General features: G+C 39.6%; 2 protein-coding genes across 6 annotated transcripts; both read right to left on the bottom strand.

Annotated features, from left to right (window-relative positions):
- Positions 1 to 23,468: 23,468 nt before the first annotated feature.
- CB2H6orf163 (chromosome B2 C6orf163 homolog) lies at positions 23,469 to 42,842 on the bottom strand. Its single transcript, XM_043591895.1, has 5 exons — positions 42,314 to 42,842; positions 38,359 to 38,453; positions 36,836 to 36,943; positions 31,326 to 31,528; positions 23,469 to 23,975 (listed from the first exon to the last, which is right to left on the bottom strand). The coding sequence occupies exons 1-5, from the start codon at positions 42,459 to 42,461 to the stop codon at positions 23,540 to 23,542; spliced, it is 990 nt and encodes a 329-aa protein (XP_043447830.1). The 5' UTR covers positions 42,462 to 42,842; the 3' UTR covers positions 23,469 to 23,539.
- A 3,390-nt stretch (positions 42,843 to 46,232) lies between these two features.
- On the bottom strand, positions 46,233 to 62,054 carry SMIM8 (small integral membrane protein 8). 5 transcript variants are annotated; one of them, XM_043591891.1, is made up of 3 exons: positions 61,956 to 62,054; positions 48,811 to 48,968; positions 46,233 to 46,696 (listed from the first exon to the last, which is right to left on the bottom strand). In XM_043591891.1, exons 2-3 carry the CDS (start codon positions 48,943 to 48,945, stop codon positions 46,538 to 46,540), a joined length of 294 nt encoding a protein of 97 aa, XP_043447826.1. In that variant the 5' UTR covers positions 48,946 to 48,968; positions 61,956 to 62,054; the 3' UTR covers positions 46,233 to 46,537. The 5 variants fall into 5 exon arrangements, with proteins under 5 accessions (XP_043447826.1, XP_043447825.1, XP_043447827.1 ...); XM_043591890.1 differs by lacking the exon at positions 61,956 to 62,054 and adding an exon at positions 61,819 to 61,949; XM_043591892.1 differs by lacking the exon at positions 61,956 to 62,054 and adding an exon at positions 61,420 to 61,574.
- Positions 62,055 to 68,277: the final 6,223 nt, after the last annotated feature.

The following is a 68,277-nucleotide window of genomic DNA, read 5'->3' as shown; positions in this document are numbered from 1 at the left end:
TCTGTGAGTTCGAGCCCCATGTCAGGCTCTGTGCTGACAGCTCAGAGCCTGGAGCCTGCGTTGGATTCTGCTTCTCCCTCTCTCTCTCTGCTCTTCCCCCACTCATGCTGTCTCTCTCTCTCTGTCAAAAATAAATAAACATTAAAAAAATTAAAAACAAACAAAAAATTAGCAACAAGAAAAAAACTTCCAGGAACAGTTATGTAGCAGTTTTATAATGTGAGTTATAGTTATTATTTTCTTAATGTGATATATTCACATGGTTCAAAATTAAAGGTTTAAAGTGACATGCAATGAAAACTAAGACTCCATTCAACTCTTGATCCCCAGACACTCACTTCTCTCCTAAATAAGCAACCAAAATGACCAGCTTTTGTGCATATGTCTGGAAAAGAGATATTATATACATATACAAGCAAATGGATATATATCCTTTTTTTCTCTGTTTATACAAATAGTAACATATTCATGTCTCTAAATACCATCTACAGATGACATTGATTAGACAGACATTTGGATGTCTAATAAATATTTCCGAGTCAACATTTTCAAAATCTGAATTCCCGATCTTTCCTCCAAACAGGTTCCATCAGCGACTTCCCTTTCAGTCCATGGCACCCCCAGCCTTCAGGTTGCTCAGTCATCCTTGACCCTCCTGTTTACATGCCACGTCTAGTCTATCAGAAAAGCCTGTTGGCTACTATGAAAACATTTCCAGAATCTGATCACTGCTCACCACCCCTCTCTTGTCACCCAGGTGACGGACACCAGCCTGTCTTCTGAAAGTCCCTGCCTCCCCTGGCCTCCCAGGGCTCTCTCTGCTTCCATTGCTGTCTCCCACAGCCTATTCTCCACAAAGCACAGGATGAAGGCCTTTAAATTCGAGGTCATACAATGTCACTCAGTGCCTCAGATCCCTACAGGGCTCCTCATTCCTCAGAATAAAAGTCACCATCCTGACATGGCCCTGCCTTGATCTGTCTCCCACTGTCTTCCTCACTTTCTTCCTACTGCTCTTTCCAGATCCCTCAACTCAGCCTGGCCCACCTCTCTGCTGCTCCCACACCAGCAGACACATCCCCACCCTCGGGTCCTTTACTCTAGCCCCCATGCTGGGAACTCCTCTCTCAGAAACTTGATGGAAACAAATTCCATCAAGGCTTTGTTCAACTCTTGCCTTAGAAGGCCCAACCTGAGGGGTGCTTTGGTGGTTCAGTTGGTTAACCCTCCAACTCTTGATTTCAACTTAGGTCATTTTCAACTCAGGTCATGATTTCATGATGGTGAGATCAAACCTCGAGTTGAGCCTGGCTGAATGTGATGACTGCTTGGGATTCTCTCTCTCCCCCTCTCTCTGCCCCTCCCCCATTCTTGCTCTTTCTCTCAACATAAATTAATAAACATTAAAAAAAAAAAGAGGCTCAACCTGACCAAGGTATTTTTATTTTTATTTTTTTTCAATATATGAAGTTTATTGTCAAATTGGTTTCCATACAACACCCAGTGCTCATCGCAAAAGGTGCCCTCCTCAATACCCATCACCCACCCTCCCCTCCCTCCCACCCCCCATCAACCCTCAGTTTGTTCTCAGTTTTTAAGAGTCTCTTATGCTTTGGCTCTCTTCCACTATAACCTCTTTTTTTTTTCCTTCCCCTCCCCCATGGGTTTCTGTTAAGTTTCTCAGGATCCACATAAGAGTGAAAACATATGGTATCTGCCTTTCTCTGTATGGCTTATTTCACTTAGCATACACTCTCCAGTTCCATCCATGTTGCTACAAAAGGCCATATTTCATTCTTTCTCATTGCCACGTAGTACTCCATTGTGTATATAAACTACAATTTCTTTATCCATTCATCAGTTGATGGACATTTAGGCTCTTTCCACAATTTGGCTATTGTTGAGAGTGCTGCTATAAATATTGGGGTACAAGTACCCCTATGCATCAGCACTCCTGTATCCCTTGGGTAAATTCCTAGCAGTGCTATTGCTGGGTCATAGGGTAGGTCTATTTTTAATTTTTTGAGGAACCTCCACACTGTTTTCCAGAGTGGCTGCACCAGTTTGCATTCCCACCAACAGTGCAAGAGGATTCCTGTTTCTCCACATCCTCTCCAGCATCTATAGTCTCCCAATTTGTTCATTTTGGCCACTCTGACTGGTGTGAGGTGATATCTGAGTGTGGTTTTGATTTGTGTTTCCCTGATGAGGAGCGACGTTGAGCATCTTTTCATGTGCCTGTTGGCCATCCGGATGTCTTTTTTAGAGAAGTGTCTATTCATGTTCTCTGCCCATTTCTTCACTGGGTTATTTGTTTTTCGGGTGTGGAGTTTGGTGAGCTCTTTATAGATTTTGGATACTAGCCCTTTGTCCGATATGTCATTTGCGAATATCTTTTCCCATTCCGTTGGTTGCCTTTTAGTTTTGTTGGTTGTTTCATTTGCTGTGCAGAAGCTTTTTATCTTCATAAGGTCCCAGTAGTTCATTTTTGCTTTTAATTCCCTTGCCTTTGGGGATATGTCAAGTAAGAAATTGCTACAGCTGACTGACCAAGGTATTTTTAGTGGTACACATTATCTTCTTCTTCACCCCCAGCCCTCTGGATCTCCCATGACTTGCTTTACTCTTTCACCCATAAAACCTACCATTGTCTGATATACTATATAATGTTCATGTTTGTTATTTACTGATTGTCTCCTTTAACAGAATGCAAGCTCCACTACAGTTAAGATCTTCATCTATTTTATGGACATATCCCAAGTGTCTAGTGTGATGCCTGACACATAGCAGATGCTCAAGTGTATTCGATGAATACATGAATGTATAACTAGATTATACTATGCATATCATTGGCACCTTTTCATTAAATGATGTATTCATTTATCCAGCAAATATATTTTGGAGACCTTGGAATTTTTTTACCAGCACATACTTTTTTCTTACAGAAGCTTATTATTTCATTGGCATTACATTGTTGGAAAGATATATCATAATTTACATAATTCACCCAACCAGTTATTTTAGATTGATTCTAGTCTTTTATTTATACTGATAATACTGTAATGATAATCTGGTCCATGCTTATTTTACATATGTGTGAATATCTGTAGGATCAACCCCTAGAAGTGCAATTACTGGATCAAAGAGTATATGCTTTTTAATTTTAATAGTACTGCCAAATTGAATTATATAGAACTTGTACCAATTTACATTCCTTCCAGCAATGTATGAGAATGTTTGCTCACACTTTCATCAAGGCAGTTTATTTTATTTTATTTTATTTTTTTTAATTTTTTTTAACGTTTATTTATTTTTGAGACAGAGAGAGACAGAGCATGAACAGGGGAGGTGCAGAGAGAGAGGGAGACACAGAATCTGAAACAGGCTCCAGGCTCTGAGCTGTCAGCACAGAGCCTGACGCAGGGCTCGAACTCACGGACCGTGAGATCATGACCTGAGCTGAAGTCAGACGCTCAACTGACCAAGCCACCCAGGCGCCCCATGGCAGTTTATAATCTTGTTATCTTTGCCAGTCTGATAGGTAGACAATGTAGCTTTAATTTGCATGCTCCTATTTTGAGCGATTGGAACATTTTTCCATAGGTTTAACTGACATTTGATTCTTTTCTATTTACTATTTATATTTTTGATCTATTTTTCTATAGGGTTGTTGATCTATTTCTTACTGCTTCCTAGAAGTCCTTTATATATAGCAGAAATATTTGCCCTTTGTCTGTGATAGGAAGTGCAAATAATTTTCTTTGGTTTGTGGTTTGTCTTTTGGCCTTCTTCCGATTTTTGGCCTAGCAGATTAAAAAAATTTTTTTTAGAAGTTGGGTGCACTGTGTTTGTTTGTTTAATATTTTAGAGAGAGAGATTGTGAGCAGAGGGTGGGGGCAGGGGCAGAGGGAGAGAGAGAGATTCTTAAGCAGACTCCATGCTCAGCGTGGAGCCCCACCTGGGGCTTGATGCCGCAACTCTGGGATCATGACCTGAGCCAAAATCAAGAGTTGGACGCTCAACTGACTGAGCCACCCAGGTGCCCCAGTGTCATGTTTATTCATGCTTTTTTCTTCTGGGTTTTGCATCAAATGTTGATGGCCATCCTCAATCTGATTTATTTGAACATTCTCAAGTGGCTTCTTCTAATACATTTGCAGTTTCATTTTTACTTTTCAACATTTGATCCACCTGGAACATCTTTTGATGTGCTATAAGAGTTGATAACTTGGCAATGACTACCCACTTGTCTCCAAGCCATTAATTAATTGAATAAGTCATTTTTTTTCGCTACTTCAAAGTGCCATCTTTGACCTAAGCTAAATGAATAAATGACATTAAGAAGATTCAGTATCAAATATTCTGTCGTTTGAGACAGTATTCTTAAGTTTTCCCTATACTTTTACATTTTATTCTTTCATTTAATTTTTTTAGGTTTATTTATTATTTTGAGGGGGAGGAAGGGCAGAGAGAGAGGGGGAGAGAGAGAGAGAGAGAGAGAGAGAGAATCCCAAGCAGGCTCTGTGCCACCAAAGCAGAGCCCAACACGGGGCTTGAACCCACAAACTGTGAGATCATGACCTGAGCTGAAATCAAGAGTCCTACGCCTAACCGACTGAGCCACCCCAAGCACCCTCATTTTATTCTTAATTTCTATTCTGTGCCACTGATTCTTGCGTCTACTCACGCCCAGGACTCCTGTTTCAGGTTTTAATGGCATATAGTGAAAAGGCCCATCCTCATAGGTACTGTTGGAATTTCCCTAAATATTCTTGCTGCTTACTTTTTCACTTGAATTTAGAAGCAGCCTAATTACCTTCCAAAAACAATGCCAGGACCAAGCCCAAGATCAACAACAAAAGCAACAACAACAACCCTGAGGTATTTCTCTGGGTTTCTCTTACATTCATGGTCTCCAGCTCCAATCTTGGCTATTTCCTGTAGCATATTGAAATCACTAGAAAACAAACTCTTTCCTGTTCTGTCTCTGAGCTAATTCTTTCTGGGGGTTTGGTTGCAGGGGCAAGCATAGTTTCACCCCCACGACTGCCTTAGGCTGTTGTCCTGGGCTCTGAGCTTCAGCAAGGCTGTTACCTTTCTATTCATTTTTTCCTTATCAGTTCATGCGATAGCATAATTTAAAGTGGTTTGTTCAAAATCATAATTATAAGGGACTTACCACAATATGCTTTTTATTAACTTCTTTTAGACAGAAGTCTTAAAATCCTGAAACAATCTTGCAGTCATTCCAATTCAAACTGTATGTTACAATTCTGTCCTTTAAATTTCTACGTGTACTTTCCACTTGAGTTCTTAAAGGTTCAGAGACATGGCTGGTTTCTATGCAACCACTCAGGTGAAGTACATATTCTATCTTGCTGCTTTCCATTCCTTAGTGAAGTGCTTAACATCTGTAGTCAATAAACATACTCCACAGGGTGAAAGAGGGAAAAAAAAAAAAGAATCGAGTAAAAGAATTTTAACTTTTAGCAGGTTTTCATAAGATTAAAAATTTAAAAGCTACAATAAAAGAAGTTCTACCCATCATAAACTAAATATACTTTAAAATCCACAAGGAGTCAATAAGGTATAATTCACACATCACACACACACACACACACACACACACACACACTGAGGAAATAAGACATAATGAAGTTGGTACATCCTACAATTTAGAATAAATGCTTTAGGATCTGCATGGGAAATGCAGAACCATATGTGTCCTGTGGTCTCATTTTTATAGGGATGAAAAATAACTAACATTTGGAGTACTTCCTTTGTCTCAGGAACTATGCTAAGTATTCTACTGATTCCTCAATAAGACCTTAAGTGTCTGGGTACAATTTTTATCTATACTTTGTAGATAAAAAAATATTAGGATTAATAAGCAATTTGCCTAAAACCAGCAGCTACCAGCTGGTTGACCAGGATTTACCCCAGGAAGCTAGACTCCAGATCTCTATGCTGCTACTAGACTTAAATGAGATGCTAAAATGGGAGCATTTGCAGGGTTTCTTCCTAGATGGGGTAATTATAAATGATTTTTTAAAAATCAGCTTTATGGGGGCGCCTGGGTGGCTTGGTCGGTTAAGCGTCCGACTTCGGCTCAGGTCATGATCTCACGGTCCGTGAGTTCAAGCCCCACATCGGGCTCTGTGCTGACGGCTCGGAGTCTGGAGCCTGTTTCAGATTCTGTGTCTCCCTCTGTCTCTGCCCCTCCCCTGTTCATGCTCTGTTTCTCTCTGTCTCAAAAACAAATAAACGTTAAAAAAAATTTTTTAAAAAATCAGCTTTATGAAAGTTTAATATACATAACAAAATTCACTAATTGTGTATACTATTAGATACATGTTTTTAAACATGTATTCAGTGGTATTATCATCACCAAAATTGTAATATTGAACATTTTCATCATCCCAAGAAATTTCTCTGTGCATCTTCACCGTTGACCTCTTTGCCCCCATAGTTCCTGGCTCCTGGGAACCCCACTGATCTCCTTTCTTTCATGAGAGTTTTGCCTCTTCTAAAATTTCATATAAATTAAATCATATAGTAGTTGTCTTTTGAGGATGAATTTTTGAATTTACCATAATGCATTGGAAATTCATTATGTTGTTGCATGTATCAGTAAGTTATTACTTTTTAAAAATCTTTTTGAGTTTTTATTTATTTTGAGAGACAGAGCAGAGGAGGGGCAGAGAGAGAGGGAGAGAGAGAGAATCCCAGGCAGGCTCTGTGCTGTCAGCACAGAGACCGATGCGGGGTTCCAACTCACGAACCGTGAGATCACGACCCCCTGCCAAAACCAAGAGTCCAATGCTTAACTCTAACAGGGTGATTCATCCAGGTGCCCCGGTAAGCTATTTCTTTTTATTGTTGAGTGATATTCCATCATATGGGTACACCACAATTTGCTTATTTGCCAATCGATGGACATTTGGGTTATTTTCAGTTTGGGGCAACTACAAATAAAGCTGCTATGAACATTTGAATACAAATCCTTGTTTGACATATGTTTCAATTTCTTCTGAGTAAATACTACAAATAAGACTTCTGGGTCAAATGGTATCATGTAGTCATATGATAAAGCTGTATTTATCTTTATACAAAATTTCCAAATAATTTTTCGAAGAGTGTGAACCATTTTGTATTGCCCCCAGCAATGGGTAAATGTTGTAGTTACGCTATATCCTTGCCTACACTTGGTATTGTCCATATTTAAAGTTTAGGCATTAGTGTGTGGGTATGTGTATAGTGGTATTTCATTGTGGGGTTTTCTGTCTACAAATATTTATTGAAGGCCTATTATTTATCACGTACCATGCTATACATAGGGAGTAAAATGGTTAGTAATACAAAGTTGATCCCCACCCTCATAGAGCTTAAAGACCTGAGGGGAAGACAAATAAGCAATTACGACAGAGAATGCCTAAGCAGTGCTGTATTATGGTGCCTCCTAACACAAAATATCTGCAATTTTGTACCCACCAAGACTTCTTTTCCATAATCGAAACATTTACATGCAAAGTTGCTCAGAGAAATAAGAAGAAAAAAAAAAGACTTCCATAGAGGTGATTTTAAACTCCATATTAACAACATTCTTATACATACTAGCTGTTTTGTCAGTATTTACATCCTGAAAATCAGTTTGAAAATACACAATCTTTTAGAACTCTGGAGATAGGGAACCTGGTATTTTTTAGAGCAAAGAACCAAAAATATAAACACAGCATCAATCCTGATTTGTGCTTCTAGAATCCTATAGAATTAATTCTTTGTAAGCTGATGTTACTTGTGGAAAGTCTTTGAAAAGACAAGAGAAGTGTGGTCAATTTCCCAAACACTCATAAAGTTCTATGTAATTAGGTTCTGAAGATACACAGGGAGATGTACAACTTTTCAGTCTGGAAGCGGATGAAGACACGCTGTCAGATCACTCCATTACAACAGTTAGTAGAGTACTACCTGAGCAGAGGTGACTGCAAAGCACAGTGCAAACCAAAACAATGGCATGTCTCCTAGTAATGGAGAGAGCTGGGGAGGGTTTCAACAGAAGTGGCATCAAGATCCTGAGTGATGAATTATCAAGTCCAGGGGTAGGATGGAAGAAAGTATCCAGGTGGAAGTAATGAGGTATACTGCTACTTCACCTTTGTAAGTCATGACTTTCCCAGAATAGCAGACCAGTGCCTCTCAGATGTCACACAAAAGTATCTGAACCAATAAAATAACGACAAAAATCTGGTACCTAGAGATTCTTCCATTCAAGGAAAATTACAGGAGAGAAGCCCTCCCAGAAAATCTGGCCTGGGTGCAGCCCCACAGCTTCTCAGTTTACCAAGGCTGATATTAATCAGTTGTGACAACTGGGTAGGAAACTAGTACATTGTTTAGTAGGAAGGAACCAAAAGAAAGCAATCAGTGTGAACAACAGTGTAATTGAGAACAGTCAACTTGGCAAGGGTACTTATTTTGTACTGAATTTGAAATTTACAAAGCTTTCCTTCCAATTTGGAGGACTACAAAAGGAAAGAAGGTAAGTTTTTGTCTTGAACAAAGGACCCTGGTTTAGGAAAGAAAGGGAGTAGCCTAATTTGGTAAGGAAACATAAGCTTTAAGCCAATTCTCCTAAAATTTCAACAGGAGCCAACGCAATGCATATTCCATCCCATTAAACTAACATCCATGATGCTTAAGAACTGGGATTCACCAGAAAATCCACTGAAATGTCACTCCAAGTACCATTACTTCTTTGTGAAATGGCTTTTCTTTCACTCTTTAGCCCCAGGGAGGTCCTTAGGCTTGAAAGACTAGCTCTTGTCATTTTACAATTAGATGCTGTGTGATCTTAAGCATTTGTAAGAGACTAATTTTCTCTATCTGTAAAATTAAGCCAGTAATATCTACTTCATAGGATTTTTGTAAGGAAAGTATGTCGAGTTCTGAGCACAAAGCTGTACCTAATAAAAAAAACAAAGAAACAAAAATATACTAATCATCCCATCTTTCTGGCCAGGGTACTGCAGGCCTATGACCTGTAAAGATACCCTTTAGCAGTTTGACTTATGTCAGGAAGCCTGTTCCCCTGGATGTGTCCTCTACAGAACCATCCCCCCTCCACCAATAACATATCTGTGCATCTCAAGATATCCTGAAGCATTATTTTCTCCTTACAGTAGGGGTTGGGACTCCTCAAGGTAATTAGAGAAAGAAGGCACAAGGGAAGATAATTTAACTGGGAATAAAATTTGCACTATGAACAAAATAAAACACAAAATTCAAATCTTAATCAGTTTGGAAAAATCATTTCAACTGAATATCCCAAAGAGAAAAACTTGATGCATATTGTTCCTTTTATTCAAAGGCTGAATGGTAAGCCACCTAGGACTTCCAGGTTTTTCTTTCTTTTTCCTGTGTAGTCTCTGGTTGTTCCCATTTCAAAATGGCCGTTGCTGCTTTCCAAGGAAATGTTCAGGAGGGCAGCTGCCTTGGAGGTTGGTCACCAGGACTCTTCAGCATTAAAACGTGAATATAAAGGCCTGCTAGAGGCCTTGTCTAGCTCTTAGAGGTAGGCAGGTCCATGGCTGTGTGCTGCCCTCTCTCTTAGTCCCAAAGTCTATTTTTGCCTGTCTTTTAAAAAGAGACCTTCCAAAAATAAAAATAAAAATAAAAAATAAAAATAAAAATAAAAGTAAAAATAAAAATAAAAGAGCCCCTCAACAGATGCTCTATTCAATAACTATAAAAAGGCAAACCGGGGCACCTGATTGGCTCAGTTGGTTGAGCGTCCCTCTTGATTTCAGCTCAGGTCATGATCCCAGGGTCATGGGATTGAGCCCTATGTGGGGTTCCAGCTGAGCATGGAGCCTGCTTGGGATTCTCTCTCTCTCTCTCTCTCTCTCTCTCTCCCTCTCTCTCTCTCTCTCTCCCCCTCTATTCCACTCCCCCACTCATGTTCTCTCTCTCTCTAAACTAAAATTAAAAAAAAAAAGGCAAATCACTTGTAGTCATTTAACGCCATCTCAAAGCCTTGATTGTAAACGGTGAAATGGCCAGCATAGCCATGCTATGTCCAAACTCTCAAGTGCACCACTACTTTTTCCTTCTGGTGGTCCCATAACCAAGCAACTGACATCATGCAGGGAACCATCAGGGCCCACCTGGAAGACCCAGGTGTCCAGCAGTTCAGGGGCTAAGTGAAGTTGGCAAGTGTGTTGTGGTGTGCAGTGTGGACCCTGGAGAGAAGCAGCAAGAGGGTGGAGAGCAGCTAGTGGGATCAGGGACCCATGATGGCAGGGCCCCAGAAGAGAGAAGGAGAGAGCAGGAGCCAGAGAGCAGCAGGCCAAGAGTCTCACTGTGGTTTTTATTTGTGTTTCCCCAATATTAATTTTGAATAGCTTTTCATGTATTTAATTGCCATTTAAAAAATGTTTACTTATTTGTTTTTGAGAGAGAGAGAGAGAGAGAGCGAGAATCCCAAGCAGGTTCCATGTTATTACTGCAGAGCCTGATGTGGGGATCAAACTCACAAACCATGAGATCATGACTGGAGCCAAAATCAAGAGTCAGACACCTAACCAACTGAGCCACCCAGGCACCCCTAACTGCCATTTGTATATCTTCTTTGGCAAAGGGTTCAAACTTTAGTGGGAAGGACTGTTTGACTTCTTATTGAACTGTGAATGTTCTTTATATATTCTGCACTAATGCTCTTAATCAGATATATATTTTCCAAATATTTTCCGTTATTTTGTGGCTTGCTTTCTGAGTTCCAAATATTTTCTAAATTCACTTACACTTTGTTTTCTGATGTGTGGGTTCTTTAGAAGTTCTTTAATTTCCAAATATTTAGGGATTTTCACATATCTGTTATTTTTTTTTTAATGTTTCTTTATTTTTGAGAGAGACAGGGACAGAAGATCGAAAGCAGGCTCTGCACTGACAGCAGTGAGCCCAAAGCAGGGCTCAAACTCATGAACCATGAGATGCCTAAGTTAGCTGCCTAACTGACTGAGCCACCTAGGTGCCCCTTTTTCTGTATTTCTAATTTAATTCAGTTGTAATTAAAGAATATATTTCACATACTTTCAATCCTTTTAAGTTTGAGACTTGGTTTTGGCCCATTTTATGGTCCTTATTTATGAATACTCCATATTTATTTGAAATATTAATTAGGTCAATTTGCTTCATAGAGTTGTTCATGTCTTCTAAGTCCTTGTTGATTTTCTGTCTTCTTGTTTCACCAATAACCAAGAGAGGATTGTTGAAGTTTCCAACTATAATTGAGGATTCATTTATTTTTCCTTTCTATTCTATCAGTTTTTGCATCATATAATTTGCAGCTGTGATATTGAGCGAATACACATTTGTGGTTGCATGATCTCTTGATGAATCAATCTCTTTATCATTTTGAAATGTCCTCTTTTCCTCTGATAAGATTGCTTGTTCTTAAATCTACTTTGCCTATTATTAATATAGCCAATCGACTTTTCTTTTGACTAGTGTTTGTGTGGTATTGTCATTTTTCATCCTTTTACTTTTAACCTGTGTGTCTTTATACCTAACTTGGATTTCTTGTGGGTGGCAAATGGTTGAGTCTTGCTTTTTTATCCAATCAGACAATCTCTACATTGTAATTATAGTGTTTATACCACTTACCATTATATATACCATTATACCATTTACACTGAATCCATTTACACTGAATACCATTTACACTGTATCCATATAGCTGGGTAAACCTGCCATACTGATACTTATTTTCTACTAATCTCCTCTCTTCTTTGTTCTATTTTTCTCTCATTTTTTTGCCTTCTTTTGGATTAATTGAATATATTTTGTGGTTCCATTCATACATTATTGGCTTAGTTGCTATAACTATTTGCCTTTTGTTCTAGTGGTTGCTCTAGGGCTTACATTGTACATCTTTAACTTATCATGGTCAAATATTATACTACCATTTAACACGGGTGTGTAAGAGTCTTATTATACTATGGTTCCATCTTCTTCCTCCCATGTGGTGTAATTGTTGCCATACATGGGAGTGGGGTTTTTGGGGGCATTTTTTTAAGTTTATTTACTTTTATTTTTTTATGTATAATTTATTGTCAAATTGGTCTCCATACAAGACCCAGTGCTCATCCCAACAGGTGCCCTCCTCAATGCCAATCACCCACTTTCACCTGTCCCCCCCACCCCCCATCAACCCTCAGTTTGTTCTCAGTATTTAAGAGTCTCTTACGATTTGCCTCCTTCCCTCTCCGTAACTGTTTTTCCCCCCTTCCCCTCCCTGCTGGTCTTCTGTTAAGTTTCCCAGGATCCACATATGAGTGAAAAAATATGGTATACCTCTTTCTCTGCCTGACTTATTTCATTTAGCATAACACTCTCCAGTTCCATCCACATTGCTACAAAAGGCCATATTTCATTCTTTCTCATTGCCACATAGTATTCTGTTGTGTATATAAACCACAATTTCTTTATCCATTCATCAGTTGATGGATATTTTGGCTCTTTCCATAATTTGGCTATTGTTGAAAGTACTGCTATAAACATTGGGGTACAAGTGCCCCTATGCATCAGCACTCCTGTATCCCTTGGGTAAATTCCTAGCAGTGCTATTGCTGGGTCATAGGGTAGATCTATTTTTAATTTTTTGAGGAACCTCCACACTGTTTTCCAGAGTGGCTGCACAGTTTGCATTCCCAGCAACAGTGCAAGAGGGTTCCCGTTTCTCCACATCCTCTCCAGCATCTATAGTCTCCTGATTTGTTCATTTTAACCACTCTGACTGGCGTGAGGTGGTATCTCAGTGTGGTTTTGATTTGTTACATGTTACTTCTACATATGTTATAACCTCCACAACACATTATTTGTCTTCAAATAGTCAATTATAAAGAGGTGGAAATGAGGAAAAATATCTTTTACATTTACTCACATATTTATCAATCCTAGTGTTCCTTATTCCTTTATGTATATCCAACTTCTTATTTGATATCACTTTCTGCTGCCAAAAGAATTTCCTTTCATATTGATTATATTGCAGATGTGCTAACAATAGATTTTCTCAGATTTTGTTTGTCTGATATTTTGCCTTCATTTTTGCAGAATGTTTTACTGAGTAGACCTAGTTTTGTTTTTCTCTCTCAGCACTTTAAAGATGTCGCTCCATTGTTTTCTGCCTTGTTTAGTTACTGATGAGAAACTTGAAGTCAGCTGTGGTTCTTTGTTCCTCCATAGGTAAAGTATCTTTTTTCCTCTGGTTGCGTTGTAGCTTTTTTCTTGATCACTTACTTTTGACAGTTTGATTGATGTGCTTCAGTGTCGATTTCTTTTTACTTACTTTGTTTGGAGTTTATTAAGCTTCATAGATCTGTGGCTTTGTATTTTCCTCAAATTTAGAATATGTTCAGCTATCATTTCCTCAAATATTTTTTCTGCATCTCCCACTTTTTTTTCCACCTGCAACTCCAATTACATGTATGTTAGGCTTTTTTTTTTTTTTAATGTTGTTACACAGGTCTTTGAGACTTTTAATATTTTCAGTCTGTTTTCTTTTTTGTGCTTTTCAGTTTGGATTTCTATTGCAATTAACTCCAAGTTTATCTTTCCCTCTTAATCCCACACAGGGTATTTTTCATTTCAGATGTCATATTTTTCATCTCTACATGATTCATTTCACACACACACACACACACACACACACAGAGGCACCTGTACCACAAACTACTCTTTGAAAGTAGCTTTGGGTGGTACATGCACATGTCCTCTTAACTCAATGGACGTTGACCTGGACCACTGCAGTCTCAGGAGACCATACTGTAATGGTGGACATTTAATCCTTGTGTCCATTTCTCCAGGGTAAACAACTGCCTCCTCCCCATTTCAACAGACACTCTGGCTTCTGTTCCTTCTTAGTGCAACCTTGCCCTTTGCACTCACTCTGTACCCTTCTGCATCCTCTTCCTTAGCCTTCCTGGTACCTCCCTGCTCCCCAGTTCTCTGCTCTCACACTCCACTCTCAGGTCCTCTTTCTTCAACCCAACCTTAGGGTACTGACTCGGTTCCCATCCTGATGCTTCCACTAGCTTCTATTTCCTCAACTTCCATCAATACCTTCTTTTCACTCTTCTCCCAGCATTAAACACTCATTCCTCAGGTGTTCACAGCGTCAGTCAAACTTCAGTCTACTACCCCAGTTCTTCCAAATCAATCCCCAAACCTCCTAACCACCTACCCTCCAAATTCCATTCATACCTCTGGATCTAGTCTTTCTTTCTCAATTCATGGAATTGCGGGAATTCATGTTGCCAAGGTTCTGCCAATACCTGCCTCCTTCCCCATCCTTACCATATTCCTGCCCACTCTTGTTCTTAGCCCTTGGGGTCATTATTACCTGCTTAGTCCCTCTTCTCTCTGTCTGGTTTTAGCATTTCCACTCTGCCCTGCCAGTCTCCATGAGGCCATAATTCTTCCTACCTTCTCTCTTTCTTCCCAAAGCATGATGTTTACTTAAGTAAAGATTTAAATCAAATATCAAATAAATAATACAGAGAAGAGTTCTTAGATATGGGGAAATTATGAAGATGGTATGCGATGATTGCCTATTGTTATCTGATCCAAGGAGCCTACAAAACCATATTAATACAAAAGAGTATATTTCATTTTTAGTTAATTATTTCAATAATAACCTCTTTTATTGCTTATCTGGAAATAATGTTAAATTATTTTTTATTAATTATGCAGAAATTAAGGGATAAAATGCAAAACAAAATGAGTGATAGATGAGTCTAGGCATTTCCTTAACAATATATTGTGCATATTGTTATGTTGCAAAGTTAAGATGAGTGACAAAGTCAAGATCAGTCAAGATACACACTTCAAGTAAATTGAATTACCAAATACTACCTGTTGGCCAAGAAGTCTTCTCAGGGTATCAGTGTCTTTATGGAGGCAGATAAAAGCCTAGAGATGAGACACAGGGAGTGATTGGACATACCCCTTGGAGACTGGCTTGTCTAAATTTCTCAGCAATAAAATTGTGGAGTTTATTCTCACAACTCACCTGTTATGTTTGGGATGCTCCCTGGCCAGAGTCTACTGAGTGGATATGTAAGACCAGAGAGCATGAAGCCAGACTATGACCCTCTGCAGCTTCCTGGAACTGAGTTACCACAGTTGCAAGATTTTCTTTTGTATCTTCCTGAGGCCTTTCCCAAAGAGGCTGTGATTCTCCTTGACTTATAAAGAACCCAGAGATCATATTTAATCAGATAGAAGTCTGTTTGCCTCAACCAACAGACAAAATAACCATCTATTCTTGGCCATATGACAATTTTGAGAAGAACAAAATTCCGTGAGAACTAGGAAAAATTTCCCTTCAGATTGTAGAAGTCACTTTGCTGGGAACAAAATTTGCATCAAGCCACTCCTTCACTAATGTGGATAGGACTTAGCACTAAACAAAAATATCAGTTAGCCTAGAAGGTGACTCATGGTAAATTTTAACATCTGCCAGTACAGAATAAAAAACATGAATTAGGGAATGGGGTTGTGAGTACATTATGGTTGCTTCTCCAGCCCCTGACAATATTATAACACATGTATTCACTATCTTTCTATTCACTTGGCTGACTTCTCCAAGAGTAAAGACTACCACCTATTTCATGTACTAAGAACCCAAGCATCTAACCTAGTACCTGACATACAGTAGGTTGCTTCCTGATGCATGTTGAATAAACAAAAGTAATAGGTAATATCCCATGTGTCTCTATATATCCCATATGTTTCTAGAGATTGTATTCTCTGGATTGTAGATATCCTAAAAATATGAGATTTCTAATTGAAATCTATAACTCAATGGATAATTCTATTGTGTAATTAAACGATAGTCCTTCAAATGGGTAAATGATACAAATAGCCCTGCTTGGGAGGAGGTCAGCCTTTCACTCTTTGCAGATGATGTTATATTCTATATAGAAAACTCAAAAGATTCCACAAAAAAAACTGCTAGACTGATTCATGAATTCAGCAAAGTTGCAGGATATAAAATCAATGCACAGAAATCGGTTGCATTCCTATACACCAACAATGAAGTGACAGAAAGAGAAATCAAGGAATCAATCCCATTTACAGTTGCACAAAAAAACATAAAATACCTAGGAATAAATCTAACCAAAGAGGTGAAAAATCTATACCCTGAAAACTATAGAAAGCTGATGAAAGAAATTGAAGACGACACCAAAAAATGGAAAAAGATTCCATGCTCCTGGATAGGAAGAAAAAATATTGTTAAAATGTCGATACTACCCAAATCAATCTACATATTCAAGGCAATCCCTATCAAAATAACACCAGCATTCTTCACAGAGCTAGAACAAATAATCCTAAAATTTGTATGGAACCAGAAAAGACCCCAAATAGCCAAAAACGATCTTGAAAAAGAAAACCAAAGCAAGAGGCATCACAATCCCAGACTTCAAGCTATACTACAAAGCTGTAACCATCAAGACAGTATGGTACTGGCACAAGAACAGACACTCAGATCAGTGGAACAGAAGAGAGAACTCAGAAATGGACCCACAAACATATGGCTAACTAATCTTTGACAAAGCAGGAAAGAATATCCAATGGAATAAAGACAGTCTCTTCAGCAAGTGGTGATGGGAAAACTGGACAGCAACGTGCAGAAGAATGAACCTGGACCACTTTCTTACACCAGACACAAAAATAAACTCAAAATGGATGAAAGACCTCAATGTAAGACAGGAAGCCATCAAAATCCTCGAGGAGAAAACAGGCAAAAATCTCTTTGATCTTGCCTGCAGCAAATTCTTCCTCAACACATCTCCAGAGGCAAGAGAAACAAAAGCAAAAATGATCTACTGGGACCTCATCAAAATAAAAAGCTCCTGCATGGAGAAGGAAACAATCAGCAAAACTAAAAGGCAACCAATGGAATGGGAGAAGATATTTGCAAATGACATATCAGATAAAGGGTTAGTATCCAAAATCTATAAAGAAATTATCAAACTCCACACCCAAAAAACAAATAATCCAGTGAAGAAAAGGGCAAAAGACATGAATAGACACTTCTCCAAAGAAGACATCCAGATGGTCAACCGACACATGAAAAAATGCTCAACATCACTCATCATCAGGGAAATACAAATCAAAACCACAATGAGATACCACCTTATACCTGTCTGAATGGCCAACATTAACAACTCAGGCAACAACAGATGTTGGCGAGGATGCGGAGAAAGAGGGTCTCTTTTGCATTGTTGGTGGCAATGCAAGCTGGTGCAGCCACTCTGGAAAACAGTATGGAGGTTCCTCAAAAAACTAAAAATAGCAGTACCCTACGACCCAGCAATTGCACTACTAGGCATTTATCCAAGGGATACAGGTGTGCTGTTTCAAAGGGACACATGCACCCCCATGTTTATAGCAGCACTATCAACAATAGCCAAAGTATGGAAGAGCCCAAATGTCCATCGATGGATGAATGGGCAAAGAAGATGTGGTGTATATACATACAATGGAGTATTACTTGGCAATCAAAAAGAGTGAAATCTTGCTATCTGCAACTGAGTGGATAGAACTGGAGGGTATTACGCTAAGTGAAATTAGTCAGAGAAAGACAAAAATCACATGACTTCACTCATATGAGAACTTTAAGAGACAAAACAGGTGAACGTAAGAGAAGGGAAACAAAAATAATATAAAAACAGGGAGGGGGACAAAACAGAAGAGACTCACAAATATGGAGAACAAACTGAGGGTTACTGGAGGGGTTGTGGGAGGGGGGATGGGCTAAATGGGTAAGGGGCACTAAGGAATCTACTCCTGAAATCATTGTTGCACTATATGCTAACTAATTTGGATGTAAATTTTTTTTTTAAATTTTTTTTTTCAACGTTTATTTATTTTTGGGACAGAGAGAGACAGAGCATGAACGGGGGAGGGGCAGAGAGAGAGGGAGACGCAGGATCAGAAACAGGCTCCAGGCTCTGAGCCATCAGCCCAGAGCCTGACGCGGGGCTCGAACTCACGGACCGCGAGATCGTGACCTGGCTGAAGTCGGACGCTTAACCGACTGCGCCACCCAGGCGCCCCATTGGATGTAAATTTTAAAAAATTAAAAATAAAATTAAAAAAAAATAATAATAAATAAATAAATAAATAAATAAACAAAGAAACCCAAATAGCCCTGCTTGGGAACACTGAGTTGGGAGTGAGGGGATAGGAAATACTTGTGCAGTATAAAGTGATATATCAAGGATACTGACTGTCTCTGGAGTTTGTTATGGGTCCTCCGCAGAAAGGTCTCAAAGTTTAGTGGCAGGATATAGACACCCACATGGATAAGAGGGAAAGGGACTATGAGAAATAGGAAATATCACATATGGTCAAGATTTAAAAAAAAAAAAAAAAAAGCAGACTGACAGACTTTGATCCTCGAAAACGTTAAGACCTAACATGAAGTCGCTATGTATAAAAGAGTAATTTTAAATTCATTCAACTCAATATTAAAGTGTTTTTATTTGGAACTAACTAGAGTAAAGCCCACTTATTATCAATCCTGCAATTTGGAATCAGATAGCAATGGGTTGAATGCATCCGAACTTCTCAGGTAGTGTGACCTTATGCAAAATACCTAACCTCAAAGTGCCTGAAATTCTTTGTCTGGTTGCTGTGAGGAAGAGGTGGAATACTGCAGGTGAAACACTCACACACACTGCCTGGCTTATAATAACTGGACCACAAACAGCAATGCTTTCTTCTTGCCTTTTCTGAGTGATGTCAGCCAAGCAAGAGGAGTTTATCAGTGGCAGCTGAATGTTAAACTCCTCTGATCTGTAAGTGAACCTAAGTTTTGCCGAATAGTGACTATCTGGTATCAGTGTAAATAAGGCCCCCAAAACTAGAATATGCAAGATTTAAATAGGTCAAGCAGAATCCAAGTTAGATAAAACATCAAAGTGACTTCTTTGTAACATAAAGGTCCACTGATTACTAAATAGCCCAACTCCTGTGCTTTCTGACAGGATGGGTGGGGTCTTCTCCATCTCTCCTAGGGGTACCATGCATCTGTTTCCCAGCTTGTGGATCTATTTTCTCTAAAAACAAGATTTCTTGTTGTTGGTGGTGGAATGAGTTCTAGAAAATTAAACTGAAGTCATTTCTTAGAGTCCCCAGATTAAGTTCCCAGATGGCTTCCAGGAATTAATATAGCTTCCTATATATCAGAAACCATGGGAACTGCATGCACTTCTATTTTATAGGTAGCACCTAAGACAACTGAAAAAAATGTACTCTTTAAGGTATCCTTAAAAGAATTTTCCAAAATGTTTCCAATTTTAATAACTTACATTGGGCTTAGTCTCTAAGGTCTATAATGGTCTCTTTAGGTATTGTACTCAAAGTAAATGATATCAGGAGAGTTAAGTGTTCTCAACTCACATTATGCTAAAAAAATGGTTCACTCAAGGAATCTTTCTTTTTGAAAACAGTCTGATTTAGTCTCAATCAAGTTTCCCCAGATAACCTTGGAGTAAGTGTCCCACTGAGATTTCAAAAACATACCTCATTATCAATTTTCACTTGACCTGGAGATTCTCACCTTTGAACTACAGGCGATTGATCTCTGTTCAGGACCCCAGGGGGAATCTGCCTTTCTAGACTTTGGAGTGGTGGGAGGGAGCTATTGGGTATGCCCCTCCATAAATTCACCCCTGGGGCTTGGTATCTGGGAGAGCTCATCAAGCACATTGGAGAAAGTTGCCCAGTTCTTCACCCCTTCATTCTTGGCTCCCAGCCACGACCACTGGAACAGCCAAGATTCTGCACAATAATTCAGACTTGCCCTGATACAATTGGCAGCTACTCAGTGTTTACACAGGCACTAAATTAGGCTGTCATGCTGTAATTGTGGGAAACACATGGGCTTGAAGTCAAACAAGTTCTGTGATCTTCAGCAAGTGACTTTGCTTCTCTGAGTCTCAGGCTGTTCATTTTCAAAGTGGGGATCCTCGTAGGAAGCTTACAGGGTTGCTATCAGATTTCATTAATACAAGATTTAGGGGGCACCTGGGTGGCTTGGTCGGTTAATCGTCCAACTTCGGCTCAGGTCATGATCTCACGGTCCGTGAGTTCGAGCCCCATGTCGGGCTCTGTGCTGACAGCTCAGAGCCTGGAGCCTGTTTCAGATTCTGTGTCTTCCTCTCTCTCTGCTCCTCCCCTGTTCATGCTCTGTCTCTCTCTGTCTCAAAATAAATAAACGTTAAAAAGAAAATTTTATAAAAAAAAAAAGACAAGATTTAGTAAGGAACCTAGCACACAGTCTGATACCCAGCACATGCTCAGTTAAGTGGCCATTGCTATATTTTCCAGTGTATCATTTTTTAATCCATCAGGGTCATCCTTATCAGTGCCATAGAAACAAGAGACTACTGAGAGGTCCCATAGAATGTGGCACTGGAACGTGGATGGAACTGGAGAATGTTATGCTAAGTGAAATAAGCCATACAGAGAAAGACAGATACCATATGTTTCCACTCTTATGTGGATCCTGAGAAACTTAACAGAAACCCATGGGAGAGGGGGAGGAAAAAAGAAAAAAGAGGTTAGAGTGGGAGAGAGCCAAAGCATAAGAGACTGTTAAAAACTGAGAACAAACTGAGGGTTGATGGGGGGTGGGAGGGAGGGGAGGGTGGGTGATGGGTATTGAGGAGGGCACCTTTTGGGATGAGCACTGGGTGTTGTATGGAAACCAATTTGACAATAAATTTCATATATTGAAAAAAAAAAGAATGTGGCACTGGAAATATGAGTGACATCTCATTTTTAGTCTACCATCAGCCTTTCTTGCTTCTTAGGGCCATTATGTATCCACTGTGAACTGTTAATTCTCAGAGGTATACTATCTGGAAAACATTCAAACTAGGAAGAACTATGGGTTGAGGTGATCAAATCAGGGTGAAGGATTTGGGTAAGGGCAAAGATGACGTTCCTTCGGTCTGGCCCTGGGAGAGGTAAAGCTGAGTGAGAACAAGAGAAGTGAAAGAAGACCCTCCTGCCATGGTTGGTGCTGACTCCAGACTCTGAGGTGAGTGGCAAATGGGGGTCTGGGATCAGGTCAGTCTGTCCTGATAGGACCTCCTGTGATCACCCCCTATGACAGGATGATGATTAGCATTTTGTGAGAGTGGGCAGGTAAGTCCTCTGATGGATCCGAATTACTTTGAAAACTCTAAGGAAGCTGTTGGTTGGGATTGAGGTGGGAGCAGGGACTGTAGTATGGACAAGGAAAATATTAAAAACATAGATAATTTCATTTCTTCCAATCTGGTTGAAGACTAAGAAGCTAGGTTCCTTTTTCCAAACCAAAAATACATTGCCTGCTTTCTTTTCACATTACCCACTGTGTCACTGATGCCAAAGGAGTCATACTTAAGTGCGGCCATAAAGTGAATCCCTTCAGAAGACAGTTCCTTCTGTTCCCCTATGGTATGTGCTCATATTTGAATCTGGTAGATGACTCCAATAATTCAGATACCACAATGTTAGGTATGACTTCCTCTGACTTCTACGAGACAAAAATAATGTATGACATAGAGAACATACCACATTCTTCCTGTCCTCATCACAGAATCCACAAAGACACGACACAGACTTGCAGAGTACTCAGCAGACACCAAAGCCTTGGCGTTCAGGCTGAACAAAATAATGACTAAAACCATGGACTGAAGACCCACACTCTGTGGCTGTGACTATTACAAGCTGCATGACTTAGAAAGTTAACCTATCTGTGACTGTGTTACTGGTTTGTACCTTTCACAGACTGCTGTGAAAATGAATGAGTCCTCTTACGTGCCATGTTCAGCGTGTCTGGCACACACTAGCACTTCCTAGTGTTGATTGCTGTTATTATCCACTGGATTCTGAAAAACCTTAGGTCTCTCTCTCTCGCTCGCTGCATCCATGTGCCTGTGCCTTGTAATATTTTGAACCTTAGCTCTGTCATTAGTTGTGTGCTCTGGGAAAAATTATTAAACCTCCCTAGCCTAAGTTTCCCTCCATAAATAGGGGACAATAATAATTAGTTTCAAAAGTCATTGTGAGGATTGAGTATCAATGTTTTTAAAGTGTTTCACCTATGTAAATATCTGAACACACAGTAGTTTTTATTTTGTTATCTGTAAAAAAATAGGGTAACAGATGCCTGTCCTGTCTTTCTCACGGATTGCTGTAAGAAGAAAGTAAATGAAAAAGCTGCAAAGAGCACTATATAAATGTTAGTACTTCCAGCAAGCAGGCAATCAGTTAGTAGGAATTGCTCTGGTCCTGCAATATCAGGAAGCTACATACTGAGGAGAGTGTAGTCCATTATGCAATTGTAAACAAATTGCCATTTTTACCATTCGGAAATTGAAGAATGGTCAATGTAAACAAATCTACTTAAGGCTTGCTCAAGAACAGTACTTGTTAATTTACTGCAAAATGCTTTCCAAGTTGTTATTTCAAAGCCACCAACATAAGTTGGTGATGAATAATTTAAGGATGTTACATTAGAGTGGATAGATTTTTAGAGAAGTTAGTATAGCTTGGGTTTTCTTTCATTCGAATTTAGTAGATGTTGACATGTATTGATCCTGAGCATTGTGGTACTTAAGTTTTCTGCATTTTAACCCAAAGAAGGTGGGTTCAAAGCACTCTTGGGCTTGAGTATAGATACAAGAAGACTTCCTATTCCTGAAGCAGGAGACTGACCTCTAAAGATGTATTTTTCGGGGTGCCTGGGTGATTGAGAGTCCAGCTCTTTATTTCAGCTCAGGTCATGATCCTAGGGTCCTGGGATTGAGCCCTGCATTGGGCTCCACACTGAGTGTGGAACGTGTTTACGATTCTGTCTCTCCCTCTGCCTCTCTGCCCCTCTGCCCCACTCACGTGCTCTCTCTCTCTCTAAAAAGTTTAAAGAAATAAATAAATAAAGATGTATTTTTCTTTCACAACTGACCAATATAAATGAGTCCTCTCTGAATTATTTTATATAGGGCTCCCAGAATTTAAATGTTATCTTCCTGGATTTGAGGGAAATTGCTTTTTTTCCCTACAATGCTGTTGCAGTTCACCAAAAAACAGTCTTTACTGGACGTTAACACACCTCTCCACAATGGGAACAATCTAAAAGGATGACTCTTAACTTGTTTTCAATGGCAACAATTTCTAAAATAGTTACATGTCTGATGTAGACATGAATAAAGCCAGTTAACGGAAGTTTCTTTGGACTTCTTCCAAGAAACCTTCTCCCCTCCTAAATAGTTTTGGTCCCTCTTACTTTTTCCTCTCCTCAGTTAGATTTAGAACTCAACGTAGCCTGGAATGTGCTTTTTGAGTATTTTGGTTTTCCATCAAAATGCCCACAGCCTGTTGTACCCTGCACGTAACTGGGAATCAATAAATGGTTTTTGAGTTCATTTATTTAGTCTTCGGAACAATGGCTTTGTAGTGAAATTTCAGTTAAAGACTTCTTCTAATCAAGAGTTGTTTCATTCTCCTCAATAATAAGATTGGAAGGTGTTTTCTTTCTTTCTGGCAGAATAAAATCTGCATGTCCTGGTGAAAGCTTAGGAAATGTATAATTGATGTATTTTTGAAATGCTGCCCTTGTTTCCTGCAATTCCTCCTCCAGGAAATCCTTCCAATTTGTCATGATGCCTAGTTGTTTCACTATGGACAGCAGCTCCCCCTGGGTGTTAACCAGCTTATCCATCACATTTCCAAGTGTGGCCTGATGTGTCTTCTCTGCCTCTTGGAGTACTTCCTGAACCTCTTCTTGCTTCTGCCTCTGAGCCATACAATAGTAGACGTTCATTTCATGTTCTTTTTCTTTTATCAGTTGGCTCATGTTCTTCTTTTGATCCTTCATAGCTGTTATACCAGTATTCAAAAGTTCCTCCATGGCCATTCTACAAAAGATATGGATTTATAAGTTAGATGGGTTAGCCGCTAAAAACAAAAAGATGTTGCCTTTCACCTAAGATGGATGAGACATTATTGCATTGTTTAGATGAGCCACCAGTCTGAGACAGGCAGGTAGAAATGAGCTTTTGGACTGCATTAACTGTCAACAATTCAAAAATATTTTTCAAGCAGGGAGGTCACTCACTGAGTTTCCTGCTGGAGGCTAAGGCGAGGCCTACTAGCCGAGTATCTGGTAGTTTTAGGGACCTGAGTCCTCTCTGGCTAGAAAAATATGAATGCAATGTGTAAAAATGAAGAAATGTAGGGTCAGAGTTCCAAACCCCTAGAGAAAGTATTTCTCTGTATCAGTCCAGCACTTCCCTTTAGCCAGAGGGGAGGAAATTGTACTCATAATTTTATCTGAACAATACTCTATGATAGTCGCCTGAACCTTTTGGTCTCAAAACACCTTTTCACTCTTAAAATGATCAAAGAACCCAAACGACTTTTGTTTATATGGATTATATCTAGTGGCACTGATAGTATTATAATTAAAAGTGAGACATTTAAAAAATATTCATAAATTTATGTAAGGTATGATTAAATCTATTAAATGTAATTAACTTACCTTTTATGAAAAATGTATTTTCCAAATTAAAAAAAAATGGTGAAGGCGTGCCTGGGTGGCTCAGCTGGTTGAGCGTCTGACTCTGGTTTTGGCTCAGGTCATGATATCATGGTTCATGAGTTCAAGCCCAGAGTTTGTGCTCTGTGCTGACAGTGTAGAGCCTGCTTGGCATTCTCTCTCTCTCCCTCTCTCTGCCCCTCCCCTGATTGCTCTGTGTCTCTCTCAAAATGAATAAATAAACTTAATTTTTTTTAATTGGTGAGAAAAGTGGCATAATTTCACATTTCTTTTTGTAAACTCTTTACTTGTCTAGCTTAAAAGCAAGGAAGATGGATTTTTCATATTGTTTCAATCTGTTGTGACATCACACATCATAAAACCATAGAAAATGCCACTATATACTTGCGAGGTAATGAGAGTGAAAAGGCAAATAACATCTTAGTATTATCAAGAAAATACTTTGACCTCAAGAACCCCCTGAAAGGGTGTTAGGGACACTGAGCAGTCCTGGGATCACACTTTGAGAACCACTGCTGAACGAGTTCACAGACCTTTGGTTGTTATGTATTTAATTATATGAAATTTATAGCAGCCAACTTTTTTGAATTCTTACCATGTCCAAGGCAAGGCAAGTAAATGAGCATCCCATATATATATATATATATATATATATATATATATTTGCACAATATTTCCTCAGAACAAATCCCATGAGGTAGATCTATTATTACGCCTATTTTACTGATGAGGAAACAGGCTCGGAGAGGTCAAATAATTTGCCCAATTTCACTTAATTAGTAAAGTGGCAAAATGAGCAACCTAGGCAGTCTGAGTCCAGGTCGAAAGCTTTTAGCTGCTGCAATATACTCTGGTGGATGCCTTTGGTTAACCTAGTTTGAGTAGAACCTCTAAAGATTTGAGAATCAAGTAATTTACAGATGTGATTCAAATATTTAGGGTTGTTAATGAAAATCCTCCCCCCCCCACCTCCTAGTCTAACACAATCTTCCCAAGACTTGGCATCTGCCCTTCTTCTAACTGCTTTCTTCTAAGATACAATTCTCTCATTGTCTCCAATTCTTTCAAATTGACTTTCAAACGTGGCCAACTTCCCCAATCTTGAGGTAAACATCAGTTGTCCCCTCACCTCTCTAGCTGCAATGCTATGTCTCTCTTCTCCCTTTTCCCACCAGTCAGGCTGTATCTATGGTTAATAACAAGGGTTAACATTTACTAAGTACTTACTACCTGTCCTGCTTTAGATTCTCTCTCTCTCTCCCCCTCTGCCCCTCTCCCCTACTCACTCTCTGTCTTAAAAAAAATTAAATTATTTTTAATACAAATTACCCATAATTTTTTTTTCTCAAAAGAGGGCCTAGAAATCATATCATATGAGGAAAGACTAAAGAACTGGCTTAGTACTTTTTGTTTTTTTCTTTTCTCCTCCAAATGAAAGCTTGGACAATCTCTCTCTCTTCTCAAGTCTCTTAAGGATCACTACGCAGAGAGTGAGAAGCCAAGTGTGGATGTGAGGATGAGACTGAGCACATTTTGGATCCACATTAGGAAGCACATGACAAGAAGAGGCATTTGGCATTTTAACCAACCACTTCAACCACCTGCAAAATTCCTGTTACAGAAGCACTCGGGAGGCTCCCCAGTGCCTGGCAGGCATCCAACAAAAGGGATGGCAGGTTCAACTCGATGACCTCCAATGCCCCTCTGACATGATGTGAATGTTTATGCTTCTTTCTGTAAGTGGTGGGGTCTATCTGCCATCTCTAATTTTATGAGGCTCTATTCTTGGAATTTCAGAATTACATACCATATTTACATGTAGTGCTGGCCAGAAATGAACTATTTTTGAATAGTTTTAGTATGTGTCCTATATATGTGTGTGTGTGTGTGTGTGTGTGTGTGTGTGTGTATATATATATATATATATATATATATATATATATATATATGATTCAGTCTGATATTTTATAAAATGGGTTCTCAGAGAAGAAAAATAGATTATTGGGGTGCCTGGGTGTTTCAGTCAGTTAAGCGTCTGACTTTGGCTCAGGTCATGAACTTGTTTTCGTGAGTTTGATCCTCACTTCAGGCTTTGTGCTGACAGCTCAGAACCTGGAACGTACTTTGGATTCTGTGTCTTCCTCTTTCTCTGCCCCTTCCCTGCTCGCAGTCTGTCTCTCAAAAATAAATAAAGATGAAAAAAAACTTTAACAACGTAGATTGCTAAATAAAAAATAGAGACTAATATATAATAATCCAACCTCATTAGACTCTTGGGGAAAAAATGAAGCATGGAAAAACCATACCAGCAATTAATTTGTGCTTTGCTCTTTAGGGCCTCTCTTAGGTCCTTCTCTCACTTTTTTGGGGACACTGCTGAAATGGTACAAGATATATAGCTCACAAGTTTAAAGAATAATATCTGTCCATGCCTTCCCTTCTACCTATTAAGTGAACTTTTCATTTTCCCCATATATTTTGCTAAGAGTACACTTTTCAACCTCCTTTCTATGTCTATCAGTAAAAATCCTGGCTCTCTTAAGACAGGATGAACCAATGCTTCATTTCCCCATTTCTTCAATTCCTAAATTATAAAGGGATTTGTTCCCCAAACTCATTTGTCATCAAGTATTTAGGGTGATGTTGAAAATTTGCCTGATGTGCCCACAATAAGCTATTAATCCATTTTTCACTTGAACTATAGGACTGTTAGCACTATTTTAATCAGTTATAACCATTGTGTTGTAAGGAAAATATATTCTGATTATCCGCCTGAGAAGCTGGGAACCAAAGGGCACCTGGGTGGTTCAGTTGGCTAAGCATCCAACTCTTGATTTCGGCTCAGGTCATGGTCTCATGGTTTGTAGGATCAAGCCCCACGTCAGCTCTGCACTGACAGCGTGGGGCCTATTTGGGATTCTCTCCCTCTCTCTCTGACCCAGAGAGAGACCACCCAGAGACCTGGGTTATTTGTATTCTTAACCTTCCCTTGGTTCTGCATCATTACACTACCCACTTTCCCCTCTACATGTTTGCTCATGCTGTCCTCACTCTTTTCAGTCTTTCACAAATGGGATCTCCTTCCTTCCAAGTCCCAACCCAAGACTAACTGCCTCCAACAAACCTACCTCACCACACAGCTTGCACCCTTGTTACTTGACCTTTCCAGGGCTTTCCCAGCACTTACATGTTCTTTGTACCTGCCCATCTAGCCTTGGTCTGTGGGGCAACCATGCTTTAGTTACTTCACATGTTGAAGAAATACCCTTATTTCCTCACACTAGAACTCAGGACCATATCCACAGAAGACACTTTATAAGCTCTGGTGAAATGAGAAGGGTAGTATAATGGAAGGTCATAAGCTTTGGTATCATATAGACCAGGGTTCACATCAGACTCTGTCACCTCTCCTCTACATGACCTCTAAATGAGGTTTCTCAGTCTCTCTCTTAAGTCTCAGGGTCTTCATCTGAAGATATGGAGAATGATAGAATCCCTCAGGAAGGGATATAAGAATTCAGTGAGAAGCACACAAAGGGCCTTGCATGTGCTAGGTGTTAAATAAAAGGTAGCTATCATTAGGAATTAGAGCCATGACCACAAAAATTCCTGAGCAGCCACTTCATTCACGCCTTTGTCTTGGACTAGAAAACACTTAGAAGAACTTTCCAGGCAAAGCTTGCCTGCCTGCTTGCTTGCTTGATTTTTTTTCTTCCTCCCCTCCTTCCTTCCAGAAAAAGAGTGTGGTGTCTCCTAGATAATCTATTTAGAATCTAATCACCCCAGTCCACAAAAACGTTTTCTGTGAATTTAACATATTTGTCATAATATGTATGTGTTTGGAATACTTAAGTCTTGATAGTTTCTAGTCAAATAAAAGATCTACAGTTGAATTCTAAACACTGGTCCTTCTCCATGTATTGGTTTCTGCAAATACTCTAAGGAACACTAGAATCTAGCAATGTCTAGAAATAAGATGTGATGTACTGCAGAGTGAGTTCAGCTAATTAGAACAGATTTGAAACTTTGTTTAATAAATATATTTTTTAAGTTTATTTATTTTGAGAGACAGTAAGGGAGCGGGGAAGGAGCAGAGAGAGAGAGAGAGAGAGAGAGAGAGAGAGAGAATCCCAAGTAGGCTCCACGCTGCCAGTGAAGAGCCTGACTCTGGGCTCGAACTCATGAACTGTGAGATTATGACCTGGGCCGAAAACAAGAGTCAGATGTTTACCAACTGAGCCACCCAAGCCCCCCCATGTTTAATAAATATTTAAAGAATGCATACCCTGTGCCAAGCTCTCTTCCAGGCATTTGGAATACATTAATGAACAAAATGGACACTCCAGTTGGATACACGTAAACAACAGACATGGCAGTTCCCTAATTTTAGTCAACTGATTTAATAAAAGGCAGTCATCGAAAATATTCTATTCAAACCTCAGAGAAGAAAGGGCTGGGGCAGCGGGGGGGTTGTGGTGGTGAAGGCAACAGAGTGAGGGAAGGAGCAGACACTGCAGGTACATGAGGAGTGGTTCCAGAAGCTCCTATAGGAGGAGCGGAGTTCCTGTAGATGTAGGGTGGGGAGAAGGGAGAGGAGGATACTACCTTTCACCACATTGGACCACAACTCATTTGGGAGTTACCGCCTTCTCTACCTTTCTCCCATAATCCTCTTTTACCTTTTTCTTCTGCCTCAATGATGATTTATAGCCTATGCATGAAGAAAGGTACCACTGAAACAGCCACAGCTGCAGCCCTCATTTTTGCTTATCTGCAAAATAAGATTCTTAGAGGACTTTACCTTTGGCCCTGCTCTAAACAGTTCTAACAAAGAAGATTTTTACCCATTAACTACACACAAATCGATTTGTTCGTTAAGTCAAAGAGCAAAGCAAAAGAGACAAGTCCTAGACTAGATGGCAAACAGAGGTTTCAGTCCTGGTTCTGCTGCTGCAGCCATGTGATCTTAGGCAAGTCACTTAACACTTGGAAACTGTGGTTTTTCTCTTGGTCCCAATAATCACTAGGGATCCTGACTGTTGTCCTGTTAAAACTGGCCAATTCCATCAAATGTTCATTGCATACGTAATAATGGTTACTTTGGGGGCACATGGGTGGCTCAGTCGGTTAAGCATCCAACTCTTGATTTCAGCTCAGGTCATGATCTCACAGTCATGAGATTGAGCCCTGCATTTGGCCCTGTGCTGAGGGTGGAGCCTGCTTGGGATTCTCTCTCTCCCTCTCTCTCTACCTGTCTCCTGCTTGTGCTCATGTCTGCTCTCTCTCTCTTTCTGTGTCTCAAGATAAATAAACATTAATTTTTTTAATGTTTATTTATTTTTGAGAGAGAGAGAGAGAGAGAGAGAGAGAGAGAGCACAAGTGGGGGGTGGGGAGCAGAGAGAGAGGGAGACACAGAATCCAAAGCAGGCTCCAGGCTCCAAGCTGTCAGCACAGAGCCAATGCAGGGCTCAAACTCACGAACTGTGAGATCATGACCTGAGCCAAAGCCAGCCGCTTAACCAACTGAGTTACTCAGATGCCCCAATAAATAAACATTAAAAAAAAATGATTACGTTGGTACTCTTAAAAACAAGTGATCTGATTTATGCAAAAATTATTTGTGATTATGTAAAACATAAGGCTATAGTTCATCAAAAGGGCACGAATGAGACAGACCCATTATTTAAAATGAAGTCCTTGGGAGACAGAGAGGGTAGGAAAGCAGTAAGTCAGGGCTTAACAAGTTTTGCCCTATATATTTCCAAAGTGTCAATTTTATTTATAGTGTGTATTACTTGTGTAATAAGAAAAAGACCAAAAGTAACACATCCATGCTAGTGTATGATATCAGCTAGAGAATGTGAAGATTGCCTTTTATGTGTTTATGGGGAAATATTTGTTGATTTCTCTCCTTAGCCTCTTAAAACTGGAGAATCAGAATGAAAAACACATTATTTACGATGGTAGTTATCTCTTGAGAGTGTGGAGAGGAAGGAAAAATGATTGAGGAGCTTCACGTGGGAACTTCAGAAGTGTTAGCAATTTTCGGTCTCTTCAGATGAGTGGTAGGTCATTGAATATTCATGTTATTTTTGTTTAAACCACACACATACACACACATTATACAATGTATTATATATTGTTCTCTATGCTTGATATATTCCATAATAAAAATGTAAAAACACAGGAGCGCCTGGGTGGCTCAGTCGGTTAAACATCCAACTTCAGCCTGGGTCATGATCTCACAGTTCGTGAGTTTGAGACCTGCGTTAGGCTCTGTGCTGACAGCTCAGAGTCTCCTCGAGTACTCACTGTCTCGTGGAGGAAACCAGCAACTTAATCGTGCAATGAATGTTTTATGCAAAAAAGGATTCTCTGTCTTCCTCTCTCTCTGCACCTCCCCCACTCGTGCTTTTTCTCTCTCTCTCAAGCTAAATAAATAAACTTTAAAAAATGTAGAAACACAGGGGCACCTGGATGGCTCAGTTGGTTGAGTGTCTGACTTGGCACAGGTCATGATCCCGTGCTTTGTGTGTTCGGGTCCCGCATTGGGCTCTGTGCTGACAGCTCAGAGCCTGGAGCCTGCTTCAGATTCTGTGTCTCCCTCTCTCTATGCCCCTGGGAAATATGTGCCTCAACCTTATCCCTTTCACCAAGTTGATTTGGCCAGAGTAAGATACTGATTTACAAATGTGTTCTCTGGAATACCTTTTCTGGGCCTGGATTGCCTCCTGGGCCATCTGTCTCTCTTCAGCCCTGGCCTTCTCCACAGCCTGGACCTTCTCCCTGTGGCACTCCATCATAATCCTTTGGATTCTATGCACCATGCGCTGTTCTGCAGCCAGGTGTTCTCTCTGTAGTTCATCTTCCATGTTTTGGTGCATCTTTATCTTGGTTTTAGCTGCCATTTCCTTTGAGAAACAGTTTGACAGCTTTAGATGTTACAGCTTTGATGTCTAAAAATGCACACTAAGAGGTTATTCAAATCATAGTTCATTAACCTGCTGGAATGTGCACCTGTGAACACTGATGATTTAAAAGAAGAGTGTGTATAATATGGAAAACTTTCATTTATATGATGTACCAGAAATGTGCAAACTATATAGCATAAATATTTATTTAGGTAATATTAGAAGGGAATATGAGAAAAGGGAAAATAGGTCTGTCTCTTTATCCTTGATTGTCCCAAATCCTATAGTGTCATATTATCTTTACACATAATTAGAAACACATAATATGATTCTGTTAGGAAGTCAGTCTTGGAAAATGACAGAAATAATGACTGTGCCTCCAAAGTGTCTCCTGGGTGTGGGGGCTGGGGGAGGCCTGAAATCAGAGAGCTAACAGTTGCCCATTACTCTAGTCACAGGAGCTTGCTGGCCCGTCCTCCTGCCATTTGGGCATTCCAGCTCACTAGCGTTGAGGGGTCCTCTCTTGTTCACTAAAGGGACAGGAACAAATGCTCCATTACTCCAGGGCAGAAGGACCTGTGGATGCCTTTGGCCAAGTAAAGTGAGGAGGCACTAGTCAAACCAGGACTCAAGAAAAACAGATTCTCAAAGAAAACCCTGTAACCATTATGGAAATGCCAACCAACTCCGCTGTGTGCCAGGCACCATGCTGGGCCCACACACTACAAACATAAGAAGGCTAGAATCTTCCTCCTCAAGGACTCACTGTCTCATGGAGGAAACCAGCAACTTAATCATGCAATGAGTGTTTTATGCAAGAAAGGAGGCAACAATCAATTCTGTCTAGAGTTTCAAAACTTTCATTTGAACATAAATTTGTATCTCTATTTCAGGGATAACAAGAGAGCATAAAGAAATTAAGTTATTTCTCATAGTGAGTCAGTCAAAGAACTAGGAACAGAAAACAGGGTTCTTAATGTCAGTTTCTTGCTTCATTGTTGGCCGTGATGCTAGGGTCCTTCAAGAGATTCATCAGTGTATTTTCATTCCAGACACCCCGTACAACCTTCTAATTACAGTGAGCACGACTGCTTGCTTTCTCTCTCTCTTTCTTTTGAACTCTACATCTCATGGGAAACTGAAATCATTTTAGCTTTGCAGAAAAAAGTGTCTCAACAATTAAAATGTTTGTTAGACTACAGTTTTTTTCAAGAGAAAGAAAGTCTTCAACTTCTCACTTTAGCTACTTCAAGGGTGAAAATTTTTTTTTTAATTTTTTTTTAACGTTTATTTATTTTTGAGACAGAGAGAGACAGAGCATGAACAGGGGAGGGGCAGAGAGAGAGGGAGACACAGAATCGGAAACAGGCTCCAGGCTCTGAGCTGTCAGCACAGAGCCCGACGCGGGGCTCGAACTCACGGACCGTGAGATCATGACCTGAGCCGAAGTCGGATGCTTAACCGACCGAGCCACCCAGGGTGAAAAATTTCACCCCAAGGGTGAAAAATTTTTAACAAATGAATAAAACAACAGAAAACAACTTTAAGAATCTCTCCAGAGTGGCCTCAGTTCATGTATTTAGAAAAAATTTTTAAGGGAAACATTGGCTGTTTAGAAATGCCAGCTAGGTTTCCATGCTACAGAAGGCTTTGTCTCTTAAAGGACTAGAACTTTTTGGTAATAAAACATTTTGAATGGAAATATTTCTAAATGTCTGTGACGTCTACCTTACTTCATAAAAAGAGTAGAGTGAACACACTTTAACATTTCTTGGTGGTCTAGGCTGGTAGATAAAGGAGAATGATTGTATTGAGCTAAATACTTTGTACTACACTTAGTAATCGTTCAAGTTTATTGGGTTCCCTGTCTCGGTTATGAATGACCCCAGACTGCTTTGCTTTTGGAGATCTGATACCTGGTTTTTGTAATGTTTCTTGTTCTTCACATGCTATTGTGCTGAGAACTCTCTGTTCTAACTGCTGTCTGTGAGCTCCTTTTTGTCATTTCTAGTTTCTGGCATTTAATCTATTTTGGATTTGTGAAGTTGAGCAGCCACATCTGTTGGGCTCAGGCTGTCAAGTAAGTGTAAATAACATTTGAGTGGGGAATGGAAAGGTTCTGCTATGAGTAATAAGCCTGAGTTTCTTTCTTGTAGTCAGAGGCCTTTATTTAAATTCCCAGGGGATATTTTAAATTATTTCTGGGTTTTCAAGTGTATTCTCAGTAATTGAAAGGGCTGAATGGTTGAGCTTTAGATAAATGAAGTAGTACATAAAATATTTTTATTTGAATCATAGAATTTAAAAATGACACCCCAGCCTTTTATTTTGGCTGGGTTCTGAACTTGGATTCAAAGAACTAAAATGGAGTCCTTCCTTTATGTAATGATGTATTAAAAGCAAAATCATTTTACTGCCTCACAAAGCATGTGGGATATATATTTAAAGCTACAAAAATAATTCAGTGACTGACTATTTGGCAGTGTTCTTATTCAATGGAAAGCCTCCCAGTTAAATTACTTTTACTGAAATGCATTTTGAGTAAATCAGCTCATATATTGAGATATTGTAAGAAACAGCCTCATGAAACCCATCATATTTACTGTGCAGATGTTTGACAGACATTTATGACACAACGTCTCCCTTAGGAGAAGTTTCTCTCAGCTAACACATGCAGGAATATCTGGGCCTCTCTATCTGATTTGTTTTTACCTAATGGATATGGTGATTCATTGAATTTTCATCTTTGCATTGACTGCCAGAAAGCTCAAGGCCCAAATAGTGAAAATTGCACAGGAACTCATGCACACATACAATTTTAAGTTTTAAATTCACTCCTGATTTCATTATATTTTCTACTCTGATTTTACCTTAGGTTCCATTTCATCATTTGCTTTTTAATATTATTGTATTTGAATAAGTTAATATAAAAATCTTTTCAAAATAATGTCTGTTCATTGGGTAAGATCTTGAAATTTTACTCAACAGCAAGCATCTGAGACTTACGCCAAATTCTTAATGTTATAAAAGAGTAATACATAGTGATTTCTACATACCAGAATTGAATGGTATTTGGTTTTAGAAGGGCTTGGTTTTCTGCTCTATATATTGGTAATCTTAAACTTTAATACACAGAAGAATCAGACAGAATGCTGGTTAAAAACCTTGCCCCTGACTCTGTAGGTCAGGTGGAGCCTGGGAATCTGCATGTTAAGCTCCCAGGTGAACAGATTCTGAGGCAGGTGGTTCATAGACACCCCCCTGAGAAGCAGTACTGATGTCTATGTCTGGGTATCCTACAGTTGAAACAATCCTATGCATCCCTCTTAGACAAATCACTCTTTTGTTATATAAAAAATGTCCTGAGATGGCAGTATAAATGTGAGTTCCCAAACCCTAGACAACTATTTTAGAAAGGTCAACCTCCTTGTAACTTTTCCCCTTTCCATTTTCTTAGGACTTCCTCTACTTTAGCACTAAGTGTATCAACTCCACTCAAAGACAATATGAGGTACAATGTGAGCTCCTTGAAACAGGCATCACAGCTAAATTATCCTTCTATCTGCACAACATAATGCCAGGAGCAATATTCAAAATACTGGGGCACCTGGGTGGCTCAGTCAGTAAAGTGTCCGACTTAGCTCAAGTCATGATCTCACCGTTTGTGAGTTGGAGCCCCACATTGGGCTCCATGCTGACAGTGAGGAGCCTGCTTGGGATTCTCTCTCTCCCTCTCTCTCTGCCCCTCCCCTGCTTACTCTGTCTCTCTCTCTCTCTCAAAAATAAATAAATAAACAAAAAAATTTTTAAATGTGCATACTCTGGCTGCAGCATTGGGGCAGGGTCCAGCTTTGGAGTTTCCCACCAATTTAAAGAAGTAGCCCTTTTAATTGGGGGAGGTCTTGGAGACTGGGGAAGCAGCCAGGGTGACTTAGGTGTTAGGGAGCTTGGCGAGTGGCTATCTATCAACTGATAGAGAAGTATTTAAATGCTTATGGTCATCCTGGCAGATGTCAGCTGAACAGTAGGCCTGCCTAGACATGCTAGAAACGTTCTTCATGTTTTGAACTGAAAAAGGGAATGGGTGTGGACCACTGCAGCCAACCTCTTGGGAACCAGGCCACTGGTGCCAAGCAGGGAGGATCCCACTACCCTTTAGGAACCAGAAGCAAAGCTCCCTTTGCTGCCAACAAGTTTCCTGAGGACTAAATAAGGATCTGATATACAGTAGGTGATCATTGCTGAAACAATGAATAAATGGGGCCAGTGGTCCCTGAACTATTTGTTAATTATGTTCTTATTAAGTTAGGCCAAACCTGGGGCCAGACTTCTGCCATTTTCCCTCCAGCCTCTGACCATGAATTGTCACATCTATACCATGTCCTTTCCTATACCTCCTGTGTCCAACATGTAATAGTTCTATATCCTTTTCCTTTGATCAGCTTTTGTAACTGAGGTACTGAACTAAATAATGAATTCCTGGGCCTCTGCCTGGAAAGTTTGCTAGTTACCTACAATCGTGTGTTCGAACAGGTTACAGGTTACAAAGAGGACCCTTTGTTTTATGACCTTTGGCACTGCAGGAAATATTCAGTAGCAGCTCAGGGTCCCTCTTGGTATTGCAGTAAATGCAAATTTAGGGAAAAGGATGCAATCAGAGAGCCCAGGAGAAGGAAGAAAACAGCCTATTTCTTCATTCAGCACCAACTTGAGCACTTCTAAGTCAAGGCCCTGTATGGGACACCGGGCTAGAGTGGTAATGAGAGACAAGCCCTAATGGAGGCTACAGTCGTGTGCAGGTCAGACATTGAACAAGTAATCACACAGTCTATTTAACTGCAGTGATGGGTGTAAAAGGGGACAGGGTGTCAAGGGCAGAGTGATTCAGGTAAAGTAGTGATGTTTGAGGTAAATCTGATGAGGTGGGGGAAGGACATTCTGACAGAGACCCTGAGGTGGGAAGGAGGTGGAACACTCAGGTTTGAGGACCCAGAAGGGCCATGAGAGAGAAGAGAGGCTGGCACAAGAGATGCGGTGGGTAAGGCAGGCAGGATGGCTCCTTTGGGCCTTGAAATCCCATCAAAGTTTGGGTTCAATACATCAGAGATTCTCCTGTACCCATTCATCACTGCTGCCTCTCATCTGTGAGCCTAGCATCTCTTCTGTGAAAATCCTGGGTCTCCTGACCAACCTCCGGGAGACACCCATCAAGGTTTTACAGATTTTGTTTTTCTCTTCTCCCTTTGCCAGAGCTTTCCACTGATGTATGTACTCTTAAAAAGACAACAAACAAGCCATTATAAAAACCTGTAAGTCTTTTTGATGTTCTTCTTCCAGAATCTGAATACTCATTTTGTGTTTGTCATTTGCTTCTTCAAGTGCCTTCTCGATTGCTTGTTTTTGGCGTTTATCAGCCTTTGAAAGAAACAGTCCAAATTTATAAATATTTATATATTAATATATACACTTATATTAACATACATTTTTCATGTTTACTGAAAATTAGCAACCACGATGGGGCCCCTCATCACTTGCTCCGTTCCCATCTCAAACCTCTCCCAGAAAACTGGCTGCCTTAGCCAGAGATGCCCTAACACATCCCAACCTAACATGGCTAACATCACTGTTTTGTGAACTGCTAAAGAGGGTTTTAGTATAAGCTGCTGGGTTGTCTTTTATTTGGCACTTTATTTCTTGCTTGATTGACTATCAAAGTAGTGTATGCTCATCGCAGAAAATCTGGAAAATACAGAGAAGTGGAAAGATGCACAAAGCAAGAATTTGCTGAGAAAGGAGGCTGAGCACCATCCCAGATCCCCTGCATCAGGTGTTCAGAAAGAGGTTCTATTATTTTATTTGAAGAGAGTGCCCAGATCATTAGATATGATGACATTCAAATTGTAGATTACTCACAAAAGCATTGCCTTATATTAGGGTGTATAATTAATGGTTTGCAATTAATTTGAATTTTACTATTATTGATAAAGATAGAGGACTACTAAGATTTTTATTCATATATCCTTTGCACTTGGTGCATTTTGCACTTTCAAAGTACTTTAATACCAAGCTTGTGCTGGTACTAATGCTGGACAGTTCCAACACCATTTGCTATGATGTCTATGTTATAAAGGAACTGAGAAATAATGCTCTAAGCACTGTGGCTTGTCCTGCCCTAATGGAGCATAATTCTCTTCAGGAAGTCGTTTATGTTATTCTTCAGGAAGAAGTGGAGGTTGGAGGATTGAGATTTTGCTTAAGTGTCTGGGATCTGACTATGAACCTCAATACACTCAAATTGCCCCTATGACCCTCAGCAGTCACAGGGACAAGGTATCAAGGACTTTGGAGAGAAGAGAGCAAGGAGAGTAGGCGATAATGCAGCATTTGGAAAAAAAAAGAGCACTTGGTCAGGGGTATTTCACACTGCACAAATGTATGGTCTACATATTAAATATTAAGCAATAATAAACAATTATCAACAAGGGTGTCTTTTTTTGTTGTTGAAGTTTTAAGCCGATGAGAATAAAAAAAGCAGGAGTCATCCACACATAGGGGCAATTTAGAAGGAAGGGAGCTCCTAATGGTGTCTGCCTCTTACTAAGCAGCTCCTATGCACCTGACATTATTTCACTGAACTCTTTCAACAGTCCTATAGAATATTATTGTTCCTCTTTTACATTTGAAGAAGCCAAGACTGCAGAGTTGGAGAACTTGCCCAAGGTCCCACAGATAGCCAGGATTCAAAATCAGTTCTGCTTATTGTTTCAGACAAATCCAAAAAGTGAAAGAACTCTAAAGATGCATTTAGGTTGATATTCAGTTTCTTTTACCTGCACCCACACATCAGCTTCTGCTTTTGCAATACGTTCTTTGAGTATTTCCTCTTGGAATTGCTCTTCTTTATTCAGAATATCTGCCCCAATATCTGTGCATTTGAGGAAAAACAATCACAAGTATCCACAGACTTTTTTCTTCTTCACTATGACCTATTTATTAGAGTTATCTAAAAGATATACCCTTTTAGGAGATGCCAATCTTTTCTTTAAAGAGGTACACTTTTCCGTAATTAATGAGAGGGAACTCACAGCACCGTTGGGTCTTGAGACAGTCTGTTCCTGTCATCACACTTGGGCCATACAATAGGCAACTGGGGAGGTAAAGTGACAGAAAAGAGCATTTTGTGTTCCTAAAATAGGACAGTGAGGGAATATTCAAGTGATATTAGCACATTATTCTGCTCCTGTCTCCCTGTCCCTCTCTGGATGCTGGCGTTCTCTCCCTCGGGAAAGAGGCAGCAGAAAATGCTTTCTTCACTCTCAAACCTTCTTTCTTCATGTGCAGATCTTCGTGGTTTAGCCGTTTCAGTTGTGGAGTAAGGGGGCAGCTGTTTAGTACTTGTCTGTCAATGGTCTCATTTAATTTCCACATAACATTCCCATAATGATAGCCTCCCTACCCGGACAAAAAAATAAAAGCCCACATAGGTTAGAGGACTACACAGATAGCTAGGACTACACAGATAGAGCGAGACCTGCAGCCAAGCTCCATCTCTGTCTGCCAGAGCGGACTGTGAGAGGTGGCTCAGGACTTGTACGCAGGCTACGAGCCTTTTCAGTGTTCAAGTCACACACATAGTGAGCTTTCTCCCCAGTCCAACCTCTTACGCTACCTGCCCTTCATTCCAGTTATTTCTCACATCTTTGATTTGTTCAATTATTAACTTTTCATGTGATTAGGTCTTGACAATCAACTTCCTAAAATTACAAAGCATGTCTTATATTGCAGTGTCTCTCTTACGGTGCTCAGCTTGGCAACACCATTGTAGACACATGTGGTTGCCCAGTATCTCTGCTCTCCCTCCAGTAACAGAAACCATTTTTCTCAAGAATGTCCCTCTCTCACTTCATGTTGTTCTGGAGGTGGGGGGGGGGGTTCCTGCAAATCACTGCAGCCATCCTGCATGTCCCATCACATTGTCCCCATCCTCCAGGCCATAATAATCAGCCCAGGATTGGGCACATGCTCCAGCCTGGCTAACAAGGCTCTTCTCTAGGATTTTATATAAGGATGTAAGGAGAACATAGCTTCCCCCCCCTCCGAGATTTCTAAGCTGGAGGTAACAGTCACATAGAGCAATCTGGGACAACTTTTATTCTTTTCCCCTCTCCTGTAAGCCTGGTTGCAGGAGTAAACAATTAGGCCAACTCACTGAGAGCAAGTGTGGCTAGATTGAAAGCCCTGGAGCCAAATCCTGCTTGGGTTTCTCTGTTAAAAGGCCAAGAAATTCTATTTTATGCATGGTGTAGTCTGAGTTGTGTTTCTGTTACCTGCAAATGAACATCCATGTTTGGTGGCATTAAGAGTCTATGATACTAGATTATCAGTGAACCTAAAAACAGAGGGCAGGGGATACTATAGTAGAGATGGACATACACTTTGAAGGCTCAACACTGTGCAGATATGATTATGAAAGATCTAAGAAGAAAGGTGACTGAGCATGGGCCATCAGTGTATTAAATTTCATAAAAATATGATACAACTGTGGGTTGCTATTATTCTTTTTTAGCCTAAATCCCATTATTTTATATTATTCTCAACCCTGATTGTACAAGAGGATTCCCGCATAGCTTTAAAAAAAATACTCAAAAAGGAAAAGACTACTGATACAAAGAATAACTTGGATGGATCTCAAGGGCATTATATTGAATGAAAAAAGCCAATTTGAAAGTTATATATTATATGATTTAATTTATATAACAACCTCAAAGGGGTAAGATTATAGTGATGGAGAACAGATTAGTGGTTGCCAGGGGTTCAGGTTAGGGTGTGTAAGGGGTAACACAAGGGAGTTCCTTTATGGTGACAGAGCAGCTCTACGTCCTGATTGTGGTGATGGTTATACAACCCTACACGTGATAAATTTCATGAAACTATGAAACAAGAAAAAAATGCACATAAGTTCTGTACCTGAGTTAATAGTATTATTCCAATAGCAATTTCCCGGTTTTGACTATATACTAGCATTATGTAAGATATCAATGAGAGAAACTGGAGGAATACATGGGAACTCTGTTGTTAACACTTGTGAGTCTTAAACTATTTCCAAATAAAAACTATTAAAATATGAAACAAACAAACATAAAAAACCAACACATGCTGAAGCCTGATTCTGAAGGTTCTAATTTAGTGGGTCTATGTTGAATTAATATGAAATCCAATGACTCTGTATTTAGGTATTTGTAGTAAAAACAAAATTTTTTAAATGTTTATTTACTTTGAGAGAGAGAGAGCGAGCTCGAGTTGGGGAGGGGCAGAGAGAGAGAGGGAGACAGAGAATCCCAAGCAGGCTCAGTGCTGGCAGAGCTCAAACTCATGTACCATGACATCATGACCTGAGCTGAAGCCAAGAGTCCGATGCTTAACCAACTGAGCCACCCAGGTGCCCTGTAAAAACAAATGTTTTAAAAGCTGTGTGCACTGCTAGGGTTGAGGACTACTGCACTATGCAATATTCATTTAACATTTATACAGCCATTCCCACATGCTCTTGAATTTACTCATTAAGAACACTGACTTAACAGTCAATGACAGGGATGCTGGGTGGCTCAGCTGGTTAAGTGCCGACTTGGGCTGAGTTCATGACCTCACGGTTCATGGATTTGAGCCCCACCTTGGGCTCTGCACTGACAGCTCAGAGCCTGGAGCCTGCTTCAGATTCTGTGTCTCCCCTCTCTCTCTCTGCCCCAACCCCACTTGTGCACTCTCTCTCTCTAAAATAAATAAACATTAAAAAAAAAAAACCTTTTTAATAAAAAAGTCAATGACAAATACAATTCACTGTATATAAAATATTAATTTCTGCCTAGTTAGATTTAATTTTGCTTATCTGGATTCAGATATCTCAGAAGGCATAAGAAGTCAATCATTAAATGCATATCTAAGAATGGATATCCACTGGCCTGGGTGTAAAAAGCCAAATCATATCAGAGATTGTAATTAATAAGTCACACTAAACATTTACTAGAAGTTAAAGTCAGTTTGGGTATTGATGTTTTTAGAGGATGATTCCAATTTGACCTCTCCCTGTACTGTAGTTTTTTCAAAACACTCTCCATTCTTTAGTTTCTCATATTTTCAAAGATCAAGAGTGAAATTAAATCAGTAGTTTACCAGGTATAAAGGAAGAGAGGATCAGAGAAGTATCTGGAGAGTCCTTAGGAAAACATTTCTAAGGCTCAAAGTCAGACTACAAACTCTGATGGGGATAAGGAGAGAAGGAAACCTGTAATTACATCTGATTTGCTTGTATAGTAAATATTCTCAGGTTATCTCCATGCTACCTATGTTTATGTCACCAGCTACTAGTAAAGGTTATAGCTTCACTATTTACTAAGGTGTTACTTGGAGGTATTTCCTCTACTATGTGTAAGGAAGTTGCCAAAGTATGGGCCAGGGCAAATAGAACTCCTGTTTACTATTATATGCCAACAAATATTTCGTTAAAGCCTCATAACCAACCTTCTAGAGAGGTATTAATATCCCTACTTAATATAGGACTCCCAACATCTCTATAAGGAAACACACTGAGAGGCTAAGTGTACTGTCTAAGGTACACAACTGGTAAGCAGAGAAGCTGGATTTCAACCCATATTCTTTTCATGCCAAACAGACACCCCTGCAAGACAAGCAACTTTGATCAGAAGAGCTGATAAAAGTCAATATAGCAGAAAGAATAGCACATAATGCTATCAAATATTAGAACAAAGGAAAACAGCATTTACTTACCCAGTATATCTTTGTGAGTGTAAAAGCGTGTCTTAAATGGCTTGTATTCATGGATCCGTTTGAAGGTTTCCCCCAAAGGGGCTGGTGGAATTATTTTATTACAAACAGCACAGCAAACAAAGTTCGTGTAATTCGGATTTCGGATCATAATTAAGATGTCTTTTACTATGTGCAGTTAAAGTACTCTTAAGATCAGAAATAAAAGTTTTAAGAAAATCTGGAAGTTTAAGGAAGCTAGAAGAGGATCAAGGTTTTAGGACGATGTTAGAGGCTGTTAAGGATGAAATGATTCGCCATGATTAGGTAGTGGTTATGTGCCTAATGGTAAAGAACGGTTCTAAAAGCCTTTGCCACATAAGGTATGGGCACTGGATTTGGGAAGATTTAAGCAGTGGCTCTCTTCCAGACTTTAGCACTAAACTGTTAACTTACTTAGCAACTGTTGCTAGGTAAGACAAGCTTTGCTCATAAAAGCAACTAGAAATAATGAGGAAAGGGAGCATGGTAGAGCCATTCATTTCCCAGATACTCTCTGTACTAGTTTCCTATTGCTGCTGTAACAAATCACCACACATTTAGTGACTGAAAACAACACCATTTACTCTCTTGCAGTTCTGGAGGTCAGAGGTTCAAAATGAGTCTTATGAGGCTAAAATTAAGGTGTCAGCAGGGCTGGTTCTTTCTGGAGGCTTTACAGGAGAGTCTGTTTCCTTGCCTTTTTTACCTTCTAGAGGCCACCTGAATTCCTTGGCTCATGCCTCACATGATGTAGCCTTTTCTCCCCCTGTGTGCATGGACCTCTATGCTTCTTCCCCTGATCTTCAGCCTCCTTCTTAATAAGGATTAAGATTATATCAGGCTCATCTGGATAATAAAGGGTAATTTTCCCATCTCAAAATCCCTAACTTGATCATATCTGCAAAGTCCCTTCTGCCATATAAGGTAACATAATCACAGGATCTAGGAATTAGGATCTGAACATCTTTAGGGGTGGGGTAGAACAGGGGGAATCATTTTTCAACCTACATTTTCTTTTAAATGGTTTATTTAAAGGGGCACCAGGGTGGCTCTGTCATTAAGTGTCCGACTTTGGCTCAGGTCATGATCTCACAGTTTGCGAGTTCGAGCCCCATGTTGGGCTCTGTGCTGACAGCTCAGAGCCTGGAGCCTGCTTCGGATTCTGTCTCCCTGTCTCTCCGCCACTCACACTGTCTCTCTCCTTCAAAAATAAATAAACATTAAAAAAAATTAAATGTTTTATTTAAATAATTGATTTCTTTTAGCCCAGCAAAGGAGAAAAATTAATAAATTAATATATTTTAATTAAATTTTTTAATGTTTATTTATTTTTGAGAGAGAGACTAAGCATGAGAAAGGGAGGGGCAGAGAGGGAGACAGAATCTGAAGCAGGCTCCAGGCTCTGAGCTGTCAGCATGGGTCCCAACGTGGGGCTCGAACTCATGAGCTGTGAGATCTTGACCTGAGCCAAAGTTAGATGCTTAACCGACTGAGTCATCCAGGTGCCACAATAAATTCACATTTTTATAAACGTGATGTTTTGGTGCCATGGCAATAAAACTGGGAAACATCACAGTATCTTAAAGGAAAAGTTACTTTCTATTAGCACTCAAAATTAATAAGCCTGGTTTTTAAAGTCGCAGTTAACTAATGTGTTGTCCTTGTTTTAAAATGTATAGTCCTGCATCCCAAGAACCACCTCCATGCCTAACAAATTGGAAAAGATTGGTTACCCTATGGAGGATAAGGCTACACCAATAAATAACTTCACAGTTTATTCAGGAAATTCTTGAAAACCAATTTATCAATTGAACAGCTTGCTCCTCTGGGCAAATAGCTCTCCTATCAGAATGGATTACTTCCCTGGGCAAAAAGGTCACTTACCACTTATTAATATTTTACTTATCGAGACTTGCTTCAAGACTTAATCTACTAAGTTTCTGAGTTTTGCCCAGTCTCAACCAGATTCTCACACTGAAAGACATTCCTTTAACCACTTGAGCCCTGATTCCAAAACGCTGTACATCTCTCGCCTGGACCATTCCTTTCTTAGACGCAATGTCCAAGTGGCATTTTTCCCTCAGAGAATGAATGAGAACATCAATACACAGCCAGGCAGCCTATGACACTCTGCACACACAAAGCCTGTGCTGTAACTTGTAACCATCATGTAATAAGTATAATAGTTAGGTTACTTGTTCCTAAAATTCAGTGTGATTCTTTGCTCCCAGTATTTTTCACAGCTGTGCACCTGCCTCCCTGAATCCACTGCTACCTTGGTTCATTCCCACACATAGATGTCACATGGCTAAAGGCTGCTGTATTTCCTGCTGTCCTTCTGTGCTGTGATGGTCTCTTGATAGTTCACCTAAACAGTATCTCCCCCAACAAATAACAACTTATTCTGAATAATAGAGAAATTCTAAAAAAATGATGGTGTAATATTAAATGCATAAGTTGAAAACAGAAGAATTCTAATTCTTTAACAGCCAAAGTACACAGGGAAACCAAAAGCAAAATATAATACTTTAAATTAAAAGGCATTTTACACTACTTAAGTGCATTTTAAACTATATGAAGTGTACTATATAGAGAGACATAGCAAAGAAATATTTAGGGCTCAGGAATAAAGTTCTGATTTAGTTGCGTACAGATAACTCAGTTATTTAAGCTCTTTAATATCTACAGACAAGACATAATTACATTTTCATATAGCTTACAAACCACAATTAAGTACTAGAAATTAAAAATTCACACTATGGTGGGGCACCTGGGTGGCTCAGTCACTTAGGCGTCTGACTTCAGCTCAGGTCATGATCCCACCGTTTGTGAGTTCAAGCCCTGCAACGGGCTCTGTGCCTGTGCTGACAGCTCAAAGCCTGGAGCCTGCTTTGGATTCTGTGTCTCCCTCTCTCTCTGCCCCTCCTTCACTTGCACTCTGTCTCTGTCTGTCTCAGAAATAGATAAACATAAAAAAATTAAAAAAAATTCACACTATGGTGATAAACTCTGCTTATACAGTTATTGTTATTTGGCAATAATAAATGAAACAAAATTTCATAGATGAGATTTATTACTGAGCCCCAATTATAGTGATTTGGAAAACAGATAAAAATCTACACATGCTACAGGTCCAAAACCCTTGTAAGAGAAATCTAAATTATATGCGGTAAACCCAAGAGAGTAAGAAGACCTTCTTTTCTTATTTGTTGGATAGTCCTAGTTCTAAAATAACCATAAGAAAATTTGGTTTTATGTTTGTAATATCATTGTAACATTAATTTACAAAATCCAAAATAGATAACATTTGGTTGTAGTCAAATAAAAACATCATAGCTCAGTATAATATACTTTTTTTTTTTCAAAGAAAAACTCCAATTGGGTTATTCTCTCATTTATTTATTTTAGTAGTTCAGTGGGACTACCTTTTCAAATGAAATAAAATTCTGGACCAAAGTAGTTGAAATGGAACGCCAAAATATATGAGCCATCTGTGACCCTATAAAAATTATTTGTCTTGGGGGCACCTGGGTGGCTCAGTTGGTTAAGCATCTGACTCCGGCTCAGGTCATGATCTCATAGTTTGTGGGTTCAAGCCCCACATCACACTCTGTGCTGACAGCTCAGGGCCTGGAGCCTGCTCTGGATTCTGTGTGTCTCTCTCTCTGCCCTCCCCCACTCGTACACTGTCTCTTTTTCTCTCAGAAATAAACATTAAAAAAATTATTTGTCTTGAATGTTGACTGTATGCTTCATAATAATTACAATTATTTTTTTTGTCATAAACATAAGTTCTATGCCAGGAAAAAATGAATGCCTTTCTCAACAGCAAAACAAAACTAAACCCTTAAAACAGTTGCAAATGCACAACTCATCTTAAATATTAAAAATACCATACAAATTTAACAGCACCGGCACTATATTTTTATTATATAGAAGTTAATTCACAAAAACAACTTCCATTCTTAATGGCACTTTCATACAAGGACTTCATGAAAGAAAAATATTGAGAAGCTCTTGCTGTGAACAAAGAATGGGGTAAGGGCTGCAGGATGAGATGTAGTCTAGTGGCCCATTCACAACTGCTACCTTCCTTCCTCATTAACACATTCTAGAACAAGGAGCATGATACTGTGCACTCACAAAGTCTTCCATTAGAAGATTTCAGAGCCTTTAGCAAAGCTCCGTCTGCAGCATCCAGCACTGTTAATCCCATTTAGATGTTTTCCTCCTCATATAACTGTGTCCCTCACTATCAATAGCTTCGTAGAGATCCTTTGTATTCTCTTGGGATGCATGTAGATAACCAATATAAGCCACGCAAAGGGAAAGGGTTATCAGTCCAAAAGCCATTACAGGTTTGTTCTGTCAAAGAAAAGAAATTATAAATCCTCATTAAGACTTAATCATTTGAGGAGACCCAAATATCTGTTGTACTTTCCTCCTGACATACCAAGTCTTTACTGCCATACTAGCATTCCTATGGTGATATTTTCCATTATAACAATTTACCCAGTTCTTTATTCAATTAACTCAACTCCTGATAATTCAGATATTATAGAAGGCTCTTGCTTCTCCTCTCCAGTCTGTCTCCTGCCTACAGCCTCTCAGGCCTGCATCTTCAGAAAGGTGGTGGTTGGGAGAGGGGCGAGGGAAATGAGACACAGAAATGGGTCTAGTGATCAAGTTTTCACTTTTACCTGTGTGACATGGAGAAGTTGCTCAACTTTCCTGAGCTCAAATTTCCCTACTGGCAAACCTTCAATTAGTTAATCTTATTAAGAAGTGAGGAATGAAGTATAACATGCTATTCTTCTTGCCTGAGTTCATGGATAACTTGCAAAAAGCCTTCAATTTTCATGTCCTATATTAAGTGCGGCAAGAATGACAACACATACACTCTCCTCTGGGTACCTACTGTATAACCTTAAGAAACTGTGTGACTGGAGCAGATACTATGCTGTTCTATACTAAGTTTGATTTACTGCTGAAAAGTCCAAGACCCTGAGAGACTAAGCAATATAACTTTGACACTGGGGGAAAAAAAGCCTTTAAGTATAGGAAAGATGTTTACAATTCCATAGAAATGTTTTGTTTCGTCTATACTATAACTCAGATCTTCCTGTGTGTTCATGCTCCCCAAATGAACCTTTCTTAGGTCAGTGTGAGTGCGTGGTAGTGATACAAGTTTCAATTAGCATTTTCTGCTTCTGTAATACTTGCTGTATTACTACTATTTCAAATCTTAATCATCAAAAGAATAAAGGTCAAACTTTTCGACCTGGATGGACATATAACAAGGCCAAAAGCTCAAAGCAGTTTAAATCTATAAATCTTGACATGCACTTGGCAATTAAAACAACACATTAGTTCAAAGGTTTTAAAACATTCTACCTTGATTTAATTACTTGCTTGTTAAATTGACCTGTTTAACTTTAAAACAGTTTACACTGGCAACTATGTTATTAAAATTCTAACCAAGGGGCTTGTGCTGACAGCATGGACCCTGCTTGGAATTCTCTCTCTCTCTCTCTCTCTCTCTCTCTCTCTCTCTTACTCTCTTTCTGTCAAAATATATAAACAAACATTTTAAAAATAGATTTACTAAAATGCTAACCAAAGGGTGCCTGGGTAGCTCAGTTGGTTGAGCGTCCGATTCTTGATTTCGGTTCAGGTCATGATCCCTGGGTTGTGGGATCAAGCCCTGTATCAGGCTCCATGCTCAGTGTGGAGCCTGTTTAAGATTCTCTCTCTCTCCCTCTGACCCTCTCCTCTACTCATGCTCTCTCTCTCTAAAATAAAATTAAAATTAAAATCAAATGCTCAGTCTATGGGATTTCTTTAAAATAAGTGAATGAATAAAATTCTAACCAGATCCAATACGTTTAAATATATAATAATTTGATTTTACTTACATTTATGTAAAAATAAAGTTTATATTTATTTTAAAATAAAACTGGTCAAATATATTCAGTAATTTGCAACAAAAATATAAATGGTTAGCTAACTCCCTTACAGTGTACTAGTGTATGTTTTGAAATTTTTCATACTTGCAATATCCCTTAGGTAAAAATACAATAAAGGCTAGAATTGTAGTCTATAAAAATGATCAGATTTTCATTTTGTTTTATTTCAATGAAAGGTCTTATTTATGTAATAGTACCTGATCAAACAATAAAAATTTATTTCAAATTGGTGCAACTATTAAAATAAAATATTAAAGAGGAATTTGAGAAGTCGATCTATCAAAGTGCAACTGTATTCTGTTAAAGTTCTCAAATACCTCAAAATAATTAGTTTCATATGTATAGAGAAATAGCACTTCAGATTTCCCTTTCACCTGCTTTTATCAGAGAGGGCTTATTAGTCAACATAAAATTTTCATGACACAATCAAATGTGACAAGAAAATAAACACTTTCTATTTCTGATAGTCTAGTTAAACTGAACATAATGTCTTATCCTAGGTATATTTCTTACGGGTTTAATGAAGAGCTCTGGATTCACAGCCCGAAATAAGGTTGTCGTGCGGACTCCTCTGAGCCCTGGGTTTTTAAAGTCTTTCTCTTTGGGTGGTTCCTTTTTAAAGCCGGGAGACTCTGGTGCTGAAGACATCTTGACTAGTGATGATTTATTACCTAGAAGTAAAATAAGAGACTTTTTTTTCTTCACAGTTTTTCTGATAATGTTCTTTAAAAAAAAAAAAAAAGCATTCTACATGCATTCCTTTTTTTGAATTCCAGTCCAGATACATACCAAGAGTGATTGCCAATTATTTTATTACTTCATATAACATGTACTTTGTAAATGGTGCCCTAAATTTTATTTGATAAAATCGTTATTTTTGATCTCTTAGAACAAGTCAGGTGGGCAAAAGTTGTGTTCCTACTTTCACAGAAGCCTGGAGAATTGTTCTTGGTCTGAATCACATTGTATCCTGTTATATAAAGAGGAAGCTAAGGGTAGCAGGGGCCAGTGGATTATCCATACCCTTCTTTATTTCCTCCCATTTTCACTCTTCTTCACTTTCCAACAGCTTTGAAAGAACAGTGGCATTTTTCAATTTCTCCTACAGCTTCACCCCTGGCCCATGCTCATCAGCCTTCTTCTGGGGGACCGACCTAAGCATGAGTACCAAGCAGTAAGGGTAAGTAGCTATTTTCACTCCTCATTTGCCTGTCAGTGACTTTTTGGGAAGGACTGCTCTGCTATCTCAAGGTGAATATACATTTTCCTCTTAATTACTCTAACTCTATCCTATTAAATCCCAATGTGTCTTTTGGTTTATGGTTCTGCCAGCTGGAGTGTCAACATTTTGTGAATATTTTTCTCTTCTAGGTACTATTAGGCAAAAGCTTATTCTTATCATTCCTGCCACCTAATGCTGGGGAGAGGTGTGGGAGGGTTGGAAGGAAAGAGGTAGGAAAAGAAAGCTTCCCAAGGTGGAAATTAATGACAATCTAATAAAATGTTCTGGGGAAATGCTGTAACCCTACCATACAGTAAATGTTATGAAACAAGAGTCAAACATTCACATTTAAACACTCACTGGGGCTTTGTTCATACAAGTATTCTTTAAGTTTTCCATTTTACAGACTTTATAAAGGCAATATTTTTGCAACTTTATTAGTTATGGAGAAAATTAGTTCAGTTTTTTCAAAACTGTCTTTGTTGAAGTGGTTAGTTCATCTATACCACTTGATTGCATAAACACCTCATCAGGAACACCTACTTGAAGGGAAAGGACTTCTCAACGCTGTCTATACTTGCTAGGGCTTCTGAATTGTTCGCTGTTTCCTATTCCTTCATCCACTGGATGACGGTTTTCATTGTTGTCACGATATTCAACATCACTTTCTGGTTCCACTTTGATATTACTTAGCACTCATATATCAATTTTAGGATTTGCTAACTCTTGGAAAATAGTTCATAGTTCAACTGCTATCTCTAGCCACAAAGTCTTTAAACTCAAACTGGTCTGGGAGATGAGTTTCCCAAAATTCCCAAAATTTCACTATGTGGATGGCTCTACAGACCACCAGGTCTCAGCAATCATGCCAATAGCTTGCTTCGTTTTATTTTCAGTTTTCCCTTCATCATCCAGATTTAGAAAGAGTTGTTTCAGCAGTGTGCTTTCACTGTGAAAATTAACCCCCATCTTATGGGTGTAGAATGGCTGTGCAGTTCAATGGGAAAAACTCAACACATGCATGATCTAAGCATAGGAGTGTGTTGTAGGCAGAGCAACTGACTGTCTATCAGCAGGAGGATATTGTATTTTGCTCCTTTCATTCTCTTGCCAGCATTTCTCATTCATTAAATAAATGTCTCATCCTATAGGTATATGTACTGGCTTGGTAATCATAGGGGAGCAAATGAGCATTTCCAAAGCACTGAAGGTAAACTACTTGCCAATGACAAGTAGTCCCACCTTTTCTGTCCAAGATGCATTCAGCAGAATAGGACAATCATCAGTCTTTGTTTACTTCTTTTGCAAAGTCCACCTTGGGCATGACATATATGAGGTAGCAATTCATAGAACACTTCATCAGCATTTCAAACATTAGTCAAGCTGTAACTAGCAATTGTTTTGTTGTTGTTGTTTTATTTCTCTTGTATGCAAGTTACTCATTTTCTCCACTAGAACAGTGTTTTGTTTTTTTTCATTACAGACAACTTCTGAAACAATTCCATAACATGCCTGGTATTTGTTCAGTCAGCATACACTTGCTTGAAACTCATCATGCCCAAAGGTGACAAAAAATCCACTGCTTCCTGCTGACCAGGAGGTCCGTCGACATGCCCATTTCCTGTATTAACTTCTTGATACCACACAAAACCAGCTGTAATGGGGACTTGGCATATGCTTCTGCATTAGGCCCAGAATCCCTATAACTTCCTCCTCATTTATGGCCTTACCTTTCAATAATGTCAACAATACAGGGGGAGGGATGTAAAATTCCTTTGCTACTCCTCCTTTCTTATGAGAACAAACTACTCCTGTTGGTTTCTTTTCCTTCTATGAAAACTGCTAACATTTCTTCTTTCCCTCTCAGCCATGAGAGCAGGGTAGATGGTATGTGCAAACATATTTAGAATTTAAGTAACAAATGGTGGTCACCAGATGCCTAAGCTAGGTGCCAGTGATGTTTCTACTTAAGCTAATAACATGATTGACTGTAATGTGGGGGAAAAAATACCAGAAAGAAACAATCATTAAAGTGGAAGCGATATTACAGTCTGTAAATCAGCCATGCCCATAAAAAAAATGTGAGACAGGAAACAGTTAACACAATGTCCACGCTGTTAGGACTGAATCACAGCCTCACAGTATACCCCTAATTGAAACTGGGGCATTAGATAAAAATAGTAGGAAGTCCTGAAAAAGCAAATATACAAAGGTAAGTCATTATAACCATAAACTGACAAAGAGACATTTTCCTTCAATTATTGAGAAATTGCTGCATGTATTTAAAACAAAGATAACCAGTAGAATATGGTTTAAAATTGTCTAGTGGGAAGAAAAACAAGGTAATGGGGAAGGTGGGTATAGACAGCACATACTGTAGAGCACAGAAGGGCCCTCAGACCGCAGTTATCACACACACTCTGTGTTGATGAAAATGTGCCAAGAATTGAGGATGATTAACTCAATACTTACCTCAAGTCCAAAAAATGAGAGAGAGAGAGGGAGGGAAATTTCACTATTTTAAAGTCAAAGGGATATAGTAATGTTCAATGTCAAAATTCAACTTATATGAAACGTCTATAAAAACTATAGGGGCACCTGGGTGGCTCAGTCGGTTAAGCATCCGACTTCAGCTCAGGTCATGATCTCGCCGTCTGTGAGTTCGAGCTCTGTGTCAGGCTCTGTGCTGACAGCTCAGAGCCTGGAGCCTGTTTCAGATTCTGTGTCTCCCTCTCTCTCTGACCCTCCCCCATTCATGCTCTGTCTCTCTCTGTCTCAAAAATAAATAAACATTAAAAAAAAATAAAAATAAAACAAACTACAGATTAAGAGTGTTGTAACATGAATTGTAATGACTTCATTTTAGTTGCAAGATTCCTTGGTCTCCTCTCTTCCTTAGCAGAACCTGTTTCCTTTGTAATGAATCAAGGAAATAAGCAACCAAGGCAGTATTCCTTTTATTACAATCTCCAGACATCCATATTCGCCTTAACAATGCACTATGTATGTTAAACTTTTTACCAGAAATGACAATTAATGAATACCTGGGCTGGGGTGCCTGGGTGGCTCAATCGGTTGACCATCTGACTTCAGCTCAGGTCACGATCTCACAGATCGTGAGTTCGAGCCCCGCGTCAGGCTCTGGGCTGACAGCTCAGCTTTGGATTCTGTGTCTCCCTCTCTCTGCCCCTTCTCCACTCACGTTCAGTCTCTGTGTCTCTCTCAAAAATAAATAAAACATAAAAAAATATATATCTGGGCTAGAAGCCACCAGAAGTGTTTATTAAAGGGACATTTACAAATTAAGGGATTACCTACTACACTATATGCTGTATTTTAAAAGATTTCATATACCATAATTTCCATTGTTTATGATACTTTCTGCAGAGTATATAAGTAACATTTCCCGTTATATATCAGCCTTTTATCAGACAACATTTTCTATTATATATCAGTCTCTAAATAAGACAGCTTGGGGCGCCTGGGTGGCTCAGTTGGTTAAGCGTCCAACTTTGGCTCAGGTCATGACCTCATGGTTCATGAGTTCTAGCCCCACGTTGGGCTCTCTGCTGAAAGCTCACAGCCGGGAGTCTGCTTTGGATTCTGTGTCTCCCTCTCTCTGCCCCTCCACCCACCCACACTCTGTCTCTTTCTCTCTCAAAAATAAACATTAAAAAAAAAAAGACAACTCAATTTTATTGCTTTTTTAATGAGCCACAGTCACCAAAGATGTTACAATAGTTCTCCCAAAATTGTATGAATTTGCTTATACCATCTATTGAACTAACAAAAAAAATCTTAAGAACCTTCTATACTTTAAATAAAAAATGTAGATTACTGAGGCCAAAATGGGCTTTAGTAGCCAAGAATTTGTTATATATAATAGAAGAAACAAAACACCACAAAATCTTTTCCATGTGTAAAGTTCTTTAGAATCTCTTCACATGCCTGACCCACAAAGATCTACATACATGGCTGGAGCAGAAATTCAAGATATGTTGGTTGAATAAGCACAGTATATAGAGTATAAAGCCTTAGTTGTTTATTCACAGATATGTTCATTGTCAAAACTCTTTGGGAAAACAAATATCTACATCAAAAGTAAACTTCTTTTTTATTGATTTTATTGATTGATTTTTTAAAAATGTTTATTCATTTTTGAGAGAAAGAGAGAGAGAGACAGAGTATGAGCTGGGGAAGAGCAGAGAGAGATAGGGAGACACAGAATCCGAAGCAGGCTCCAGGCTCTGAGCGGTCAGCACATAACCCTATGCGGGGCTCGAACCATGAGCAGTGAGACCATGACCTGAGCTGAAGTTGGAGGCTCAACCAACTGAGCCACCCAGGCGCCCCCACCAAAAGTAAACTTTTACTGTAGAACTAAAAGCTGACTAGCTATTTTCAAGTGCACAGCTAATATAAATTCCACTTTTAAAAGCTGCGAAACTCATCAAAAATTCAAAGCACAGCAATAAGCAGAACAGCAAAGGCAGCCTAAGCCCAGCAGAAGAAGAGAAATAATAAAGACCAGAGCAGAAATAAATAATATAGAATCTAAAAAAACTGTAGAGCAGATCAACGAAACCAAGAGTTGGTTTTTTGAAAAAATAAACAAAATCGACAAACCTCTAGCCAGGCTTCTCAAAAAGAAAAGGGAGATGACCCAAATAGATAAAATCATGAATGAAAATGGAATTATTACAACCAATCCCTCAGAGATACAAACAATTATCAGGGAATACTATGAAAAATTATATGCCAACAAATTGGACAACCTGGAAGAAATGGACAAATTCCTGAACACCCATACTCTTCCAAAACTCAATCAGGAGGAAATAGAAAGCTTGAACAGACCCATAACCAGCGAAGAAATTGAATCGGTTATCAAAAATCTCCCAACAAATAAGAGTCCAGGACCAGATGGCTTCCCAGGGGAGTTCTACCAGACGTTTCAAGCAGAGATAATACCTATCCTTCTCAAGCTATTCCAAGAAATAGAAAGGGAAGGAAAACTTCCAGACTCATTCTATGAAGCCAGTATTACTTTGATTCCTAAACCAGACAGAGACCCAGTCAAAAAAGAGAACTACAGGCCAATATCCCTGATGAATATGGATGCAAAAATTCTCAATAAGGTACTAGCAAATCGAATTCAACGGCATATAAAAAGAATTATTCACCATGATCAAGTGGGATTCATTCCTGGGATGCAGGGCTGGTTCAACATTCGCAAATCAATCAACGTGATACATCACATTAACAAAAAAAAAGAGAAGAACCATATGATCCTGTCAATCGATGCAGAAAAGGCCTTCGACAAAATCCAGCACCCTTTCTTAATAAAAACCCTTGAGAAAGTCGGGATAGAAGGAACATACTTCAAGATCATAAAAGCCATTTATGAAAAGCCCACAGCTAACATCATCCTCAACGGGGAAAAACTGAGAGCTTTTTCCCTGAGATCAGGAACACGACAAGGATGCCCACTCTCACCGCTGCTGTTTAACATAGTGCTGGAAGTTCTAGCATCAGCAATCAGACAACGAAAGGAAATCAAAGGCATCAAAATTGGCAAAGATGAAGTCAAGCTTTCGCTTTTTGCAGATGACATGATATTATACATGGAAAATCCGATAGACTCCACCAAAAGTCTGCTAGAACTGATACAGGAATTCAGCAAAGTTGCAGGATACAAAATCAATGTACAGAAATCAGTTGCATTCTTATACACTAACAATGAAGCAACAGAAAGACAAATAAAGAAACTGATCCCATTCACAATTGCACCAAGAAGCATAAAATACCTAGGAATAAATCTAACCAAAGATGTAAAGGATCTGTATGCTGAAAACTATAGAAAGCTTCTGAAGGAAATTGAAGAAGATTTAAAGAAATGGAAAGACATTCCCTGCTCATGGATTGGAAAAATAAATATTGTCAAAATGTCAATACTACCCAAAGCTATCTACACATTCAATGCAATCCCAATCAAAATTGCACCAGCAGTCTTCTCGAAACTAGAACAAGCAATCCTAAAATTCATATGGAACCACAAAAGGCCCCGAATAGCCAAAGGAATTTTGAAGAAGAAGACCAAAGCAGGAGGCATCACAATCCCAGACTTTAGCCTCTACTACAAAGCTGTCATCATCAAGACAGCATGGTATTGGCACCAAAACAGACACATAGACCAATGGAATAGAATAGAAACCCCAGAACTAGACCCACAAACGTATGGCCAACTCATCTTTGACAAAGCAGGAAAGAACATCCAATGGAAAAAAGACAGCCTCTTTAACAAATGGTGCTGGGAGAACTGGACAGCAACATGCAGAAGGTTGAAACTAGACCACTTTCTCACACCATTCACAAAAATAAACTCAAAATGGATAAAGGACCTGAATGTGAGACAGGAAACCATCAAAACCTTAGAGGAGAAAGCAGGAAAAGACCTCTCTGACCTCAGCCGTAGCAATCTCTTACTCGACACATCCCCAAAGGCAAGGGAATTAAAAGCAAAAGTGAATTACTGGGACCTTATGAAGATAAAAAGCTTCTGCACAGCAAAGGAAACAACCAACAAAACTAAAAGGCAACCAACGGAATGGGAAAAGATATTTGCAAATGACATATCAGACAAAGGGCTAGTATCCAAAATCTATAAAGAGCTCACCAAACTCCACACCCGAAAAACAAATAACCCAGTGAAGAAATGGGCAGAAAACATGAATAGACACTTCTCTAAAGAAGACATCCGGATGGCCAACAGGCATATGAAAAGATGTTCAGCGTCGCTCCTTATCAGGGAAATACAAATCAAAACCACACTCAGGTATCACCTCACGCCAGTCAGAGTGGCCAAAATGAACAAATCAGGAGACTATAGATGCTGGAGAGGATGTGGAGAAACGGGAACCCTCTTGCACTGTTGGTGGGAATGCAAATTGGTGCAGCCGCTCTGGAAAGCAGTGTGGAGGTTCCTCAGAAAATTAAAAATAGACCTACCCTATGACCCAGAAATAGCACTGCTAGGAATTTATCCAAGGGATACAGGAGTACTGATGCATAGGGGCACTTGTACCCCAATGTTCATAGCAGCACTCTCAACAATAGCCAAATTATGGAAAGAGCCTAAATGTCCATCAACTGATGAATGGATAAAGAAATTGTGGTTTATATACACAATGGAATATTACGTGGCAATGAGAAAAAATGAAATATGGCCTTTTGTAGCAACGTGGATGGAACTGGAGAGTGTGATGCTAAGTGAAATAAGCCATACAGAGAAAGACAGATACCATATGGTTTCACTCTTATGTGGATCCTGAGAAACTTAACAGGAACCCATGGGGGAGGGGAAGGAAAAAAAATAAAGAGGTTAGAATGGGAGAGAGCCAAAGCATAAGAGACTGTTAAAAACTGAGAACAAACTGAGGGTTGATGGGGGGTGGGAGGGAGGAGAGGGTGGGTGATGGGTATTGAGGAGGGCACCTTTTGGGATGAGCACTGGGTGTTGTATGGAAACCAATTTGTCAATAAATTTCATAAAAAAAAAAAAACAAAGCACAGCAATAATCTATTTGGACATTACCACTCAAATGAACTGTACTTAAGACAAAAATATCTATTGAACATCTAGCACACTTCTTTCAGAACTTCTTGTCTTCCCATCACTTTCTCCAACTTTTTTCCTTACTCTTTGTTTCCTACCGCAAGTAACCAGCACTTGCTTATTTGCATATGATATTGACCAATCTCTAGTTATACTAACTTAAAAAAATTTTTTTTAACGTTTATTTATTTTTGAGACAGAGAGAGACAGAGCATGAACGGGGGAGGGTCAGAGAGAGGGAGACACAGAATCTGAAACAGGCTCCAGGCTCTGAGCTGTCAGCACAGAGCCGGACGCGGGGCTCAAACTAACAGACCGCGAGATCATGACCTGAGCCGAAGTCAGCCACTCAACCGACTGAGTCACCAGGCGCCCCTATACTCACTTTTTTAAAAAAAGTTTATTTATTTATTTTGAGAGAGAGCACAGGAGAGGACAGAGAGAGAGGGAGAGAGAATCCCAAGCAGACTCTTCAGTGTCAGCACAGAGCCTGACATGGGGCTGCAACTCACAAACCATGGGATCATGACCTGAGCCAAAATCAAGTTGGATACTTAACCAACTGAACCACCCAGGTGCCCCTAGTTATACTCACTTTCAAGATAGGTTTATTTTTAAGCTAAGGGAAGAAATTTCATGTACAGTGTTAAAAAGGGAATCATACAAAACAAACACACAGAGTCTGGTAGGGATGATGGAAACTTGGCATTGCACTGCTCCTGGCTAAGCAATTTGGTGATTAGTTTGTGTATGGGACCACTTGGAAAATACTCCATAAATCAGGTATCCACAGGGCCACCCTGGTTGGTGAAATCTGTCCAGGAACCCCTACTCTTATTTCTTCTTCATTTTTCCATCACTCATTTCTTGTTCCCTTATTGACAAATGATAAAAAAACTGTTGTTTCTAAATTTTAAAGAAATAGAGTAGAATTTTTCATACGTATCTGTATAAATGATGTAAATTAAGCTGCATTTACTTCATATGTCCCACCCTGCTAAAAAGTTCTTTACCTTTTTCTTCTGCCCATCCTCTTGTGAAGGAAATATGAAGAGATAAAGGGTGCAATTCCATGAGGGTCATTCACACCTCAAAGTGTGAGGATGGTGCCCTCCTGGAATTAATAATACACAATGTGTGAGGCTGTATAAGATAGTCCAAGATAGTGCTAGACAGAGTCAGGACTGGTCGTTTTTTTGTTTGTTTTGTTTTAAGTAGGCTTCAGCACAGAGCCCAATGTGGGGCTTGAACTCACAACCCTGAGATCAAGACCTGAGCTGAGATCAAGCAAGAGTCAGAGGCTCAACTGACTGAGTCACTAAGGTGCCCCAGGACTGGTCATTTTTTGATGATTTTCCTTCCTTTAGCAAAATTCTTCCTCAGGGGGATGATCCAGAATGTATCTGGCAACTGACATAAAACAATTCATTGACCTAAAACTGGCATGACTGTCTATATTATACTATATATGGAAATTAGACCAAGATAAAAAGACTATGAGTTACTTTAGGGAAAAATCTAATCTTCAGGTATTCATTTTTGAAATCAGCATCTCAATAGGAGATGTCAAAACAGAATTATCAGACTTACAGCATGTTAGTGAGAAGGAACCTTAGCAATAATCAGAGCCTTTCCTTTAACACTTAGGGAATTATATAAACCTAACCAAAAAGATGAAAAATCTATACAATGAAATCTATAGAAAGCCTATGAAAGAAATTGAAGAAGACACACAAAAAAATGGAAAAATACTTCATGCTCATGGACTGGAAGAACAAGTATTGTTAAAATGTCAATACTATCCAAAGCAATCTATATATTCAATGAAATCCCTATCAAAATAACACTAGCATTCTTCACAGAGCTAGAACAAACAATCCTAAAATTTGTATGGAACCAGAAAAGACCCCAAATAACCAAAGTAATATTGAAAAAGAAAACCAAAGCTGGAGGCATCACAATCCCAGACTTCAAGATGTATTACAAAGCTGCAATCATCAAAAAGGTATGGTACTGGCACAAAAACAGACATAGATCAGTGAAATAAAATGATAACCCAGAAATGGACCCACAAACGTATGGCCAACTAATCTTTGACAAAGCAGAAAAGAATATCCTGTGGAAAACAGTCTCTTCAGCAAATGGTTTTGGGAAAAGTGGACAGCAACATGCAGAAGAATGAACCTAGACCACTTTCTTACACCATACCCCAAAATAATAAACTCAAAATGGAGGACAGACCTAAATATAAGACAGGAAACCATCAAAATCCTAGAGGAGAAAGCAGGCAAAACCTCTTTGATCTTGGCCACAGCAACTTCTTACTCAACATGCCTCCGGAGGCAAGTGAAATAAAAGCAAAAATGTACTACTAGGACCTCAGCAAAATAAAAAGCTTCTGCACAGCAAAGGAAACAATCAACAAAACTAAAAGGCAACAGACAGAATGGGAGAAGATATTGCAAATGACATACCAGATAAAGGGTTAGTACCAAAATCTATGAAGAACTTATCAAACTCGACACCCTAAAAACAAATAATCCAGCAAAGAAATGGGCAAAAGACATGAAAAGACGCTTTTCCAAAGAAGACAACCAGATGGCTAATAGACACATGAAAAAATGCTCAACATCACTCATCATCAGGGACATACAATTAAAACCACAATGAGATACCACCTCACACCAGTCAGAATGGCTAAATTATCAATTCAGGCAACAACATGTGTTGGCAAGGATGCAGAGAAAGAGGATCTCTTTTGCACTGCTGGTGGGAATGCAAACTGGTGTAGCCACTCTGGAAAACATTAAGGAGGTTTCTCAAAAAATTAAAAATAGAACTACCCTATGACCCAGCAATTGCACTACTATTTATCAAAGGGTTACAGGTATGCTGTTTTGAAGGGGCACATGCACCCCAATGTTTATAGCAGTGCTACTGACAATAGCCAAAGTATGGAAACAGCCCAAGTGTCCACTGAGGGATGAATGGATAAAGAAGATGTGGTATACACATACAATGGAATATTACTCAGCAATCAAAAAGAATGAAATCTTGCCATCTGCAAGTACATGGATGGAACTAAAGGGTATTATGCTAAGCAAAATAAATCAGTCAGAGAAAGACAAGTATCATATGACTCCACCCATATGTGGAATTTAAGATACAAAACAGATGAACATACAGGAAGGGAAGTAAAAATAATATAAAAACAGGGAGGGGGACAAAACATAAGAGATTCTTTTTTAGTATAAATGCTGCCAAAGTGAGCACAAGAGACTCTTAAAGACAGAGAACAAACTGATGGTTGCTGGAGGGGCTATGGGTGGGGGGATGGGCTAAATGGGTAAGGGGCGTTACAGAAGGCACTTGTTTGGATAAGCACTGTGTTATACATAGGGGATGAATCACTGGAATCTACTGCTGAAATCATTATTGCACTATATGCTAATTAACTTGGATGTAAATTAAAAACAAATTAATTTAAAAATATTTAGGGAATTATAAAATTGACAAAATAATGAGATATAAAACACACTTGTTATTTTAGTTTCATATACCATCCTATCTTAAATGTAAGAAAAAACATTTGAAGTCTGGAACAAAACACCTTAAAAATAATTTAAATTAGAATAAACAAGTTTGGGTTAGAATCAGAGGGCTTTATGTCTTGAGGGGAGGTAGCATAGCCTCAAATTACAACTTTATTATTTATAAACTGGAGATCTTTGAATAAATGACAACCTCTGTGGGCCTCAGTTTCCACCTAAAGGGGTAAAGTTATCTTATTGCATAGAACTGCTCTGTACATTGAGATAACATTTTTTTTAGATAATATTTCTTTAAAGGATATAACAGATGTTCAGTAAATGGTCGCCATTATCATGCTTACCATCTAGTCCAATTCCTTTTATTTATTTTTTTAACAGAGAAACCTAGACCCAAAGAGATTGTGTCTTTGCCATTAGGAGTAAGATAATCCAGGTCTCTCAATGTCCAAGCCCACCCCTATTCCACCACTTGACCTCACCTTACTTCAAAATCGATAAGACGTTGCATCTACAAGTTATTTCCAGAATTATGAAACATAAAATTGCAATCACTTAAATGTTTTAAATGGATTCCGTATTTGTTTTTGGTGTAAAAAAAAATACTGTTTAAAAAGTATCTTTCCATCTCTTGAATTTACCTGAGTAAGGGAGAAAGATTTTCACAATGGCCTAGTTACAATCTGAGGGCTGTAAAGTATTATTAAGGTCTACTCCCCTCCCCATACTGTGGTACCTACATTACAGCTGGTTATTTCTCGAAGACAGATGCATCTGAAGCCTCCAGAAAAAGAAACTGCATTCAATTAAGTTTCAGACACGGTGTTGCAAAGTGGAACATAAGACTTTTTAACACAGTTACTAAAGGAAAGAGCACCTCCAGTGAAAACAATTACAACACCATTTCCCCCTAAACAGGAGTTTGGTGAGCAGGGACACCAAGTGACTGTACAGGAAATGGGAGGGTTCTTGGGGTGGAGGTGTCCATGGATAGGGCACTGACCAGAGGCCCGGGCTCCTAGCACGTAAGGGGCGGGAAATAGGTCCCGTGGGGCCACAGATCCCCGAGACCGCTTAGAGCGCCCACGGAGTGCCGAGGGGTCGGGGTGTTCGGGAGAACGCCGTCAGGTCCAACGCACCTAGGAGTAAGGCCGCAGGGCGGCCGGGCCCGCCAAGACCTGGCACCAGCGCGCGGTGGGGCTGCCGTCCTGTTCCTGCAGGCAGCCCGCGGCCCCGCCACCGGTCACCCGCCGCCGAACACCTGCCCCGAGGTCACCTGCTCCCTCTCCGCTCCGCCTCGTCCCTGCCTGCGGGAGAGAGCGGCCCAGCGCGCCCAGCCGGCTCAGCGCCACAGCGGCCCCTACAGCCTGGAGGCTGTGACGCCTAGGCTCGTGGGCTGTGGGACCCAGGCCAGCCCTGCTTGGGTACCTCCTACTCCCTGGGGCCGCCTGCGGATTTGCCTGCTGGAGTTTGCAAGGGGCGTGTTTAGCGTCTTCCTTTTTTACCTTTAGTTTTCAGCCTCCTACGGTTCAAATAACCTTCCAGTTTCATGTGTCTGTGTTTTGTATAAATAAAAGGAGACATCACCTAGAAACATATACATTTATTTAATGGAAGGGGAAAGCTTTCTGAATCGGGGGAGAAGGCTGGGATTTGGTATCCTCCTTGCCCAGATTTTAGAGCCACAGTCATTCAAATGTGCAGTTAATACTCTGCCGTTCTACTAGTGCCTTGACATTTCAAGATAGAAGACATTTGTAGCTATGGTTATGATAAGAATAGATAAGGTTGTTGGTCTGCACGTACTTTCCCGATTTTAAAGTTTGTTGGTATAGCAGTTGTATTAAACAAACAAAATAGAATAGCAGTATTACAAGAGGCTGGGAGAGACGCTGGTCCTTGTCTCACAGAGTGGAAGAATGAATCTGGTGGATAACAGAGAGTGAGCAAAGCAGTGAGTTTATTGAGAAAGTATGAAGCTCTCAAGAGTGAGAGGGGTCTTGACCGGGTAGTTAGGGAGGATTTTTGTCCCCTTTTATTGGGACCTTATCAGAAAGTTTGTGAGCCTCCACTCATGGCACCTAGCCCAGGCAGGTCTGAATACGTTTATCTTTTTTTTTTTTTCTCCAAACTTCCAGTTAGAAGATGATTTTTTTAAAGTTTATTTTGAGAAAGAAAGCACATAAATGGGAGAGGGACAGAGAGAGAGAGGCAGAGAAAAAAAGCCCAAGCAGGCTCTGCGCTGTCAGTACAGAGCCCAATGTGGGGCTTGAATTCACAAACTGTGAGATCATGACCTGAGCTAACGTCTGATGTTTAACCAACTGAGCCACCAAGGCGCCCCAACATGAATAATTTCTGAAGATCTAATGCGTAACACAATGATTACAGTTGATAATACTGTATTTTATATGTGAAATTTGCTAATAGATCTTAAATATTCTCACTAAAAAAAAATTAACTGGTGATGCTCTGTATAAATGTGTTAAATCAAGATATTATACACTTTATATTTGTACAATGTTATATGTCAATTATATCTCAGTAAAGCTGGGGTGGAGGGGAAGTTGCCCATAAAATCAATACCAAACACAACACCAAACTTCCAGATTATGTTCAAAAGTCTCTCAAACAAACAAACAAACAAACAAACAAAAAATGAAAGAAAGAAAGAAAAAGAAAAAGAAAAAGAAAAAAGAAAAGAAAAGAAAAGGCTATTTGTGCAGTAACCACAGAACAACTGCAGGCTACAAACATTCTTGTGTTGCATTATCAATATACCCATATTTTCTCCTTATCCCTCAGGGTTCCCCTCACTGATCAGCAAAATACCAAGTATCACTTAGAAACAAAATTATCTTAACTGTCATGATCAATCCAAAGTGATCAGGTGAAAGAATGTGTAATAAAAGAGCATAAACTGTAGGTAAAGATAATAGAGAAAAGCCTAAAGGCCTTGCCAACGTCGTGGATGTGAAAAACGCAAGTGGTGTGGATAAACAATAGTTCTTTCCATTTTATCATGCTTTTAAGAAATTACTTTGAAGAATGATGCCAGTCTGAAATCAGCTTTTATAATCATTTTAAACAGCACCATCAATATTTAATAATATGTAACAGGAGATTTGGTATTTGCTAGGATTAGGAGATTTTATATTTTATGGGATGAGCTACATAAAACAAAAGTTCACCTGTGTGAAAATACATTCAAATTGACAAAATACGCCTATTTTCATCAGGAGTTCATCAAGTGTGTCCCAGGGACAACACTAGTGGTCTCTGAGCCTTATCAGGGGAATCTCTGTTGTGCTGCTTCCATTTTTTTCCAGGAATGAATGGATAGCTGTCTTATAATACTTAATAAAACTCATAAATTAATTTATTGGTGTTTTATCAAAAGCACGGTTTGGTTTGCTGTTGTTACTGTTGTTGTTATAAAACAAATGCTGGCTTCTTTTCCCCAGCATTAAGCCAACCCAATGTCAAAGTAGCTAATATCATTAATGTGGGTCATGGGGATATCTGACTCCACTGAATGCTTTATTAGCTGACAAACTGGAAAAAATTAGGCCATGTGTGGTATAATACAAAAATAATCCCAATTCTCCACTCCTCCATACTTTACCCCTCACCCCTGTGTCCATACCTTATCCATGCCCTCCCACTCTGATTCTGGGGTCAGCCTTATGAATTATTTTGGTTAATATGATACTAGCAAATATGACACAAGCAGAAGCTGAAAAAGTGTTTGAACTGGTGATTATGCCCCAACTAGCCCACTGAAGACAGCCAAGCCAAGTCATCCTCATCATTCCAACAGAGGCCATCCTAAGACTGGCCATCAGTCAGCTGGGCCCGAGACATGTGAGCAAGCCCAGCCCAGGTCAGCAGAGCTACCTGCCAAGGTCAGACAAGCCTGCTCAGGACAGCTGGGCTTAAACAGGTATGTTGGTTGTTGTGCAGCTTCATTGTGGCAATGGATAATAGATACCCACACACTCCACTGCAAATTCGCTGAAATCAAAGAGCATTTGCCTGATAGCTTGAGGAGTAATCTGCTTCCAGTAGGAACTGTAAGAAGAACAAATGTTTGCTATTTGTAAAAATTATATTGTGGTCTGGCATCATAGGAATATCTGTTACGGCAAGGAAATGAAATGTATCAAGTGGTAGGAAACATAAATAGGTTTAAAAAATTAGAATGGGGAACTGATATTATTTTGAGGATCACAATCTACTGCTGTTTTTCTTTCATATAATATTTTTAGGAAAACTGGTTTTGATACTTCCCACGTCAGGTAATCCTGTATTTACTTTTATTTCTAAACACTAGAAAAAAGAAAAATTAGGGGAACCTGGGTGGCTCAGTTGGTGAAGCGTCTGACTTTGGCTCAGGTCATGATCTCGTGGTCCATGAGTTAAAGCCCAGCATTGGTCTTTGTGCTGACAGCTCAGAGCCTGGAGCCTTCTTCGGATTCTGTGTCTCCCTCTCTCTCTGCTCTTCCTTTGCTTGCACTCTGTCTCTCTCTCTCAAAATAAAATTTTTTTTTATTCTAAATTTTTTTTAATTGAACCATGGAAGCAAGAATCCATTATCGGTGCAGTTAGATTCAGTTTAGTGAAAAAAAATTTGGAGCATTCAATGTGACAGGTACTATATGGACATTGGGAATTTAAAGATTAAGATATATTTTCTGCCCTTGAGGACCTTAAAGATTTGTGAAGGAGACAAATATAAAAATAGATCATTTCAACATAATGTGATAAGTGATAATACAATGATGTGCACAAGTTTCTTTGGAATCACAGAGAATGGTGTGTAGCTTGGCCTGGAGGGATGGGTGACTGAGCTGAGAGAATCAGAAGCATTAACGAAGGCAAGGAAGTTAGAAAGGATGTTTCAGGGTAGTGAAAACAGAATGAATACAGTCCTCAAAGCATGAAACCATATAGTGCGTGTTAAATATTCACCAAAGAGTGAATAATAAAATGGAAAATGGAAAGAAATGAAATTGGGAAAACAGCTAGGGGTCAGTCGAGGAGGGTTCACATCCATGGTAAGGGACTGGCTCAGTATTCTGAAGGTCATAGGAAGGTATTGAAGCCATTTAAACCAGGAGCTAGATGGTCATATGTATGTTTTACATAGATTTCTCTGAGAACAAGATGGACACAGAACTGGTTTAAAAAGCCACTGCAATATTCTAGGAGAGAGGGAATGAAGTCCTGGATTAGGACAGTAATAGTAAGTATAGAGAATATGGGATGGATTGGGATCTTGTTTTGACTGGGGCAGGAGAAGCAGGAGGTGAAGGAAAAAAAGAAACTAGGATAATGTAGTGGACCTGTGACCTTCTGCCAAGATCCCCTCTTTGGGGCTTTGTGAAAGATCTTCCACTGACTACCCCCAGTGGCTCCTTTGCTGGACGTTCTCGTGGCTTCAGGGAATTGTTTCATCCAGTCCTTCAGGGGTTGCCTGTGACCAATGACAGTCTGATAAGGGTATTGAGCATATGCCCATGATATTCAGGAGAGATAAAGGTTTAAGAATCATCAAATACAGATGATAGGTAAAACCATACAGTGGATGTGAGCATGTAAGGAGAGGAGGCAGAGAAGGAATGGTAGGCCACTACAAGGTACTGGAAACATCTGGGGCACCTGGGTGGCTCAGTTGGTTAAGTGTCCAACTCTTGATTTTGGCTCAGGTCATAATCTCATGGTTTCTGGGATCAAGCCCCATGTAAGGCTCTGAGCTGACAGTGCGGAGCCTGCTGAGGATTCTCTCTCTCCCTCTCTGTCTGCTCCTCCTCCACTTGCACTCTCTCTCTCACACACAATAAATGAATGAATGAATGAATGAATGAATGAATGAATGTCACTGGAGACATCAACAGTGAGAGAGTGAGCTGAGCAGGAGGAGATCATGAAGGGGTTTGAGAAAGGATGGTCAGAATGGTGTGAGGAAGAACAGGACAGGAGTGTCTTGGAAGCTATGGAAGTTGAGATGGTTAAGAAGAGAGTAGATTAATGCACAGACCCCTTTGCCATCAGCCAAACTCCCCTACAAACTATTGTCCTCCTTTCTAAAATACAAGCCTAATCATGTCACTCTTCTGTTCAACATTTCCTGCTGGGATGCCCTTTCCTGTCCCTGCCCTTTGCCTCATTCCTTATTCCATAGGGTTAATCAGAGGAGACATCACACCTACAGCTCAGCCATGGCTGGTGTGTAAAAATTAGATGATTCCTTGGAAGCTGACTCTTGGAGGAGAATCATGCCTTTTCAGAAGAAAGCATTCCCCTTTTCAATTCTTGGGTAAGGCCTAGAAGCTGCAGCTATTTTATAAGCTGGGAAGTGTAGCAGGATAATCTTGAGCCCCTGCAGAGACTGAGCACATGGAGCCAGCAAACTCTGCCCCTGCCCATCCAAAAACTCTGGTGTCTTTTGTAGTAGGTGACAGGCAAGGAAATGGTCTTTCTTGGTTAAGTGGGAGGGATGATATTTGTGCATCAGCTTATAGATAGAGAAGAAATGGAGAAGAGCAGGGTTACTTGTTCCTTGGCCAATAAGGAACAAGATCTGACCCCCTGGAGAGATGGTAGAAGCACAGGGGAGAATTTTTTTGGATATAGGATCTTGGGAGATTCAGCATACAACTGTTATTTCAGTTGCAAATCACTGAAACTAACTCAAGTGCAATAGGATCTTAAGATCTGAAGGTCATGGGAAGTTACTGAAGCCATTTAAACCAGGAGCTAGATGCTTCAGATTCTGTCTCTGTCTCTCTGCCCCTCCCCCTTGCGTTCTCTCTCTCTCTTTCAAATATAAATAAATATTTTAAAAATAAATAAAAATTAAAAAAAAATAGCACGGAGGGCCATAGAATCAACTTATCTGTAGATACTGAGGCATCTTTTATTCCTTTGTCAATCTGCTCCCATCACTGTGAATAAAAACACAAACCCCCAAACCACTCTTACTCGTCCACCCTTGCACAAACTCAATTCCCAAAAGAGAGGGAAGGCATCAGAGGTAGACAGTGGCCTGTGTGAGGCTTTGTTGTGGGCCTGTTGTAACTAGCCACGCCTCTGAGTAAGGAGGGTGTTGGTCCTAAACTCCACCAATAAGTCAGTGATATGCCAGTATCAATGTTCAAGTGTCCTTATTTTTATCCAGATACTAGAGAAACATGAGGATATTTGGGTTATAATAGAAACTGCTGTTTGTGGCACCATACCTTTGAAATAAAACAGTTTCAACATAGATGTGAAATGCAACATATCACAAAATTTACAAACTCTTAGAGTTCCCAAAGCCTAACAGATGCACTCATAAGATTGCTTAGTGTTTCTGAAAGCTTGCCAATTGGTCATTCATATACCCTCAGCATTATCCTATATCAAAGGTTCTCAAACTTGAGTATGCATGCATCAGAATCACCTGGAGGGCTTATTGAATCCAGATTACAGGATCCCAACTCCAGAGGGTCTCACAAAATGGGTCTGGGCTGGGGCCTGAGAAATTCCGTTTCAAATCTGGGAGCTGCTCCACACCATTGGTTACCTAGGTCACCATTCCTAGGACCACACCTTGA

Source organism: Prionailurus bengalensis, chromosome B2 (genome assembly GCF_016509475.1).
Source record: "Prionailurus bengalensis isolate Pbe53 chromosome B2, Fcat_Pben_1.1_paternal_pri, whole genome shotgun sequence".
NCBI lineage: Eukaryota > Metazoa > Chordata > Mammalia > Carnivora > Felidae > Prionailurus > Prionailurus bengalensis.
This window is presented reverse-complemented; position numbering and strand designations above follow the sequence as displayed.

Excerpts from the sequence above, each read along its gene's own strand:
- SMIM8 (XM_043591891.1), bottom strand. The coding sequence starts at position 48,945 with ATGTCTTCAGCACCAGAGTCTCCCGGCTTTAAAAAGGAACCACCCAAA. Across the intron at positions 46,697-48,810 it reads CAGAGCTCTTCATTAAACCC|AACAAACCTGTAATGGCTTT; the intron begins GTAAGAAATATA and ends TTTCTTTGACAG.
- CB2H6orf163 (XM_043591895.1), bottom strand. The coding sequence starts at position 42,461 with ATGATCCGAAATCCGAATTACACGAACTTTGTTTGCTGTGCTGTTTGT. Across the intron at positions 38,454-42,313 it reads CACTCACAAAGATATACTGG|ATATTGGGGCAGATATTCTG; the intron begins GTAAGTAAATGC and ends TCAAATGCACAG. Across the intron at positions 23,976-31,325 it reads GCAATCCAGGCCCAGAAAAG|AATGGCCATGGAGGAACTTT; the intron begins GTATTCCAGAGA and ends TATCTTTTGTAG.